The sequence below is a fragment of the Chenopodium album genome, chromosome 23 (assembly GCF_948465745.1).
Source record: "Chenopodium album chromosome 23, dcCheAlbu1.1, whole genome shotgun sequence".
Classification (NCBI taxonomy): domain Eukaryota; kingdom Viridiplantae; phylum Streptophyta; class Magnoliopsida; order Caryophyllales; family Amaranthaceae; genus Chenopodium; species Chenopodium album.
Window position 1 is genome coordinate 14669184 of NC_137856.1, and position 72089 is coordinate 14741272.

Here is a 72089-nt window from a genome sequence, read left to right on the forward strand (position 1 = left end):
GTGAGTTCTTTGTTTTTCAAGCCTTCTACCTATACTTGTATGAGCGGCATGGATCCTTGACTTCTTGCAAACCTAATCTTGAAACTTGACTCATAGATCTTGAATCCGAGACCGAACCATTTAGGGAGGATAAAGGCACCTTTTTCGGGGTGGTATTTTTCATTTTTAGGATAGTTTTTTTCTTTTTTTATTTTTGGGTTTACATTTGCCTCCTTGCAACCATTTGAGCCTTATCCCTTCTTTTCAAGCCACATCTTTAGATCTTTGGCCTTTTGTTTCATTTTCTTTCTTTTCTTGGTTTTTGTGAAGCAATTGATCATTCTTGATGGAGTTTGTGGAGGAGAAGTTGGAATGTTTGGTTCTTATATAAGCAAGTTTGTGTTTTATCTTCTTTGTGAATAATGGCAAATAAGTATGAGTAAAAGCCGTCCTATATTATAAAAGGCATGGACAAATAAGTGCAAAATCGAAAAAGCCGTCCAAAGTTAAAAGAGGCGAGGACAAAGCACTATTAAAAAAAAAGAAAAAAAAAAGTGAAAAATGAAAATTCAAAAATATTTTGATGTGAGTTTTCTCCCTTTTTGAGCATTGAGGACAATGCTCCATTTAAGCTTGGGGGGAAGCGTTCTCACGCTTTTTGTGTATATGTTTGTGGTTTATAGCTTTGAATAAGCTTGGGGGTGTGAGTATTTTTGTTTGGATTGGTGTCTACTTGATTGTGATTCTAAGAATTGGCCATTCTTTGCTTCATTATTAGGAAAACCACCAAATTTTAAATTTTAGCCTACCTTCACCCTTTTGCCTTAACGTTACAACCTTGGGGAAAGACCTTTTGACCTAAGTGGTTGAGTCATTCATCGGTGGAGAGGAATGTGAGTTTTAGTAATAGAGAGAGGGGATGCAAAAGTCAAGATGTCGAGTAGCCTAAAAATTCTCTTTTTCCGGTTCCTTCGTGGAATCAATGGGATGCTCATTAGAGGTCGATTTGAAGCTATTAGGAAGAACGCGGTAAGATTGTTTGGGATGAAAGTGGATTGTGAAAGCTAGTTCCTATGCTTAGCATATTTATGTTTCAATCAACCTTGGGTATCTTGGAACGTGGACTCCTTTACTTGTTTAGAAAGATTTGCATCCACTTGTGCTTGTACATTTGCAAAAGTCCTTTCATCAACATTTGTTTGCTTTTCTTGTATTTTGTTTTCTTTTTCATGCTTTGCCTTGTTCGTATTACTATGAGAGTTATAGGTCAAACTCTTAGGATACCCTTACGAGACCTCACTCGTCCTCATAGGCGACTTTGGGGTTTAAAGGGCTTGTTGTAGCTAAAAACAACCGTGATTCCTACGACAGTGAGTTAGTGTATATTCTCATCTCGTCTCTTGTTTAGTTTGTTTTAATAAGCTCGTCATTTTCACTCCCTTGGTTTTGTTTTGCTCGAGGACGAGCAAAAGGTAAGCTTGGGGGTATTTGATGTGTGTCATAAATGGCACACATTTGATGAGCATTTAGGTCCTTTTTGTCCTCTTTTCATTGCTTTCTTGCTCAATAAATGCTCGGTTTTATGCTTTTTCTCTCTTTTCTACCTTTCTATGGTTTTATAGTATTTTCTCTTTTATTTCTTTTATTTTCGTTATTTTAGTTGTTTTCTCTTTATTTTAGTTTTTATAGATTTAGTTTTATTTTATTTTAGTTTATTTGATTTTATTTTTATTTCATTTTCTTTACTTTATTTTATTTTCATTTTATTATTTTTCTTTCTTTCTTTTATTATTTTCATTTTCATTTTATTTCTTTTACTTTTATTTGTCGGTTTTAGTTTTATTTCACTTTATTTTATTTCTCGGTTTTATGTGTGCTTTGTAGGTGCTTGTCCCAAGTCCAATTGGTTCTAGCTACTGCTTAGTTTGGTCTTCATCACCATCATGGTGATGATGGTGATGGTTATGGAAGCAACCAGAAACTCCCCAAGCTGCTGCCTTCCCCTGTTCTTAGTCTCCCTTATTTCCCCTGCCTTCCTCTGTTCTCCAGTCATGCTCCAATCCTCACTCAACTACCGCAGCAAACCCACGCAAACTCCAAGCAGCCCCTGCTGCCCCTCCAAATCTCCCACCAAATCAGTCACCATATCTCCAGCCACAACCACCAGCTGCTGTCCCTTTTACCTCCTCAACCGCAACAGCAATTCCCGCAACCACCACGCAACACAAACACCACCAACAATCGCAATTAACTTCCCCTTTCAGCCACCTATTGCGCCAGCTGATGCCCTTCACCTGCCACGCATCTCCGCCACCGTTTACACCACCAATGTGCCACCAATATCCTCAATTTACCAGCAGCTCCTTCTATCGAACCACCGCAATGGAGCTCCTTCGAACCTCAGCAGGTGCGGGCGCACATTCGATGAGTGCGGCCGCACCCAGCTAGGTGTTACTTGAGCCGTTGATTGATGTTGATGAGTGGGTGTGATGGTGTGTGATTTGATGATGATGAATGATGATGAAGCTGCGTGCTTGGCCGTGAGAATCATAGGATAATTCCCCATTTGAAGGAGCAGCAATTGCTCTCCGTTTTCCTTTTCATTTTCTTTTATTTTAATTTTTCTTTCTATTTTAGTTTTCATTTATTTTTCCTTTTTTTTCATTTATTTATTTTCTTTTCCTTTTCCTTTTATTTTCTTTTCTATTTTATTTCCTTTTGTCTTTGTATTTATAAATACCCATTTTTTGGGTAGAGAGAGAAACAATTAGACACAATTAGATTTTTAGATCATTTTCCTAGCTTAGTTGAGAGCTTCTCTCTCTAGTTTAGGGTTAATTTTAGGAGTAGATTTTAGAGAGAGAAAGTGAGGAATTTCAATGGTGATTGAGAGATTGAAGATCCAAATGTGACAATTGTATTGGAGATCTACTCTATTATCAATGAGCATTTCTAAACTCTATCTCATTTATTGCTTTGTTTAATATTCATTGTTTTGATTGTTGATTTTGATTGGATTTTGATGATTTGATGATTGATTTTGGTTATTCATGTTTGTATTGATAGAATTGATGAGTAGTTGTTTAGTTAGGGATTTGGTGAAGCTTATGATGTAATGAATTGATGTAAATTGGGGATAATTGATGGAGTTGATGATGTGATTAAACTTGGTTGATTGATCATGTGCATGTGTGTGATTAATTAGAGAGTAGCTAACTTTGATTATTGCACTAGATTGCATTGTAAGTTCACATTGATACGGACCATTGATTTGTGGCTTGCATTTACACGATTGAGGTGTCTTGTGATGTTTCCTAGTTAGTGTTTGATGTAGTTGACGCTAGTTAGACCTCTAGGAGAATAGCTTGACATGCTCTTTTGGTTGCATGATTGATTTTCCCTCTCATTGCTTGACTTAGTCGACTTTCCCTTCCAATTTGCATCGTTCATTGCCATTATTTGCGGATCCTAATCCCTAGCTCTTATATTTGGTCGGGTTCCTCGTTTTAGTAGTTGTTAGAGCCACCTTTTATCACTCGTCTTCGACCTAGCTTAGGCATATAATTGAAAGCACTTAGGCATTACCGTTCCTTTGGGTTCGACCCTTGACTTACCTCTATACTTGTATTTAGGTTTGTTGATTGTTTATAAATTTTGTTTGGCTTAGGAAGAATTAGCCCAACGACCTAGTTTTCCCCACGTCATCTACGAATCGATAAAGTATTTTGTAATTTAATTTTATTTTATTTAAGTAGTAGATAGAATAGAGTGGAATCACAGGTTGCAGTTAATCCAAGAAGCCCATGAAGTGAAGGCCCAAAGGAGTAAGGTGGATGCGATCCATGATGATTCAAGTGGGAGCATTTACTTTATTAGTTTTCTGAGGATTAGGGGCCATGCTATGTCTTATTTATGCATTCAGTATTTTATGCATGTTAGATTTTATTGATGTTTTGTGATGATGCGCTAGAGTTCACTATTTAATAACAACATAATAAATCTAGATCTTAGTAATATTGATGCAGCTTTTCCAATTAAAAACTCGACGAAAACCTTAATCGTTTATGATGGGTCGGCCCTCAGTAGAGCATCATAATATATCTTGGGGAAGTGGAGGTAGGACCGCATATCTACACTTTTAATTGGTTATATTCAACAAGGTTACCTAAAGCGTTTAGAACCTTGAAGCTAAGAGTAATAATTAAACATGCGATGGTTAATTATTCAACCAAGAATTATAAGAGTTGTAATCAGTAAAGAGTTTACTCACCTTGAAAATGTAATGGTTGATTGCAGGGCCTCACTCTGGTTAATTATTGCACAAATAAAGGATATTGGAATCATTTTATTCAATAGGGATCAATTTAAAATTGAATGAAATGCTTTAAAGTTACCAATAAATTTAATAATCGCTTATGGTACTTTAAATTTTATTAAACATAATTGAATTTTGCGTTTACTTATAAGTAACATGTCGTTCTAATTTTATTATTATATTTAATCTCCTCGATTGAAAATAAAGTTGAGAAACGTTCTCAAAAAGTTTAAAAGATAATCCATAAACCTATATTCCAATTTGGCTAAGATTGTTCTAAAAGGCAAGTTTTAGAAATTCATGTCACATGTCTAAGGTTGGTTTTATTCAAAATGTTTAAATAAAATGCTAACACATCTTCATTTTGAAAAGTGTTTCAAGGAATATAATGAGATGAGAGGTACAAACCCTCCAAAAGACAAGTGTAAAAGTGTAATAAAATCTCTTATCTTCAATATGATTGAATATAAGAAAGTGATTGGAAATCTCTAAGATCAAAAGTTGATCAAATGACAGTATTCTTCATGTACTTTATATAGAGTTTAATACTTGATTACACTCAAATATAAATAATGATAGAATAGACTTAGTAAAATCGTGAAAGTGCTTAAAGAAGCATCATTTTGAACCTAAGAGAAATGTTCTAAGTGGCTCAAATGGAAAAGGTTTAAGAAAGTATGAGGATTGCAATAAGAAGTTATAGACCAAGAAATGCAAACAAGTTGCTAATTCTCAAACCTAGAACTACTTACATGCTAAAAGTTGTTGTGAATAACAAATGTTTCAAATTAAAAGGACCAATTCAAATTGATTAGATACTACCTCATATAATTGGAAGGTAAAAGAATGGAAATGTTCCAATTTAAGAATTATATTATAGAAATTAATTTAGCATATTGCTACTTCTTGGACATATGATGTCTTGTTTAGATCATTCATTGCACAATTTGGTTGAACTAAAGGAAGAAATTAGCTAAAGGAGGAATAATCTACAAGTTTAGAAGCAAATGTTGCTACTTCACAAGTAGAATCTACAAGTTTGGAAGCAAAAGTTGCAACTTTACAAGCAAAACCAGTATTTCACCACTAATATAATTGGCTAGAATTAATTAAATGTTATTCATTCTTGCCATTATCAAAACACCATTCAATGATAGTAATGACTAAGCATCGAAGATTCAAAAAACGTGGAATAAATGTTATTCTATGTTTCTTTGAGTCATAATGTGTTTTGAATTGCTAAATAGGTTTAAAATTCTATATGATAGAAATAATTAAACAATTTCTATATATATAAATTGTCTCTAAAATGTCAATTATGTCGAATAAAAATGAAAATTGCATGCGGAAGATCCAAAAGGATGGACTTTCAATATCATTGGATTATGAATCCATTGATATATGTAATTATCATTCTAATTTGAAATTTTGACTAAGTCACCATTTAGAGAAATGATGATGTGAACTCAAGGTCGAATACATATCGATGTAAGAAAACCAAAGATTCAAAGACTAGAGATGGACAATGAAACTTCATTTGTGATACGATCACTACTTGTGCTTAGTTGAAGCATAAGGATGAAAATTTTGAAATGTTCAAAATGTTCAATATGAAGTACAGTATCATCTTGACAAGATAATGATTACACTATAATATGATTGTAATTGTAAAAATTTAAGTCAAGACATATACTTGGAAACACATTCAAAGTATTGCGATATGATAGTAATAATGAGAATTTAAGCCAAGACCTTAATAAACATCCAAGAATTGTGAAATCGTTTTACAACAAACTCCGAAAGAAAACCTTGTGAAGTGTTTATGAAGGGAGCTATCAATCTATATGAGATATATTTTGATAATGGATATAAAATCTTCCAACCATTGTTCAAGGGATATACTTTTAAGATAAGCTACAAAACTAAACAAAAACTACATAGGTCAAATCAAATGTAGCAAAGGCTTCATATATGATATGGATAAGAAAAGTTCTTATTAAATCTTTCTACAAAAGTTGTATCAAAACGTTTAATGCACATCCTATTCCTATACAGAGCACAAAGTACTACTACACAAATTATACTTAGCACAAAATGTTTGCTGCTCAAGTAGGTGCCCTTATGGAAATTGTTCCAAAAGGTCAAGTGGGAGTAGTGTAAATTTCAAAAGAGTTTGAGAAAAGCAACAAACAAACGTGGTTCAAACCATGACTGGTTCACCCTATGCTAAATATGCCTCCTCAAAAGGCAAGTGGGAGTATAAGAATCTTGAAAAGTTCGAGAGTCTTGAAAGAGTTCAAGAAAAGTGATTTCGAAAATCTAGAAGAAATTTGAGAAGTTATCGAATAAAAGCAACAATATGAGCATGATTCACCTCAGGTTACAAATGACAACGTGTGGTCTCATTAAGTGTAATGGGATTAATAACCATGTGTCGAAGGTAGTACATTCCAAGTGCACATCCTCTATTGTCGTTTCTCATTGATAACTAAACAAAGTTGTTGTATGAGTTTCAATTGTTGCGTAAGAACCCACAATGATGACTTGCATATGTAAAACTTAGCCAAAGAAATATGATTTCATATTGACTAAGAGTTATAAAATAGTTATTTTGGAACATGATGATTATGCACGTAATAAGGATGATTTGACAAGTTATAACTCCAAGTGGTTTTAAAACCATGAAATCTGAAATAGATTCTAAGTTTGTAAGCAAATGTATGACACTTGAATAATTTGCCTAAATTGGGTGAAACCCATTGTAAGCAAAGCAGACAAGAAAGAAAAATGTTTTCTAACTAAAGCACTTGTTAAAGTATTCAACTAATTCATAGTATGACTATGATTAGGATGAAACCTTTACATGTTGCAAGGATCTATTAAAGATATTTAGTGATTATACCTTATGAGATTTGGTAGATGGATTTCAAAACACTTTCTTGAAATTGTTCATGAAATAAGATTTGTATATGATATAGTCAAAAGTTTAGAGATCCAATAATCCCAGGGATGCATAAAAGATCCATAATGGATTGAAGTTAGCATCAGGGAGTTATGTTCCTAATTTTGTGAGTTAATCAAATCGTTTGATGTTCTCGTAAAATGAAGAAAAGGTCTTGTATGTACAAGATGTTTAGTGGGAGCTATGAAATCTTATTGGTCTAGTATAAAGAGCAATTATTCATTGCTTGAAGAGTCAAGTGGTGGGTAATGCATTTTGTATGAAAATCTTGAAGAAGAAGATGAGTACATTTGGGATTCAAGATCTATATAAATAGGTCTCGAAGGATATTTGAGTTTTGGTTAAGAAACTTATATTGATAAGATTCTTATAAGGTTCAACATTATATTGAAAAGAGTTTCAATCCCATGTGACATTGCACGTTGCTTAATGATTCAATACCTTGAGAAAGGTTGATGAAATTAAGACTTTGAGTGATGATCCTTATGCAATTGCAAAGGATGCATCATGCATACCATGGACTATACTTGTCTATTTGATTCACGTGTTTTAAAGAACAAGTGATGATAGATTTCAATCGAAAGCCGATGTAACGTTGGAATATAAATTAGAAATTCCTAAATTCCTTGCGAAAGGGCGAAGGAAAATTCTTAGTGTATGGAGATGAAAATGATTATAAGATTTAGAAATTGCAAAGTTCATGTTTATGAGAATGTCTCATGAACTCTACTTACTAAACCCCTTCCATGACCAAGGTACGAGAGTCAAACTAAGGTTTTTGGATTAAGCTAGTTATGTAATTTTAGTTGTGTATGTTTTGAGAAAGCAAATTACAAAAGTAAATACATTAGCTTGCAGAATTATGTTTATCAATTGAAACAAAGTTTCAATCTTATTTAATCGTGGTTTCAAGATTAAATAAAATGTCCAAAATAATTATGAATTGATGGGCTCACTAGGTTGATGACCTTTTGAATGAAACCCCACAGGTGAACTAAATTCATATATTATTTAAGTTCCTAGTTCGGAATCATTAAAATGGACATAAATGATTTCTTAAATTGGACTAGCATGTTAAGATTGATTGGATAGAGCAGTTTCATGGGCTATAGGAGCGTAGTGATGCTCGGTCAATCACATGGATATGCATGTATGATGCATGATCGAACTATAGACCTCCTTTGAAGTTCAAGTATAGAGCTTCCGGATATATTAGTGGATTCCTTTGACATGAGTGGAACATTGATCTCATTCAATGGATGTTATAACAGTGGTACATTCAAACGTCTGCCCGTAACTGGAGATTATAAAGGGTGTTTCCCGGTTATTTCAGAAGTTGAGTGGGAGCTTTGGTTGCCACAAGATTGGATAGAGTCTACCTATTTAATTAGGAATGTGTCTTGGCCCCTTGAGGAGGGAGAATTCAGAAAATGCATGGCCGTGCTCAAATGGATTACATAGTAATCATTTGTTTTGTAATTCTAACTCAGATTTCAAGAATAGATTTGTAGATTAATATGATCACGACATAAGATGCAATCATATTAACAAATCGACACACATTGACTTAAGGAATTTGAATATTGCGCACTTGTCTCAGACAAGTGGAAGATTGAAGGAATTATGTCTTCGAAAAGTGCAATTACTAGATGTATCAAGGATCACTATTATGGAGATAATATGTTCATGCTATAGGGTCGTCAATATCTGGTGCTAGATATGATAATTGATCTTTGGGTTAGTTAAATAGCCCAAAGCCTTATAGAATGGATCCTATGAGGTCACACAACAAGGGTATTGGGTTAAACAAGTGAGAGGCCCATTAATGGGCCTCATGAGATAATGACATACCATGTAGAGTGTTGGGCTAGAGTAGTGTGTTTAGGATAAGCTAGGGTTTTGGGCTTTTGACATGGGCTCTTATTTAGAGATGTGATCTATAAATAAGATCCATGCCTAGGGTTGCAAGAGAGCAGTAACAATCAACATACAGTAGATTGTAAAAGAAGCAACCAAGCCCCAAAACCCTAAACACTCTCCTCACTTACGGCCTCCCCTCTCCCCTTCACATCCGTACATGCGGTGCCCCTCATGGTGGCTCGTGGTGTTCGTCGCGGTGGTTTGTGGTTAGCTCATGTCTCTCTTCTCCGTTGAAGGTTGATTGAAGCGTTCAGTCACGACTAACTAGTATTAGTGGAGGTTTAACTTGTGCCCGTGGATCAAGTAGAGGAATCACGCTTTAGGTTCTTTATCTCCCTTTGTTCTTGCTCGATCGCACGTGGAATCACGCTTCAAAGGTACAATTATGTGTTCTTTATGTGTTATGCAAAGATCCTTGGATTAGGTATTGTATGAATATGATTCATGTGTATTTCCGCTGCGTAGTACCTATAAACCCCTACAATAATCATGCCGTAAATTTTGTAAATGTAATAATTAACAAAATAAAAAAACATAAACTAAACTAAAAAAGAATTTACTGATGAGTGACATTTTTGGCACTCATTTGGTTCCTTTTTGGATGATTTTTATTTCATTTTATCTCTCTTTTCTTTAGTTTTCCTTAGTTTTATTCTTGTTTTCTTCATTTTATGCTTTTTGTAGTTAGTTTCTCTTTTTCATGTCTTTTTCTAGTTTACTTGTTATTTTTCTCTTTTACTTGCTTTTTATCTTTTGCTTGTAGGTGGTAATTGATTGTCCAAGAATTCCCGAGCTTCCTCTCTACGAGTTTTCATTGCTTTTATGCCTAAAGAAGGTGCAAGAAGTTCCAAGTCAAAGGTGGATCCAAGGGGCAAGCTTTAAGGCTTTGTTTATGCCTTCCTCATGGCTTATACTCTTCAAGAAATTCAAGAAAGTTTCTGCCCACTTTGTCCTCCATCATCATCATCCTGGATGCATGCACCACTTGAGCTAGGACGAAGAGAAGAAGGGGAAAAACCCAGCAATGTGCGGGCGCACTAAGGGAGTGTGCGGCCGCACATTGGTCGTGTGCGGCCGCACACCAGGTGCGTGCGGGCGCACCTGTCTGGGTGTGTCCCGTGCGCGCCATTCTCCCTCCTCCGAGCGCCCGCACTTACGAGGGTCTATTTTTGGGCGTCATTACCGACCTCCTCCTTGTATATATAGTTATTTCTACCTATTTTTAGTAAGTTAGTTTTTTAGTTTTAGATTGAATTTGATAGTTAGTTTTTGGGAGAATTTTAGAGAGAGAAACTCAAGAACTAGAGAGAGAAACTCATGATCTTTGGTGTTTGTTCAAGAATTCATCATTGTATTTGATCTTTTGATCAAAGTTTTGTAAGGATCTTCTTCCTAATTTCAATACAAGTTTGATTTTAGTTGATTTCTTTAGTTTTTCATGTTATTGATGATTGATTTGGTTATTGATTGAATTTTGATTGATTTTGATTGATTGTTGGTTTAATCTTTGATTTCAAGTATGTTGATGATGAAATTGATGATTGTTGTAGTTTTGATCTCAATTCTTATGGCTAGTGAGTAGTTTCCTAGCTAGGGAAATGGTGAAGCATATATGAATGATGGAATAGTGTAATTTGGGGATAATTGATGGAGTTGATGATATGATTAAATTTGGTTGATCTCTCATGTGCATGTGTGTGATTAATTGAGGTTTGGCCATCTTTGATTAATACACTAGATTGCATTGTAAGCTTGCTATGATACGGACTATTGATTAGTAAACTTGCAATTTCACGATTGAGGTGCTTTGTGACGTTCCCTAGGTAGTGTTTAGCGTAGTTGACGCTAGTTAGACCTCTAGGTGAACCATCTTAGTATGCTCTTTTGGATACATGATGATTTTCCTTCATATCGCTTGACTTAGTCGGTTTGACCTCCCAAATTATCGTTTTCATTATGATTGCATGTGGATCCATTGCCCTAGTGTCTTAGATTGATTTTATACAAAGTTTTGCATTACCTAGTTTAGCCTTAGTTCTACCTCAAACCCCTTCTTGACTTCGAAATAGCTTGATTTAGGCATCGTGAACTTGATATCCATTCCCTTGGGTTCGACCTTGACTTACCACTACGCTAAATAGGGGTTAGTTAAGTTACAAATTTTGTTTGATAGGGTGGGGTGGTAGCCCAACGACCTACCGTTCTCCTTCCCATCATTTACATAACTTGTGCCCGAGTTTGAAGAAGGTTGAATGTGATTATGTGAATGGTGAAGATGGAGAGGTTTTAGTTGATAAGAGTGGTTTTTGGAAAATTAGGGATTGTGAATGGCGGTTTATGGGAGGAATACTTTTTTACCTTTTGTTTTAAATTTTTGACGGTTTTCTTTTGATTTTTTTTCCTTCTAACCGAGGTGCGTGTATGTGGTTGGGGTAAGATGGAGTGTTTAGGTGGATGTGATAATAATGTGACAATGCTTTCTAAAAAAAAAAGTAATGTGACAATGCTGAATTGTATTGGAAAATTTGTCAAAAATAGCACCACCTTTCACCGGTCCTCCATAAATGAAACGACCTTTAGATTATTCCAAAATAAAACGACCTTTGATACACATCTGCCAAAAATGAAACGTAACCGGTTGGTAACCTATTAAATAGGTTACTAGTGACACGTGTCACAATTTCATTAGTCATTTTTTTTAACAATTTCTTTTTAAAAATAACCTTAAATTTTTTTTAAAAAAAAACTTAAAATAAAAAAACACTGAAATTATAAAAAAAACTCCCTCCCCTTGCCAGCAGTACACTCACCGCCGTGGCACCCCATAACCGCCGGCGACCAAAGCCACCTTCCCCGGAACCGGCGGTATCGTTCCTCAGACACCGTCCTCCTTCTTCCCACCCTAAAACCCTCCTCCCTCACCTCGAAAACCCTCCTCCCTCCACCGGCCGCCGACCAAACCGCCTCCACTATGCGGGCGAACCAATTTCCACCCCCTTCCCCCCTTGAACCACCACCCGAAACTCTAAAACCCCAAAATCGAGTGGTGGTTTTAGGGTTCAAAATCCCACCAATTCTTGTGCTGGTGGCTTGGTGGTTAAGATCTGGAGGGTTCTACCAGCGCCGAAAAGAGGCTCTGGCTGTCACCGATAATGGGGAGGACGCGGCGGTGGATGTCGGTGACGGTAGGGGACATTTTTTTATTTATTTCAGTTTTCTTTGGTTTTAATTTTTTTAAAAATATTTTTTTTATTTAAGTTTTTTTTTAAAATCATTATTATTAAAGAAAATTGATAAAATAAAATTTAATTATTTTACCCAATCAACATGTAACACGTTGCAAATGCAACCTATAAAACAGGTTACAGGTATTTTGTTTCATTTTTGGCAGATGTGTGTTAAAGGTCGTTTTATTTTGAAATATTCAAAAAAGCGTTCTATTCTTGGAAGACCGGTGAAAGGTGGTGTTATTGTTGACAAATTTTCCTATTGTATTTCCTATACTTTGCACTGTTAACTAGTAATTTTATACTATGATGAGTGACATTTATGGCACTCATTTGATCTCTTTTAGAATGATTTCATTCCATTTTATAGCTCTTTTCCTTAGTTTTTCTCAGTTTTGTTCTTTATTTCTTTAGTTTGTGATTTCCGTAGTTAAATTCCTTGTTTTGTGCATTTCTTTGTTTATTTGTTCTTTTTCCTTTTTATTTATTTGTTTTCATTTGTTCTTAGGTTATGATCGTGTTTCCAAGGATTCCCAAGCCTTCCTCTCATATTTCTCATCAATTTGGGTGTCTCATGTTCGTCTTTTGGAGCTTCAAGTTTGAAGGAACGCAAGGTGAAAGTCAAGAGATTGGTGCACGCATGCGGTGGGGGCATCATCTTTGCCATGAACCCACCAAAATATCCATTTCAAGACTTCCTATTTTAGTGTTTATCATCATCACCAAGACGAGCGCACAAGGATGAGCAAGGACGAAGAAATAGAGAAAGTGCCCACGCGGAAGGTGCGGCCGCACACGAGGGTGGTGCGGCCGCACACCAGGGTAGTGCGGGCCCACCTCCCTTGGTGTCCTGTTCCGTACCCTTTTTTTCATGCGCCTGCGCCTTCGTGGGTCTCTTTTTGGACGATGTAACCAACTTTTCCTTTGTATCTTTTCTATATATAGTCTTTCCTTAAATTTTTAGAGGGGGAATGCATTGAGAATCATGAGGAAGAATTAGAGTTAGTTTTTGATCAAATTAGAGAGGTTTTTAGAGAGGGAAACTCTAGGTTTTAGAGAGAGAATTTCATGGTGGATTATTGATGACTGAAGCTTTCTTTAATTCCTTTGATCTTTGATCAAGATTGTAAGATTTCCTTTTCTTTAATTCAATCTTTAGTTTAATCTTCAGTTTGATTTCAATTGTTTTGTTGAATGTTCAAGTATGATTGAAGTTTGATTCATTTGTGAGTTGATTATAGTTTGTTCAATTTGATCATGATGAATTTGTTGTTTAGATTTGTTTTGATCTTGATTTCTATGGATTATGATTAGTTAGATTGCTAGGGTAATGGTGAAGCATGTATGAGTAATGGATTGATGCTAATTGGGGAAAATTGATGGAGTTGATGATGTAATTTAATTTGGTTGATGATCATGTGCATGTGTGTGATTAATTAAAGAATAGCTAACTTTGATTGTTGCACTAGATTGCATTGTAAGTTCACATTGATACGGACCATTGATTTGTGGTTTGCATTTACACGATTGAGGTGTCTTGTGATGTTTCCTAGCTTAAGTTTATCGTAGTTGACACTAGTTAGACCTCTAGGAGAATAGCTTGATATGCTCTATTGGTTGCATGATTAATCTTCCCTCACATTGCTTAACTTAGCCAATTTAACCTCCCAATTAGTTGATTCCAATATGACTACATGTGGATCCTAGCCCTAGTGCTTATTACATTTTATTTCTTCTCGTTTATTTGTCGTGTTTGCCTTAGTATAGATTTCACACCCTATCTCTGGACTTCGGGATAGCTTGACTATAGACTATAGATTTTGACTCACCATTCCTTTGGGTTCGACCCTCGACTTACCGTTATACCTATATAGGGGTGTGTTGAATGTTTATAAATATTGTTTGACCTTGGGTAGGGGTTAGCCCCAATGACCTAGCTTCGACCCTCGTCAAAATGGCACCGTTGCCGGGGAATGGTGTCGTGATTGTGTATTGTTGTTGAGTCTATTCCATTTTATTCAAAAACACAAAAAGATTTTCCTTTAGGCTACATTTGTAGCCGTGCTACTAATAATTTTGTTTGAGATTGTGTGCAAGTGAACATGGGAGAAGCTCTTAAAGTGACATTGAAGGAGTTGGGCGCTCCGGGTGCTTACAAGTATGAGAGCGGGATTGCTCCATTATTAATCCCGGATGGTGATTTTTAAATCAAACCGGCTATGATCACCTTGATTGAGAGGGAACAATATGGTGGCACAAAAAGTGAAAATCCTCTCAACTATCTCAAGAATTTTGAGAAGTATTGTAATACAATCATGGTAGCCAGAGTTGCTTAAGAATATATAAGGCTCAAGTTCTTTCCCTTCTCTCTCATTGGAAGAGCTTTAGAGTGGTTGGACAAGGAGTTAAAGCCAAGGTCCCTTAGGATGTGGGATGAAGTCACAAAAGCTTTCTTGTCCTGATTCTACCCACCAAAGAAGACGGCGGAGGCTAGAGCCTTAATCCAAAGTTTCAAGCAATTGCTTAGAGAGAATATCTATGAAGCATGGGAGAGGTACAAGAATTACCAAAGTAATGCCCTCACCACGGAATTCCAACCTATCAAGTCATACAAATTTTCTATGGTGGTTTGAGCTTTCAAGGTAGATCGATCCTTGATGCCGCAGCCGGAGGGCCGATTATGAACAAAATGGAAGAAGAGGTTGTGGATGTAATAGATGATGTGGTAAGGAACTACATGGATTGGCATGATGTAAAGAGGGAATCGGCAAGCACAAGTGGCTCAATCAATCAATCTTATGTCGTCAACGATTTGTCCACATTGGTCTCGGAGTTAGGAAAGGAGGTGAATTCTCTCAAGACCAAGCTCGAGAGTCCTTCACAAGATTCTAGTATTCCCTCCCAATTTAAGGGGAGAGGTACATATTCCTACTCCAACCCCCTTTTTCCTTCTTGTTGCATGATAAGAGAATGCTTGGTTTGTGATTTATGTGGAAAGATTGATCATAATGCTTTAATTGCCCTAATGTTCCTTGTGATAGATATGATGGATATGAGAATGTGCTTGTGAATTGTGTTGATAATAATGATTTTGGATCTAGATTTAATGCTCAAAAGAATGTTGGGAATATGAATTATCACAATCATGGGAGCTATGATAATTATAACCAAAATAGTGGTTATCGTAACCATGTGACCCAAGAATTTTGTGGTAACCATAATAACTTTTGTTGTAATGATCAAAGCCATGGCCAAGAATATGGGGATCATAACGAAGGTTATGGTAACCATAATCAAAATTCCGGCCAAAATCATGGTAAGGGTAATTGGAGTAATCAAGGTAGGGGATATTTTCAAAATGATATTCAAAGAGATACCCCACCCCAAATTACTCTAAAAACTCAAAGCCAAGGTGATGAATTCTATTCTCAACAATCCCAATTGAATAGGCTAGAGAATTTCATGATGGCTCAATCCGAGATGTTGAATGAATTCACATTGTCTTGTAACAAAATGTTTGAGGTCTTATTTACTCATGGAAAGAAGCTTGAGAACTAAATTGTTCAACTAGCCGACCCTTTGAGAGATTGTGCTAGTCCATTTTGTTTACCCTAACAAGAAGTTGACTCTAGAAAACCAATGTGTGCTTTGACCACTAGGAGTGGTAAGGTCCTTAAACAGAGTGTTCATAGGAAGAGTAAGGAGAGTGAAAAGGAGAGTGATCCGAGTGAAGGGAATAAGCATGAAGAACCTAGCAAGATGAGTGATGATTCCAATGATAAGCCTAAGGAGAAAGGGAGGAAGCAAGATGAGGTTTACAAACCTAGACTTCCTTACCCCCAAAAGCACAATAGGCACAAATTGGATGAGCAATTTGGGAAATTCATCAAGATGCTTAAGCAACTTCATCTTACTCTACCTTTTACCGATGTGGTAGAATAAATGCCAAACTATGCTAAGTTTCTTAAGGAAATTTTGAGTGGTAAGAGAGATTGCAATTTGGTGGAACCGGTGAATTAAGGGGAGTGTTTTAGTGCCTCTATTCATAATGACTTACCCCAAAATTTGAAAGATCCCGGAAATTTCTCCGTAGCTTGCAAAATCAAAGGAAAATTGTTCCACAATGCTCTTTGTGATCTTGGTGCTAGTGTTAGCATCATGCCTTATTCCGTTTTTAAGAAACTTAAGCTAGGTGAGCTCCTTCCATCCAAAATGACCCTTTAATTGGCCGATCGGTCTATTAAGTTTCCAAAGGGGAGAGTTGAGGATGTTCCTCTCAAGATAGGAGAGTTAACCATTCCCGTTGATTTCATTGTGCTTGAGATTGCGGAAGATGACCAGATCCCTATCATCTTAGGAAGACCTTTCTTAGCCACCTCGGGAGCCTTGATAGATGTTAAGGGAGGTCGTATTACCTTGAGAGTTGGTAAGAATGAGGAAAGTTTTGATTTGAAACTAATGCACGAGTCTTTGTCTCTTGTGAAAGGAATTATGTGTGTTTATTCCCCTTTCTCCATTGATAATGTATGCATGATTGATTCTTCAACTAATGATTTTCTTGAGAATTATGATGATTTGCTTTTGAGTTGTGATTGCAAGAAAGTTAGTGAAGATAAAATGATGATTCCCGAGCTTATGGACGAGGAGGAAGTTGACATTCCTCATTGGTTTGAACTCTATCCTCAAGATGAAGGTGATGTTTCCATGAGTTTAGATGGTGAGGAACCATCTACAAAGAACAACAAGGCAAAGAAAAAAGCTCGAGATTCTAAGAAGAAGAGAAAGAGAGTTGTGGAAAGAAAAGCTTGCATTTGAAAAGTCTTTGTATAAAATCTCATGAAGCAACAACGAGAAGTTACTAGAAGTTGAGGAGAAATTTGCTTTTTCCGCCACTTTGAAGAAGGTGGTGTTCTTTGATCCTCAATGATTTGGAGGAAGGGTCGAGCTTAGGACCATAAGCAAGCACTTCCCGGGAGGCAACCTGGAGATCTCTAAACTTTTCTTTTTGATTTTGAATTTTCTTATTTTCCCTTCTTTTAGTTTCTTTTCTTTCACTTTTCCATTTGTTTGGATTTGTAGGTTGGATTCTTGGGATTGGATTTCATCAAGTGAGCATGAGGAATGAGAAATTGTTTTGTGGTTTTTGATGTGTTTATACACGATATCATCGAAATTTGAGGTAAAAGGGGAAGAATTTTAGTGAGGTAAGATAGGGAATTTTGTACTTTAAAAGTTGAAGGAAGTTTGTTTTTGGTGGGTTCATGTAGTGCTACCATTATTTTGGGATTTTGAACCCACTAAAATAGGGTTTTGCTACTGCCTATGTTGGTGATTATCATCATCATTATTTGTGTACCCACCAATGGCCGCGCCACTGCCATGCCCCTTATCTTCCCCTTCCTTTTTTCTTCTTTCATTTCTCCTTATTTCCTCCTTCTACCTACGACCCCCATTGTTTAGGGTAATTTTACCCCTCCATGTGGCCCAATCAGTGGGTGACATGTGTCAGCCCGGGGATGGTCCAAAGTGGACCTATCCCTGTTTGACACGTGTCATTCCGGATATTTGGGGGAAAAAGTCGGCCTTCAGGCCCAAATCCCAAGAAAGCCGCAATGCGGCGCAGCCCATCTCTGATTAGGGTTCTGTCACCTAATCAGGGGCACAAATCCCAAAGACCCTATAAATAGGGGGATTCCCCTTCTTTGGAGGGCACGTTTTCCATTTATTACAAACTGTCCCTTTGATAGAGACAACTGAGCTAGAAAACCTAGCAGATCCCCACCTAAATTTCTGCACCTTTTTCTCTCCTTTAAGTTACTAACTTGAGCGTAGGAGGCGGAGCACCACCCAAACGGTGTCTCCGTTGATTTTGCAGGTACAGAAGCCCTCCGGACCAGTCTTCGAGTTGTAACTCTCCCAAGGGACAAAAACACCCAAAACACCCATCACCCTCATACCCTCAAAACCGCACCAACCTTATTCCATAACTCATCAAATTTCATTTATCCAAAACCTTTGGATTCAAGTCCCTTTGAATCCAAATTTTGTAGTCTAAGTGTCTTTTAGTTAGCTTGTAGTTTAATTGGTTACTTAGTTTTCTTTTCTTTCTTTTTAACTATTTGTTAGCTTAGTTTAGTGTTCCTTTGTAGTTTCCGTTTCTTTTCTTTTGTTTTGAAGTTACTAACCTTTTTCCTTTGTTTATAGTTTCTTTTATTTTTCTTGTTATCACATGGATTTTTTAGGATGCTTACGATCTTGGAACGCAACGAAGGTGGTTCTTTCTATCGCTTTTGTTTATTATGCTCAGCATGGATAGCCCGGTGAGACCTATCTAATTTTTCTCTTTATTTTCTTTGGATGCATAGATTAGGATTAGTTTAAGGGAAGTTGAACGGTTCGAGGATGATTGCTTGTTAACACGTAATGTGTTTGGGATCAATGACGATGTTGTCATTCGATCACTTGTTTGTCGATTGGGATATATGTGTTTATCTTGCTCTCTAGTTCTTTTCTCCTTTTCTCCTATTCTTCTTTATCTATGACTTTTCTTTTGGTTTTCTTTTCCTTTGTTCTTGTTTTGGTTTGTGGTTTGATTTTGAGGCTTATTTTTCATTTTTGATTTCTTTATGAGTTGGACTTTGTACATTGGACTTTGTCTTTTGCATGATTTTCTTCCTAGATGGTAAAGGTATGTGCGGTTTGAGACTATGTTCGGTTGACTCTAGGATAGGTGTATGCTAGGGTAGTTTTTTTGAACTAGGAGGATCATGAAACCGGATTCTACTTGTTTGTGGCATGCTTGGTAGTTGCTCCCTATAGTCGATTTGACACCACTAGTGAGTTTTTGCTACATCCATGTGAGGTTCATTGTTTTTCAAACCTTCAACCTATTTTGTATGAGCGGCGTGGATCCTTGACTTTGCAAACCTAATCTATAAAGCTTGATGTATGATTCTTAAACCCGAGACCGAGCTATCTATGGAGGACAAAGGCACCTTTTTCCTGGTGGTATTTTTCATTTTTAGGATAGTTTGTTTCATCTTTATTTTTGGTTTTACATTTGCCTTCTTGTAACCATTTGCGCCTATTCCCTTCTTTTCAAGCCACATCTTTAGATCTTTGGCCTTTTGTTTATTTTCTTCCTCTTCTTGTTTTTGTGAAGCAATTGATCATTCTTGATGGAGTTTGTGGTGATAAAGTTGGGATATGTGGTTCTATTGATGCAAGCTTGTGATTATATCTTCTTTGTGAATAATGGCAAATGCTTATGAGTAAAAGACGTCCTTCTTTACAAAAGGCATGGACAAATAAATTGCATTATTGAAAAAGCCGTCCGAATTTAGTAAGAGGCAAGGACAAAGCATTTCGAGAAAGAAAAAAAAACAAAAAAAAAATTGAATTGAAAAAGTTAAAAATTCAAAAATATTTTGATGTATTCTTTTGTCCTTCAAGCATTGAGGACAATGCTTCATTTAATCTTGAGGGAGAAGCGTTTACGCTTTTTGTATATATTTCTTGTGAGTATAGCTTCAACTAAGCTTGGGGCTGTACGTATTTTTGTTTGGATTTGTGATTACTTGATTGTGATTCTAAGAAAGGGCTCGTTCTTTGCTTAACTATTAGGAAAACCACCAAATTTCAAATTTTAGCCTACCTTCACCCTTTTATGCCTTACGTTACAACCTTAGGGAAAGACCTTTCGACCTAGAAAGTTGAGTTACTATTCGGGGGAGGAAATCATGGGTCATTGCCTAAGGAAAAGGGATGCATAGTCAAGATTGTCGAGTAGCCTAAATAAATCACTTTTTCTGGTTCCTTCGAGGAATCATTGGGATGCTCACTAAGGGGAGATTTGAGACTAGTGGGGTGAACGCGGTTAAGATCGTTTGGGATGAACGTGGATTGTGATGTCTAGTTCCTATGCCTAGCATACCCTATGTTTCAATCAACCTTAGATATCTTGAAAAGTGCATACCTTGATTTCTTGAGAAAGATTTTCATTCATTTGCATTGTAGTATCTTTGTAAATCCATTTCGCAAAGGTTTTGTTTTCCATTTTCCTTTTCTTTCCTTTTTATAGTTTTGCCTCTTTGATGTTGGTGGAGAGTTGTGGGTAAACTCTTGGGATACCCTTACGAGACCTCACTCGTCCTCATAGGCGACTTTGGGGTTTAAAGGGCTTGTTGCAGCTAAAAACAAATGTGATTCCTACCACAGTGAGTCTTAGTGTACATTCCCATCTTGAGTCTTTCTTTTTCCTTTTTAATAAATTTTTCATCTTTATTCTTTCTTGCTTTGTTTTGCTCGAGAACGAGCAAAAGTTTAGCTTGGGGGAATTTGATGAGTGACATTTATGGCACTCATTTCATCTCTTTTAGGATGATTTTCATTCCATTTTATAGCCCTTTTCCTTATTTTTTCTTAGTTTTGTTCTTTATTTCGTTAGTTTGTGCTTTCCGTAGTTAAATTCTTTGTTTTGTGCATTTCTTTGTGTATTTGTTCTTTTTCCTTTTTATTTGTTTTTTTTCATTTGTTTTTAGGTTATGATAGTGTTTCCAAGGATTCCCAAGCCTTCCTCTCATATTTCTCATCAATTTGTATGCCTCATGTTCGTCTTTTGGAGCTTCAAGTTGGAAGGAGCGCAAGGTGCAAGTCAAGAGATCGGTGCACGCATGCGGTGGGGGCATCATCTTTGCCATGAACCCACCAAAATATCCATTTCAAGACTGCCTACTTTAGTGTTTATCATCATCACTAAGACGAGCGCACAAGGATGAGATAGGACGAAGAAAGAGAGAAAGTGCCCACGCGGAAGGTGTGGCAGCACACGAGGGTGGTGCGGCCGCACACCAGGATGGTGCAGGCGCACCTCCCTTGGTGCCTTGTTCCGTACCCTTTTTCGTGCGCCCGCGCCTTCGTGGGTCTCTTTTTGGACGATCTAACCCACTTTTCCTTTGTATCTTTTCCATATATAGTCTTTCCTCCTATTTTTAGAGGGGGAATGCATTGAGAATCATGAGAAAGAATTAGAATAGAATTAGAGTTAGTTTTTGATCAAATTAGAGAGGTTTTTAGAGAGAGAAACTCTAGGTTTTAAAGAGAGAATTTCATGGTGGATTGTTGATTATTGAAGCTTTCTTTAATTCCTTTGATCTTTGATCAAGATTGTAAGATTTCCTTTTCTTTAATTCAATCTTTAGTTTAATCTTTAGTTTGATTTCAATTGTTTTGTTGAATGTTCAAGTATGATTGAAGTTTGATTGATTGTGAGTAGATTATAGTTTGTTCAACTTGCTCATGATGAATTTGTTGTTTAGCTTTGTTTTGATCTTGATTTCTATGGATTATGAGTAGTTAGATAACTAGGGTAATGGTGAAGCATGTATGAGTAATGGATTGATGCTAATTGGGGAAAATTGATGGAGTTGATGATGTGATTAACTTTGGTTGATGATCATGTGCATGTGTGTGATTAATTACAAAGAGTAGCTAACTTTGATTGTTGCACTAGATTGCATTGTAAGTTCACATTGATACGGACCATTGATTTGTGGCTGGCATTTACACGATTGAGGTGTCCTGTGATGTTTCCTAGCTAGAGTTTATCGTAGTTGACACTAGTTACACCTCTAGGAGAATAGCTTGATATGCTCTATTGGTTGCATGATTGATCTTCCCTCACATTGCTTGACTTAGCCAATTTAACCTCCCAATTAGTTGATTCCAAAATGACTACATGTGGATCCTAGCCCTAGTGCTTATTACATTTGATTTCTTCTCGTTCATTTGCCGTGTTTGCCTTAGTATAGATTTCACACCGTATCTCTAGACTTCGGGATAGCTTGACTATAGACAATAGACTTTAACTCACCATTCCTTTGTGTTCGACCCTCGACTTACCGTTATACCTATATAGGGATGTGTTGAGTGTTTATAAATATTGTTTGACCTTGGGTAGGGGTTAGCCCCAACGACCTAGCTTCGACCCTCGTCATACTACAATTTGTGTCAAAAACCTTTATACTGCAATTCAATTCCAATTCTACTTTTTATGTCTATTATAACTGTTCATAATTATTACATATATTATATGCTAGTACCTATTTACTAAATAAACCCACAATGATTTGGGTAATTGATAATAATATTATAGGTAAACACATAAAGATCACACAATAATAAATTAGGTGTTACTTTTTTTTTTTTAATATGTAGGGGAGCTGGGTGAAGGGGGGTCGGGACTTGGGGCTGTTGTGAGAAATAGTGAGGGAGTGGTGGTGGCTTGTGCAACGGTGCAGGGGGCAGAGAGGTGGGATTCGTTAGTTGCTGAAGCTAAGGCCGTGTTTTGTGGGCTGCAACTTGCTAGAGATTAAGGTTTGCGAAGGATTGTGGTGGAAGGTGATTGTCTTGCTGTGATTGAAGCATTGCGTGGGCGTACGAGAGGCTCCAATGCTTTTCATTTAATTGTTGAAGATATCTTAGATTTTTGTAATTCATTCGATTCTTGCTCTTGGTCTTTTGTTAAGCGTTGTGGGAATAAAGTAGCACATGATTTGGCCCATTTCCAACCTTGGGAATTTGGTCGGAGAGTGTGGAATGATGTAATCCCACCTCGTGTTTCTGATGTAGCTTCGAATGATTTAATAATATAAGCCTTTTGAGGGTTTGTTTCAAAAAAAAAAAACAACATGAGTAATATAAATACTCGTAGTATATACAAAGTATAGGTTACATGGAGTACCCCAGAGTCCGCCACGTGTCGCTGGAAGGAGCGCCACTTGGGACCTTTCAGGGAACGACACGTGGAAGACAGATAAAAGGACCCGGGGTTGGCGGCTTTCAGGCCCAAATTCCGAGGTTTGCAAAAAGCTGCGTGATATTCCCTAGGGCACGAAACCCTAGGAGGTGCACGAAACCTCCTCATTTATGGCTACGTTTTTACATTCAATACGTGTAACACACCTGCACACCTTACGAGGAATATTCAGTGATTACCAATCGTTGTCAGAACTGTCACTCTCAAGAGAACAATACACCCGAGCTCGGAATCCGAGCAGATAACCCTTTCTTTTCGCACCTTATTCTTCGGACCTTTACTAACTTAGGCTTCGGAGGCAGACCACCGACCACTCGGTGCTCCGTTGTTTTGCAGGTACATGCGTCCAAGTGAGCATCCAGTCTTAGTGTTGTAACTCTCCCGAGGGACACAAAAAACCCCGAAACAAAAGGTAAATATCATTGATAATTTATATGGTTGACAAATAAGACCTTTTTTGAATAACTTCCTTAAATAGATTTTTCTAATTTATTTTTTAGAAAAAATAAAATACTAACACACTAGAAAATGACACGTGTCATTGCTGGTGTGTCTTTTAGTATATAGTTATTTATTAAATGAGCATGTGAGCTTTTCCTTTAATTAACCGAGAGTCTGGGGTTTTTAGAGGTTGTCACATCATCTTTGTTAAGATCGTCACCGCCAAGAGATAGGCCTTTTTCTTTTTTTTTTTTTTGTTGAATTACCAAAGGAGGAGTTCGAGATTCCGAGAGTATGCTCTGTCTTGTGGATAAGCTCACACCCAGGATCTAACTTGGCGATTTTTTTTTGGTACGAACTGATATGCCGAGAGGGTAGCAGCAAGGCTGAGGGGTTGTCTAGGCTGCCGAGGGGTTGGCTGTGCGTCGAGGGGATATGCGCGCTTGCCGAGGGCCTTGGCGCTGAGGGATAGCTCAGCTGGATGCTAAGCCTAGCCCTCGGCTTTTCACTTGACCAAAAATTTTTATAATTTGAGGAAGAGAACTAGGACGTTGAGGGAATGCCAAAGGGGTAAGAGAGCGCCGAAGAGGTAACATAATGCCTCGGGGTTGAGCACTACCCCGAGCTGAGGGAGGAGTGAGAGATTGGCTCAGGGTGAGCCGCGAGTGCCGAGGGGGTATGCAACCCTGCTGAAGGGGTAGCTGGCGCGAGAGTGAGAGTGCGCAGGCCGAGAGAGGGGATGATAGTCAAGGCGTAGCGGAGTAAATGAGTTTGTGAATCTGATTTGGTTAGGTCCGAGTGCCGAGAGGCTGTCACCCGGATCCGTGGTGGTATAGTTGCGAGAGCCTTGATTTCGGAATTAGTAAGTTTTAAGCTTAGGAGGGAGAGGATGTTTTTTTGTGTTTAATTAAGTGTATGACGAGGGCCGAGAGCTTTTACACCCCAGGCGGAGGCACTTTGAGAAAAAACCCAAGAACTTTATACCTCAAGCTGAGGTACTTTTGAGAATGATCCAAGAACTTTACACCCCAAGCTGAGGTACTTTGAGAATGAAAACCCGAGAAACTTTATACCCCTAGGCAAAGGTATCTTGAGAAATAAACTAAGTAATTTATACCCCTAGGCGGGAGTACTTCGAGAAATAAATCAAGTGACTTAGCTTATACCCCAGGCGGAGGTAATTTGAGAAATAAACCAATTAATCTATACCCCTAGGCGGGAGTGCTTTAAGAAATAAATCCAAGAGCTTTATACCCCAAGCGGAGGAAGGTGGAGCTGAGAGAATGACTCAATAGCCCGAGCGGATAGAGGCCAAGCTGAGACAGTGACTTAATAGGCCGAGCGGAGGGAGGCTAAGTTGAGACAGTGATTGAATAGGCCGAGCGAATGGAGGCCTAGCTGAGAGAATAACTCAATAGGCCAAGCGGAGGGAGGCCAAGCTGAGAGAGTAACTTAATAGGTCGAGCAGAGGGAGACCAAGTTGAGAGAGTGATTGAGTAGGCCGAGCAAATGGAGGCCTAGCTGAGAGACTAAATCAATAGGCCGATTGGAATGAGGCCAAGTTGAGACAGTGACTAAATAGGTCGAGCGACTGGAGACCTAACTAAGAGAATAACTCAATAGGCCGAGCGGAGGGAGGCCAAGCTGAGAGAGTAACTTAATAGGCCGAGCGGAGGGAGACCCAGTTGAGAGAGTGATTGAGTAGGCCGAGCAAATGGAGGCCTAGCTAAGAGAATAAATCAATAGGCCGATTGAAATGAGGCCAAGTTGAGACAGTGACTAAATAAGTCGAGCGGAGGGAGGCCAAGCTGAAAGAATAACTCAATAGGACGAGGGGAGGGAGGCTAAGCTAAAAGAGTAACTTAATAGGCCGAGCGAATAGAGGCCTAGCTGAGAGAATAAGTCAATAGGCAAAGGGGAGGGAGGCCAAGCTAAGAGAGTAACTTAATAGGCCGAGCGGAAGGAGTAATGTAACACCCTAGAAATTCCTTTCCTTTAAACACGCACTTTACTCTTTTAAAAATACGACTTAGGAAGATCTAAGACATTACCGCCATCGTGAAAACGGCTAAGGCAATTATCAAAGAAACACAGCGGAAGACTTGAAAGTCAAAATTTAGAAATAACATAATTTAAAAACCAAACTAAACAAAAGTAGAGTTGAAAATCTACAAAACCAAGTTAAATAAAATCCAATACAACTTGGAACCTTTTAAGGCCCTTATTCAAAACCAATCAATCAAACAATAGTGTTAGTCCAACAATCAATAAAACAAAATATCCAAAACATAAACATTTCACATCCTAGTGAAAACTAGCATAGTTCTCTCTTCACTCATGCCCCATCATGTACATGCCTCAATACCTTAAAAGAGTATCCCTACTTGCCCCCACTACTCTCCATTAAAATGGATCATCGTAGGGCCAAGATAAAGACATAGCCAGAGACAAACAATACACACAATCAGCAAAGCTGAGTACAAAAGCGTATTTAAACACACTAACATGAAATTCCTAGCATCACACATACTTACCTCATTGCACCTCTTTACAAGCACACACAACAAACATCATGACTCTTTAACTGGACACAGATTAATTTATTTAGCGTTGATTACACATCGAACGGGTTTCCAACCAAACCTGCCTCAATAAATTGAGGACCACTGACACGGGAGCTAACCGTGCCATCATCACCTGTGCCACACATTGGTGGCGGAATTCCAGCGCATAATAATAATAAAAGGGAATATACAGCGTCCTGTACTCCATTAGAAGTTATGGTTAAATATAAAACCCCATAACTCCCCCTTATGTTCATACTCAAGGTATATACGTTCCAAGAGTTTTGGTGCGTAATCTCTTTCACTTTACGTTGTTTACATATTATTAGACTTGGTGATGACTCACAAAGCATAACAATTCAATCATAAATAATAATTCAAACAAACAAACATACCAATTTAATTCTTGAATGATTAGTGACCACATATAATTTAATGTTGAACCCTTTTTAAATCTACCTCAGTGTCAAAGACACCTTAAACGCATAAAGCGCCAACAATCCTATCCCTCGGTGTTAAAAACACCTTAAGTGCACAAAGGCACCAACATACTATTTATTCCTTGTTTACATAGACACTTATATAGCTCCTTCCTCATGCTTAATGCATCAATAAAAATTATATGAACTATAATAAAATTCCTTTTCAATATTCCAAACATAATTAAAAAATTAGTTTAATTAAACATGCTCTCTAACATGCCATAAATAAATATGTAGTCCATACACTCATGCCAAAAATATGATTTCCAATCCATAGATCATCACAAATAAATTCATGCTTCATAATTCAATCACCAATACTAATACTTCACAACTTAATACATGAACCTTAGCATGATACTACTTGTAATTGATTGAAACCAAACCTAACATGATTCTACATCATCAAATATGCTAAGTACGCGAACGTACCTTGAATATGATCTTAAATTCGCCACGACTAGTAAAAATCGCTTACTTCAAAGTCTCCTACACATTAAAATTATAATAGTGTATCAAAGTCCACTCTAAACAAATTTCCAGCAATATATACTATTTTAAAACCCTTCATAAATTAATTAGAATAAGCTGAAATTATATTTAGAACACCATAATTAAGTGCCCTTTAATGGGTAATTTAAATTCCCTTTAAAAACATAAATTTAGGGTTCTACTTAAAATTCCTGCACTATTTTTATAATTAAAACTTGCTGAAAATTAGTCTTAAAGCACTTAAATGGAAGGTCTAAACATTAATACATCATATACTTTCATAATTTCATAAATCAAGAACCTAGGGTTTCGAAAATTGGTGCTTTTTAATTAAAATCAAATCTGAAAATTAATTAACATGAATACAACATTCAAACATCAAGATTTGATCCCAAAACTCATAATTTTTAATTAGATCTAAGCATAGATTAAATAAAAACAAGAAAGATTAAAAAAAATTTTTTTTTTTTTTGAAGAACCGACGGCAGCAGCAGCCACCATGGCACGGCTGGGCTGCTGCCTCCTGTGCCGCCACGGCTGCTGGCCGTGTGCTGGTGGCGCGCGGTGGTGTGTGGTGGTAGCGGTCCGACCACGTACATGGTGGTGGTGGTGGCCGGCCGTGAGAAAGGGGAAGGGGATAAGGAAGAGAAAAAAAAAATAGAAAGGAAAATAAGGAGAAAAGGGGAAAAGTTTAACTTGGGTTTTCTCCACTCTAGGCAAAGTTGATTTGCCTCATAAGTGGGATATTTATACCCCTTCTCTTCCAACCCTTTTACCCTAAACTTTCCTCTTTTAAATTTTCCTAATCCCTTCCCAAATAAAACTTGTTAAAAATAACTTTCTTAAATTAAAACCCCATCTTTTAAAATAAAAATAATTAAATAAACTTTCCTTTTATAATAATATTAATAATAATACTTCGAAACTTGGGGAACGAAATTAAAACCCCATCTTTTAAAATAAAAATAATTAAATAAACTTTCCTTTTATAACTAATTAAATATTTCATTAAATACATACTTTAAATAAAATACGTATAAAAATACGGGGTATTACAGTCTACCCCCCTTAAAAAAGTTTCGTCCCAAAACTTGGGGAACGAAATTGAAACTTTTTTCTTAATTATGTATAATATTGCTGTACTTTTTGTCACCCTTTTACTGCTTTATGTCCCTTGAGGGCATAAGTACTTGAAATACTTGTTAAAATTTGTGCAAAGAGCACCAAAATGACTGAAATTTGGGTAAAAAGCGCGAAATTCTACCGCATTCTACCCCCCTTAAAGAGAACGAGTTACGCCCCTGTAACTCTACATACCTGAAACAACTCTGGGTATTTCTTTTTCATTTCATCCTCTGCCTCCCAAGTGGCTTCCTCATATTCTTGGTTAGACCAAAGTACTTTTACAATCTTAACATTCTTGTTACGTGTACTACGCACCTTGCTGTCAAGAATCTTAACAGGTCTCTCTTCATAGGTTAAACTTTGATCTATCTCGATGGTTTCTGGTTGAAGCACATGGGACTTATCAGGGATGTACCTTCTCAATTGTGATACATGGAATACATCATGTACTTTGCTAAGTTCCATAGGTAAAGCTAACCTATAAGCTACCTTGCCTATTCTTTGCAGTATTTCATATGGACCGATGTATTTTGGACTGAGCTTTCCTTTCTTCCCAAATCTCATAACTCCTTTCATTGGTGACACCTTTAGCAACACCTTATTGCCTATTTCAAATTCTTCTTCTCTTCGCTTTGAGTCTGCATAACTCTTTTAGCGATCTTGAGCTGCCTGGATTTTAGCTTGAATTTCCCTTACTTGTTTGATTGTATCTTCAATTAGTTGAGGCCCAAGAACTATAGTTTCACTAATGTCGTTCCAACAATTTGGGCTACGACACTTTCTCCCATACAAGGCCTCGAATGGAGCCATACCAATGCTCGCATGATAACTATTGTTATAAGAGAATTCAATTAAATCCAAGCTATCCTCCCATCCTCCCTGGAAATCTATAATGCAGGCTCTCAACATATCTTCCAAGGTTTGAATGGTTCTTTTGGTTTGCCCATCTGTGGCAGGGTGGAAGGCTGTACTCATTTTAAGTGTTGTACCAAAGTTTTCTTGCACACTTTTCCAAAATTTTGAGAGAAACCTGGAATCCCTATCAGATACGATATCTTTTGGAACCCCATGTAATCTCACAACGTGCTTGATGTAAGCTTTTGCAAGTTGTTCCATTTTCCAAGTTTCTTTCATTGGTATAAACACTGCTGATTTTGTTAGTCTATCCACCACTACCCAAATGGTGTCATTGTCGCTCTTGGATTTAGGAAGACAGGTCACAAAGTCCATTGAAATGCAGTCCCACTTCCAGCTTAGGATTTCCAATGACTGTACAGTCCCTTGAGGCCTTTTGTGTTCTATTTTCACCTTCTGACAAGTTAAGCATCTTGCCACAAATTCAGCCACCTCGTTTTTCATCCTAGGCCACCAAAATATTTTCTTTAAATCCTTATATAACTTGTCTCCTCCCGGGTGTACTGAGTAAGGTGTATTGTGGCCCTCTTCCATCAACTTTCTCTTCACTTCTTCACATTTTTGTGGCACACACCATCGACCCTTATACCTTAAACTCCCATCCTCATGAACTTTGAAGTCTGTAGCTTTCCCTTGTTTAATTTTCTCACGGATCCTGTCCAACTTCACATCTCCCTCTTGGTTTTCTCGAATCTCATCGAATATTGTTGGTTGGACACTCAGATTTGCAAGAATACCTGCTGGTACTCTCCATTCCACGACTTCTAAGTTCAATTTTGCCATTTCTCTACATAACTCATTAGCTACTACTAACGAGTTTAATCCATGATTAGTTTTACGACTTAAAGCATCCGCAACTGCATTCGCTTTCCCTTCGTGGTATTGTATGTCTAAGTCGTAATCCGTTGTATACTCTAGCCACCTCCTTTGACGAGAGTTCAAATCCTTCTGAGTGAAAATATACTTTAGGCTCTTGTGGTCTGTGTAAATTCTACATTTCACTCCATACAAATAATGACGCCAAATTTTTAGGGCAAAAATGATGGCAACTAATTCTAGGTCATGGGTTGGATAGTTTACCTCGTGTGTTTTAAGCTGCCTTGATGCGTATGCTATTACCTTCCCATTTTGCATAAGCACGCATCCCAAACCATTCTTTGATGCATCACTATACACATCATACAACCCGCTATCATCTGGAAGTGTAAGCACTGGTGCTGTAACTAATTTGTGCTTTAAGAGTTGAAATGCCTCTTCACACTTCTCATCACACTCAAATTTCTTGTCCTTCTTCATTAAAGTAGTCATGGGTTTAGCAATTTTGGAGAAATCTTTAACAAAGCACCTATAATACCCTGCTAAACCTAAGAAACTTCTCACATCAGATACCGTTTTGGGTGTAGGCCAACTTTTCACAGCTTCTATTTTGCCTGGGTCTACTTCTACTCCATCCTTAGACACAAAGTGTCCTAGGAATGCTACCTTTTCCAACCAAAATTCACACTTAGAGAACTTTGCATAAAGGTGGTTTTCTCTCAATGTTTGCAGAACTGCCCTTAGATGTTCTGCATGCTCCTCCTTGGTCTTGGAGTATACCAAAATGTCATCTATGAAAACCACTACAAACTTATCCATAAATTGATGAAACACCCTATTCATCAGATCCATAAAGATTGCTGGAGCATTAGTCAATCCAAAAGGCATAACTGTGAACTCATAGTGTCCATACCTTGTCCTAAATGTCGTTTTAGGAATGTCCTTATCGGCAATCCTCAATTGGTGATACCCAGACCTCAAGTCGATCTTAGAGAACACCGTGGCTCCCTTTAATTGATCAAACAAATCAGCTATTCGTGGTAAAGGATACTCATTCTTTATCGTCACCTTATTTAATTCCCTGTAATCGATACACAATCGCATGCTTCCATCCTTTTTCTTCACAAATAGAAATGGATCTCCCCAAGGAGAAGCACTTGGTCTAATGTATCCCTTATCCAGTAAGTCCTGTAACTGCTCCTTCAACTCACTCATTTCTGCAGGTGCCATTCGATATGGTGCCTTGGATATAGGGGCTGTTCCGGGAACTAAATCTATGGTAAAGTCGATTGCTCTCTTAGGTGGCATCCCCGGAATTTCCTCCGGAAATACATCCAGGTACTCATTCACTACTGTTATATCCTCTGGGTTTGTCACTTGTTCATGGTCCATATCCCTAACACTGCAAAAATATACTGGATGCCCTTTCTTCAGGTATTTTGCTAATTTTAGGACAGAAATTAATCTTGGGCACTTAATACCACCCTTCATCCAGTATGTCACTGATTCATTACTGCTTGTGACCATCTTGACTTTTCGTGACCTACAACTAATTTCAGCATTATACTTACTCATCCAGTCCATTCCTAGAATAATATCGAAGTCACTCAACCCAAACTCAATAAGGTCAGAAGGAAATATCTTTCCTTCTATTTCTAAAGGTTTCTAAATGCTTTAGTACAATTCACTACCCCACCTGTCGGAATAGTTATAGGTAAATCTACTGCTTTTACTGCTGTTAAGCAGTCCCTAAGTTTTGTCACAGTACCTTTAGAAACAAAAGAAAAAGTTGCACCAGAATCAAACAATACTTTAACAGGAATAGAGTTAATAGAAAAAGTACCAGTAATAACATCATTCGTGGCCTCAGCCTCATGTCTACTCAGCACATTCAGTTTTCCAGCAGCTCCACCCTTATTTTGGTTATTGTTATTATTGGGATTATGATGAGTGACATTTATGTCACTCCTAAGGAGTAGTTTTAGAGTCTTTTCCGTGTTTATTTTTCCCTTATTTTCCTTTTATTCTCTTGTTTTCTCTTTAATAAAGTTTCTAGTTTATTTTGGATAATTTTGGTGTGTTTTATTTTATTTTCTTTATTTTATTAGTTTTAGTCTATTTTCCTATTTATTTTATTTTATTTATTTCTATTTTATTTGTCTTGGTTTTATTTTATTTCGTCCTTTTTCTATTTTCATTTTTATTTATTTATATTTTATTTATCGTATTTTATGTCCCGATTCTCCATTATGTTTATTTGGTTGTGTAGGATCGTGCTCGGAGGTCCGAGGTTCGAGGCAAATGCACAAGCTGCTGCTCTTCCCTAATTCTGCTGCCAGCTTATCCGTCACCACCCCACACCTTAACCTCCACCACACCAGCCCAACACCACAAACCAATTTGCTCCAACTCTCCTCCCCTGCTCCCGCCACGCAAAACCAACAGCATTAAACCAACAACAAATTCACCACACACACACCCCACACACCACCAACAACCCCAATTACAACAAACAACACCAGCCCTCACAACCACATCCATAACACAACATCAACAACACCAACCCGTAACTCCAACCTTACCAAAACCAACCACCAGTCCACTCACCTGCTGCCACCCTCACAGCACCACCAACCGCAACAGCAGCGCCACCAAACCACCTCCAATCACCACCATTGAACCACCGTCAGCCGCCAGCAACAACCTCTAACAGTAGCAGCAAGCAAATCGCAGCAATTCGCCCCCAATTTCGATACCCTCTAGAGCAGGCGCTCAACTATGTCGAAGCGGTCGCTCCATTTTTGGTTCGAATTCGCCAATTTGAGGCAGAAGCTTGGAGTGGACGCTCCGATTTGGGTTGCGCGGCCGCTCCTCGTTTCCATTAATTCTCATGTGACTTGCGTGTGAATGAGGGTTCTTATTGAAATTGAATGGCCACGATTGATGGAGAGGAGTAAGTTGCAACAAATGCCGTTGATGTTGATTTGATGATGACGATTGATGATGGAATTGGTGAGGCGTGTAGCAGGGGATCAAACCCCATTTGAGCAGCTAAAGAATCGAAGAAGGAGGGGGATCTGATGTTTTGGGGGGATTTGGGTTTTAATTATTTTCTTTTCTTTTTATTTTTATTTCTTTTTCCTTTCTCTTTTATTTTTCTTTTTATTTTCTTTTTATTTTCTTTATTTATTTTTCTTATTTTCTTAGCTTAGTATTTATACCCATTTTTGGGGTAATTAGAAGGAACTTATCATCCATCTATTATTCTACTCTCTAATTAGTTTTTAGGAGAGCTTCTCTCTCTAGGTTTAGCTTAGGGTTAGGGTAGTTTAGAGAGAGAAAGTGAGGGTTTCACCATTGTTGAACATGGATTTTGAAGAAGAAATTGATCATCTTTTCCATTGATTTACATCTTCAATCAATGAGAATCTCTACCTCTCTCTCCTCTATTTTTATTGCTTTATTTTTATTATTATTTTAGTTGTTGGTATTGCTTGTTAATCATGTTGATTCTTGGTTATTTGTTAATTAATCTTGTTATTATCATGATTAGTGAGTAATTTCCCCATTAAGGGGATGGTTGTGGTGTAGTTGGATCTTGAGCATGTTCTAGGTTTAGAGTTGCTTTATTTGTGATTAAAGTCTTTATATGCTTGATATTCTTTAATCTACTTGCAAAATGCATGTTGTTAGTTGATTGAGAGTGAATCTTTGCTAACAAGGAACATAAGTTGACTTAGTTAAGGTTCATTATTATCGATTGTTATTTGATAGTACCTCCTAGTATATGGTTCTAATGTGGAAACATAGAGGCTATGTTAGGAGAAGCCAATTGACCCCGGAAGGCGGCTAGATTGGACTCTTTTATTTTGATATTTGAGCATGTTTAGTTCATAATTAATTCAACTTCTATGCTTTTGTTTATGTTCAAGTGAATGCTATACCTAAACCATTTCCCTTAATGTTTTATTTCTTGTTTTAGCATATTTAGACTTTAGTTTATTTATCTCCCATTCCGGACTAGCTTAATTGTTGATAACATTTGTGGTGTTTAACCGTTCTCTGTGGTTCGACCCCTGTGCTTGCCTTATACTCGTATTAGGTTTGTTTAGGTTGTATAAATTGTATTTGATCTAGGGATAGACAATTGACGACGCGTTTATTCCTTTGTCAGATTACCGTTCCTCACCCCATTCTGTTGTGCTCCCTTGTTCCCATTAAAGTTGTTGTTGTTGCTGTTCCCTTGGAAATTCTTCTAGTTCCCTTTTGAGGTAAAATTGTTCTGCCTATTCCCATTAGCATTCTTAGAGTAACACTCGTACTCCCTATGCCCCAGTTTGTTACAAGCACGACAAGTAACCAGATTGCCCTCGCAGTCCTTCCCAGGGTGATTTTTATTGCACCTCCTGCAACGATAATACCTTCCATCTCTGTTATTCCCCCGGTTATTGTTTCCAACCCCTCCATTGTTGCCACGTCCACCCTGTCGGTTATTATTCTGGAAATTATTATTATTGGAGAAGTTATTGTTGTGGTGGTACTTCTGCTTCTTAAAACCATTCTGGTTTCCATGCTAGTTACCAGAAACTTGCACCACCTCCTTTCTTTTCTCTTTCCCTTCCATATCAGTCAGCTCCTTCTTCTTCTTTTCCTCCAACGCATACAGGTGTGCGGCTCTCCCATACACCTCATCCAGAGTTTCAAATACTTGCCCGCAGAGTTTTAATTGCAGATCCGTAGTTAAACCACTCTCAAACTTCCTAGCCTTGGCTTTTTCATTAGCAACAGTCTCCTCAGCAAAATGGGACAACTCTATAAACTTGGTATAGTACTCTGTAACTGACATCTTTTCCATTCTGAGGTTTGAGAACTCCTCTACTTTCTGCTTTTGCAAAAAGCTAGGGTAAAACTTATCCCTCATTTTCTCTTGGAACTTGGTCCAGTTGAATCCAGGTAGGAACCTAACAGTAGCTTCATTTTGCTGCCACCAGAGGTCAGCTTCACCCCTTAGGTAGTAGGTAGCACAGCCCACTTTCGAATCTTCAGGGTGTCCCACCGCCTCAAACAGTTTTTCGAACTCTCTCAGCCAGTTTTCTAAAATGGTAAGGTCAGGCTCCCCTTGATAAACGAGTGGCTTACTCTGTGCCACTTTCTTAAAAAGCTCCCCCTGAGTATCCCCATTGCCAGACGTGTTTCTAGCCAGCTGCTGGGCAACTGCTGCTAATTGTCTTACTACCTCACTAAGTTCATTTCCACCAGTGTTGGTACTGCTTCCTCCTGCCATTTTTCTTCTCCTGAATTAAAAGAATCAGGTTCTAAATTAAATGTGGTTTAGGTTAGCTCCGAAGGCATTCACTCGCTAAGTCTAGAATTATTAAAGTTGCACAATTCTTTTGAAGCTAATAAATTTTGAATTGGATTTACCAAATTCATAGTTCATAGCTTTATCAATTAATTATTGATTGCTAACCAACCAAGCATTTAATAAAGCATCACAAAAATAAATAAAATAGTCCCCGTTAACCCACGATATTTGAGACTAGAATTTAGTTTGCTGGAATATGGTTTGTAGAATTGGAATGGCAATATAAGTTAAAATTATTGGGAGATGGAGTGATTGCTGTAATTGAAATAATTAAATTATTAGGAAGTAGTAAGGAAAGAATAGTGGAATTTTATTGATATGAATAATGAATAAATACTGGAATATAAATGAGTATAATCACTAGCAAGTGTTCATAGGATCACTAAATGTTTGTGGCAATACCACTTATTACCTAGACTGCAAATAGTAAGGATACCAAAAATAAACTGAGATTCTAATAAAAGAAATTATAATAGTCAGTCCTTTCGAACGTTGTCCCTTTTGTCAGTAGATTGCTTATAACTCGAAGGATCGAAATCATTGTCATTAGAATCCTCCATTGGTTCAGGTGACTCAGGTTCAGGTTCCACTTGGACGAATTCTCCCTCCTCTTCTTCATCTGATGATATGTCGATTATATTGGAGTTGGAGGTGGGTAAGGATCGGATATCTCCATCATTGAACAGTCCCCCTCTTGTTGCTCTCCATTCTCCGCTTGGTTACCCCCTGATGATGCAGAAGAGGAACTTTCTGGTTGTTGATTTAAAGGTGGGTTGTTCTTTACTGGGTTTTCATAGTAGTAGTTAGGGTAGGGAAGATTTAAACGCTGATAGTGAGCTCTTTCCACCCTTACAATGTAGTTAGTTAAATAAACATAATCGGGCTACCACTGGCCATAATAATTTTTATACTTGTAGTAGTTTGGAACATCTCCTGGAAGGTAAAAGTCAGCAAATTTTTCCTTGATAGCAATATAAGGAGGCTCCTCTGGCAGACAGTGTACAATCATTGCTGAGATACGATCAGGGGTCTCAAATATTTTATCCCATAAGACATTACTCCTATAAGAACAATAATATCTGATTTTCTCTACAAAGTCATAGGGGTGCTCATCGTTTTTCTTTATTAATGACCCCATTTGTGTATACTTACTAGGAAAGTTAGGCATCCTGTAGAGGAAAAAGGCTTAGAAAGAATTCCCTTCCCCAAAGAAACAAAATAGATAATACAATTCGTGCAAAAATTTAAGTTTGGTGTTCAATCATACAATTTGAATAATTCCCACAAAACAATACGTATATTTCATGCTTCAATCAACAAACATTTAATCATACAACATGCTTGAACACCCTAAAATAAAAATTAATGCACGCAGGGAAGAAATTAAATTCTAGCCTATATGCCCTTTCCTTTCCTACCCAAGCTCACCAACATGTTAATAAAAGCTTTTAACACATAATTCTTAGGAAAAATTGCTCCCATAAATCCCAACTTTGCCTCGTCCGCCCAAATTAATCCCTACTTTTGATTATTATCTATTTCACCCAACTTTAGGGGGTATTAATTTCCGTTGCACCCAACAGGTCATCTAACCTGATGTAGCAGGTCACCTAGACACGTGTCAGCGTATGATTGGCTTAAATTTTTTTTTTAAAAAAAAAAATAAAACAAAAAAAATAAAAAAAATAAAAACCCCACAAACCACCCCATACCAGCAGCCGGCCACCACACACCACACCCCCACCCCCACCACGCTGCCGGAAACCGTCGCTCTGCTGCCGGAAACCCCTCCCCTGCTACCGGAAACCGCCGCCCAACCTTCCCCCTACCTCGAAACCCACCGAAAACCATTCCCCACCCCCGAAAACCATTCCCCCACCCTCGAAAACCCCTCCCTCACTGCCGGAAACCGCCGCTCAACCCTCCCCCTTCCCTCAAAACTCCCCCTTTCCCTTTCCCCACCCCCGAAAACCCCTCCCCCACCCCTATTTCCTCCGTCACTCCCCTCTCCCCCGCCGTTTTCCGACCCCAATCCCCTTCCCCTTCCCCTTCCCCTTCGTTTTCGCCATTTCCCCCTCCCTGTCGTTTCCGCCCCCTTCTCCTTCATTTCCGACCCGAATCCGGCCTCCCTTCCCCGTCGTTTCCGCCCTCTTCCCCCACTGCCATTAGCGGTGGCTGCCATTAAGGGGTGGCTGCCGTTAAGGGGTGGCTGGGTTTTCTTTTAGTTAAAAAAAAATTTGTTTTTTTTTTTAATTTTGTTTTTTTTTTAAATTTTTTTTTTTAAATTTTTTAATTTGACCATTCATGTAGTGACACGTGTCCAAAAACAATGTAACACACAAATGTTGACCGGATTAACCGGTTGCAGGTAATTTGGGTGCAACGAAAATTAATACCCCCCAAAGTTCGGTGCAATAGAGAATAAACGAAAGTTGGGATTATTTTCGGCGGACGAGGCAAAGTTGGGATTTATGGGAGCAATTTTTCCTAATTCTTACCTCAATCCTTGCTCCCTGCAAAAATTAACAAACTAAAAATATTTTATCCTGCTAAAAAAAAATAAATTTTTTTTTTGAAATTAAAGGGGCAAAATTTTCGGCCCTTTTAAAAAAAATTAGGACACTTGAAAAAAATTCTAGTGTCTAAAAAAAAAAAATTTCGGACCAATAAATAAAAAAAAATTTCGGACCTTCCTAAAAAAAAAAATTTATTTAAAATAAAATAAAATCGGAATGAAATAGACATAATAAAAATTAAATAAGCACTTGGCCAAGTTTAAATCATAAAAAAAAACGTTTTCGTGTTAGTGGTAATTTAAAATCTCAACCAAAGCTCCCAGATACCACTTTGTAACACCCTAGAAATTTCTTTCCTTTAAACACACACTTTACTCTTTTAAAAATACGACTTAGGAAGATCTAAGACATTACCGCAACCGTGAAAACGGCTAAGGCAATTATCAAAGAAACGCAGCGGAAGACTTGAAAGTCAAAATTTAGAAATAACATAATTTAAAAACCAAACTAAACAAAAGTAAAGTTGAAAATCAACAAAACCAAGTAAAATAAAATCCAATACAACTTGGAACCTCTTAAGGCCCTTATTCAAAACCAATCAATCAAACAATAGTGTTAGTCCAACAATCAATAAAACAAAATATCCAAAACATAAACATTTCACATCCTAGTGAAAACTAGCATAGTTCTCTTTTCACTCATGCCCCATCATGAACATGCCTCAATACCTGAAAAGAGTATCCCTACTTGCCCCCACTACTCTCCATTAAAATGGATCATCGTAGGGCCAAGATAAAGACATAGCCAGCGACAAACAATACACACAATAAGCAAAGCTGAGTACAAAAGCGTATTTAAACACACTAACATGAAATTCCTAGCATCACACATACTTACCTCATTGCACCTCTTTACAAGCACACACAACAAACAACATGACTCTTTAACTGGACACAGATTAATTTATTTAGCGTTGATTACACATCGAACGGGTTTCCAACCAAACCTGCCTCAATAAATTGAGGGCCACTAACACGGGAGCTAACCGTGCCAGCATCACCTGTGCCACACATTGGTGGCGGAATTCCAGCGCATAATAATAATAAAAGGGAATATACAGCGTCCTATACTCCATTAGAAGTTATGGTTAAATATAAAACCCCATAACTCCCCCCATATGTTCATACTCAAGGTATATACGTTCCAAGAGTTTTGGTGCGTAATCTCTTTCACTTTACGTTGTTTACATATTATTAGACTTGGTGATGACTCACAAAGCATAACAATTCAATCATTAATAATAATTCAAACAAACAAACATACCAATTTAATTCTTGAATGATTAGTGACCACATATAATTTAATGTTGAACCCTTTTTAAATCTACCTCAGTGTCAAATACACCTTAAACGCATAAAACGCCAACAATTCTATCCCTCGGTGTTAAAAACACCTTAAGTGCACAAAGGCACCAACATACTATTTATTCCTTGTGTACATAGACACTTATATAGCTCCTTCCTCATGCTTAATGCATCAATAAAAATTATATGAACTATATAAAATTCCTTTTCAATATTCCAAACATAATTAAACAATTAGTTTAATTAAACATGCTCTCTAACATGCCATAAATAAATATGTAGTCCATACACTCATGCCAAAAATATGATTTCCAATCCATAGATCATCACAAATAAATTCATGCTTCATAATTCAATCACCAATACTAATACTTCACAACTTAATACATGAACCTTAGCATGATACTACTTGTAATTGATTGAAACCAAACCTAACATGATTCTACATCATCAAATATGCTAAGTACGCGAACGTACCTTGAATATGATCTTAAATTCGCCACGACTAGTAAAAATCGCTTACTTCAAAGTCTCCTACACATTAAAATTATAATAGTGTATCAAAGTCCATTCTAAACAAATTTCCAGCAATATATACTATTTTAAAACCCTTCATAAATTAATTAGAATAAGCTGAAATTATATTTAGAACACCATAATTAAGTCCCCTTTAATGGGTAATTTAAATTCCCTTTAAAAACATAAAATTTAGGTTTCTACTTAAAATTCCTGCACTATTTTTATAATCAAAACTTGCTGAAAATTACTCTTAAAGCACTTAAATTGAAGGTCTAAACATTAATACATCATATACTTTCATAATTTCATAAATCAAGAACCTAAGGTTTCAAAAACTGGTGCTTTTTAATTAAAATCAAATCTGAAAATTAATTAACATGATTACAACATTCAAACATCAAGATTTGATCCCAAAACTCATAATTTATAATTAGATCTAAGCATAGATTAAATAAAAACAAGAAAGATTAATTTTTTTTTTTTTGAAGAACCGACGGCAGCAGCAGCCACCACGGCACGGCTGGGCTGCTGCCGCCTGTGCCGCCGCGTCTGGTAGCCGTGTGCTGGTGGCGCGCGGTGGTGTGTGGTGGTAGCGGTCCGACCACGTGCATGGTGGTGGTGGCCGGTCGTGAGAAAGGGGAAGGGGAAAAGGAAGAGAAAAAAAAAAAAAGGAAAATAAGGAGAAAAGGGGAGAAGTTTACCTTGGGTTTTCTCCACTCTGGGCAAAGTTGATTTGCCTCATAAGTGGGATATTTATACCCCTTCTCTTCCAACCCTTTTACCCTAAACTTTCCTCTTTTAAATTTTCCTAATCCCTTCCCAAATAAAACTTGTTAAAAATAACTTTCTTAAATTAAAACCCCATCTTTTAAAAAAAAAATAATTAAATAAACTTTCCTTTTATAATAATATTAATAAAAATACTTTAATTAAAATGATTATAACTAATTAAATATTTCATTAAATACATACTTTACATAAAATACGTATAAAAATACGGGGTATTACAAGTAAAGAGCCAACTCTAGGTTGAGAGATACGAGGGCTTAGCTTGTCATGCTGAGGATCAAGCCCTCTCTAGGCCAAGCGAAGGGAGGCCAAGCTAAGTGGGCGACTCAATAAGCCGAGCGGAAGGAGTAAAGAGCCAACTCTAGGCTGAGAGATGCCGATGGGCTTTACTTGTCATGTTGAGGTCTCCTTTAGGCCGAGGGTCTGGCTTCAAGTACCAAGAGCGTGCTCCAGCTAGGTCTATTAGCCAAGAGCTCGGCATGCATTATCTTTGCTAAAAATTACCCAAAGTTGAGGGGTGATATAGATAAGTCGGGAGTTGAGCCTAGGATAACGATGCTGAGAGCCAGGGGTATGCCTTGCTTTTGAGTTTATTGTCACAAACCTAAGAGATTTTTCTTTTTATCCTAATTGAAATGTGCTGAATGCTTTGCCGGCTTGGCTTGATGATTATTTCTAACTTTTGAATTTTGTTGATGCTGTAGAAGCTAGTCCCCGGGGTGCTCTTGACTTGCATTGAAGAAATCTTCCGGCCGAAGTAAGCCTCCTAATAAAAATAGATGAGAAGTATGCTATTCCAATCATTTATATAGGCTGGGGGCTAAACGAGCCCTATGTTATTGTTATAAGTGACGTATGCTCTCCCGAACCTTGAGATAGGCTAGGGGCAAAACGAGACCCTTATTATAGATGTATGAGAGGTTTTTCATCCCAACTTTTGGGATAGGCTGAGGAGAGGTACGTTATCCCAAATCTTAAGATAGGTTAAGGGCTAAACGAGCCCCTTGTTATATATGTATGAGAGCTAGGCTATCCCAATTTTTAGGATAGGTCGAGGGCTAAACGAGCCCCAAGTTATAAATATATGAGGGGTACGTTATCCCAACTTTTGGGATAGGCCGACGGCTTAACGCGCCTTTTGTTATTTTAGTGATTCGCCATGACACTATCTCAAACATTGAGTATACGCTAGCATCTTGCCCTCAACATTGGAACAAACTTGTTAATGATAACGTTAGTTAGCGACCCGGGGTGTCTTGTACGAAGGAAGGCCCGGTGCTTTTTGAGAAGATAATGAATTCCCGAGATTTTAGAGCTTTAGGTAGCTGTGTAGATAACCAACCTGAAAAATGAAAATGTTGATCATTGTCATTTGAGAAGTTGCTCGGACACAACAATGTCTTAAGTCCGCATTCCAAGCATATCGGTTGCATGCTCCAACTTGTATATATTCATGATTGACGGGGAAGGATAGCTAAGGACCTTGTGTAGGCGTCGTTCGAAGTGCGCCTACGTTAAAAGCATGTGGTGAATATGCTTGCCACTCATAGGAAGTGGGAATTGACATATACGATTAGGGACACAATTAAGGACAAATAAAGTAGGGAGCTGCCAACAAGTTTTTAAGGAACTTGTAAACCGTTCACAGATCATAAAGGCAACCACAATTAAGGGACAATGATAGGCAACAACGATTGACCCGTGAAGGTTACACCCCATTCATAATCCATGAGATTATTAACTCCATATGGTTCGGAACCACGAAAGGAGGATCGGGGATGATGGTACGAAGTGAGTCATGGAGTCACATTCGCCCGTATTGGCCTCTACTCGATTCTTATTGTGTAAAGTATTCCTGCGATCTCAAAGGCATATAAACAAATATTCAATTTGCTCCAAACTATTATTATACTAAATTGGTTGAATATTAATGCAACATATAATTCTAAAATATACATGCTGGATTAAATAACAAGACTAAAAGAACCTAAACCAATTGTCCAAATTATCTTATTAGGCGTTATTTTCAATTACATATTCCCTTTAAACATGCAATATGGTGATCAATAATAATAATAGAACAAACATCAATATTGGAAGAAATAAAGCAATAAATCAAACAATATAAAATCGTTAGAAAAATAATAGAAATAAAAGGAATATGATTCCTTACTTTGATTTTGTTTGCTTGCTACTATAAAAACAATAAACGCGTTAGTAACTTCAAGGAAAATTAATTAAACAATAATTAAAATGGAATTAAATTAAATTAAATAGAATTGATTTGGGGCCAAACCCTCAAACAATTCTACCTTTTACGCCGTGGTTTAAGGATAGAACCTCGGGTAAAGTACGGACTCCTTGGAGTGCTTAAGGAAGGTATTTTGAGAGAGAAAGGTAGGCTAGTGTTTAGGCTAGAGCATAGAAGAGAAAATGAGAAAGCTAATTGATGCCCCGTACATCAGAAATGAGGGGGCATTTATAGAAAAAATGTGCTGAGGGAACACACGGAACTCTAAAAAGATAAAAACCCTAAAAAAGTATCCCGCGACACGGCAAACTGTACCGTGACACGGGAAGTTCCACCGTCAGACGGGAATGATTCCTGTGACACGGTGCAATTTTTGAGTGACGCGGGATGTTTTTAGCAAACGGGGAAGAAAACGTGTTAGGGTTTACGCGTAAAGGACACAGAAATTCCCGTGTCACAGCAAACTTCCCGTGTCACGGAAAAACTCACCGTCAGACGGGAGAGTTTCCCATGATGCGGTAGATTCTTACCATGGCGCGGGAATTTCTAGCCCACTTTTCCGTCTAAATACTTTTTTAACCCTAATTTCATTCAGCATTTTAAGTGCCGATTGATAATTCGGGCCTTTTTTCTTATTTATAATTATTGGGCTAAAACAAGAAAATAAGTAAAAAGAAATAAATAAAAGGTTTGAGCCAAAAATAATAAAACAATAAATTAAGAAAGAGGTTTGGGCTGAAATTAAATAATAAATGGGCTGAAATTAAAACTATGCTTTTACCAAACATTAAGACTAATTCATGGACTGTTCAAAAATATGAATTTAATTAAATATGATTTTCAAGCACTCTCGGGATTAAATACTGAACCCGACCAATAGTGGCGGTGAAAGGTTGTTCATCATCGGGTTTGGTTTTAGGGAGACATTTTTAGGTTTCTACACCTTGCTATTTGGAACTTGTGAGTGGAAGGCCCTCGAGTGAATGACCTTCTTGATCTTATAAAGTTCATGTTGAAGAGGGGTGATTTCATCATAGCATCGCCCTCAGCTAGGCATGTCAAGGGATTGGTAGAAGCATATCCCTCGGTGTAATCCCCCATATTTTTAAATATATTATTAATGGAATTATATTTTATTCATAATATTTATTTGTATTTTTTCGTATTAAATTTTAAAAGTTTCAAATTATTTTTGGGTTTGACGACGATTTTATTACAACGAACTTTTTATGAACATTTCTTCAATAATTTATGTCCAACAAACAAACCAAACCCACTTTACTTTCTTAATTGGCCCATTAATTTTATGAGGCCCAATCTTAAAACTAACCCTACATCACTTTCTCTCCTATAAATACCCCATACATCCCCAAAATTTCCCCACACAAAAGGTTAGTGTTATTATCTTTCTCTTTTGTTTTATTAATTTGTGTATTTATAATTATTGATTTTGGGTTTTGATTTTATTGGTTGAAATCAATTTAATTAGTATGAAATTGTATTTTGATGATTAAACTTTATAATTTCAGATTTTATAAATGTTATAATTTTCAGATTTTGTAAATTTAATAACCTAGGGTTTTTAATCATTGAAAATCATGATTTTAGGGTTCTTATGAACAATTGATTTAGGGCTTTTATAGTAATGATGTTTTGAAATTTTGGTGATTATAACTACTAATTAGTTTAAATTAATTCCAGATTATTTTGAACACGTAAATTCGTGTTTTAATGTTTAGATTTCGGTTCGTTAATATTAATCCTGTTTTAATCCCGATCAGGTTCTGAACTCATCCGATTTTGACAAAAAAAGTAGTGTTTTCTATGTGAAAACAATGTTTTAAGAAAGACTCACTACCTTTGGTAGTAAGCACTACCCTCTCGTGCCCAAATTCAACCTCTAAATATGATTTTCGGGCAGTTTTTTATTTTTAACGAAGTTTTTTATGCTTAAATTTTATCCTTGAGTTTGATTAATAAAATTAATTATGTTTAAAGTTAATTAAGCATATAAATATGTTTTTTTTTTTTATTTTAATAAGTTTTTCATCATATTATATTGTTGGAAATTACTTGGGTTAGTAATATCAATTGTTGATTGTTTTCTAGGAAGTGATTACTCCCTAGGAGAATTTTAAGTGATTAAAAGTGGCTCAAAGGATTGTTTATACAAGGTACGTACATGTCTACTTCGTTATACGTAGTATCATGTTTAGGTACCAAAAAAAAAGAACTTGGTTTCATGATTAGGGAACACTTGGATGGAAATTGTTTGGTTACACATTGATATAATTCATGTGCTTATGTTTATGAGATATGTTTTGGTGAATCGATTATGTTTGTATGGAATTATGGATGCAAACATGTTGAATTATATTGGATTAATTGTTTGTATGGAATGTCGATACAAGCATATTTTTATTGGATTGGTTTATTAACCATGTTTGGATTATTAAAGGATTGGAATTGAATGGTTTAAGTGGAATGAATTTATTAATTATTCCACAAGGTTATTATTTATTTATTTATTTATTACTCAATCATGACTTGTTAGTATGTTGAGTAAAGGTGGATTAAGCCGAAATGGCTAGGTGAGTTGACTATGTTCAACAATTTTGGATAATTTAGAAGTTTAATGGAATTAAAGGTCAATTTGTGATGCGATCACCATTGTCTTAAATAAGATTAAAAATGAATTGATGTATGATTGTTATGTATGGTCTTCTTGATTGAGTCGGCTATTAATTAAAATTGTAATCACATAAAATGAAACAAGGATGAGCAATAAAACTCTGGAAAGCGTGCACTTCTAGAGTATTGACAATTATGGGTTGGGGTACACAGTGGTAGCCCGTGGCTTTTCGAGGCTTGTTTGATCAACATGTCCTCTTCTCTTTTGGTGTTTACATTTTATTTTATAATGAAAGTTAGATGGGATCCTAGACTAACTTTGTGAGAATGTAGTCGCTCCCATTCTTGCATTGCACTAAATTTTATTTTAAATGGTCTTTTGGGACCAAAATGATTTGGTGGATTGGACAACCTCGTCTATTGCTTACTCAAATTTTAATTAATTGGATTAAATATATAGAGTCGAGTGTTTGGATTTGTTTAGTGAGTATGTTGAGTCAATTGAATTGTCTAAGTGTGGAGTCTTGATTAATGAATTCGTGTTGTATGTTTATTTACTTTAATTAATTGAGCATGCTAGGTTTGGTACGTTGTAGCTTGTATGTACTCAGCTTTGCTGATTGCGTGCTTTTGTGTGTGTCTTTCTTCTGGTCATGGCCTTCGCCTTTTAGTGACCCTGTGATGATCCAATTATTACACTCGTATTATTGGGGAGTAGTATCGCACAGGTTAGCTTGATGATGTGAAGTTCGGGAATTTGACATACGCATTGTCAAGGGATTGGTGTGGTTGAGCGTACTCGTTCTTTGTGTCGAACTTATTTATGCTTTGCTATTTCGTTTATGTTTTGGATGTTGATTATTGGTTTGGTTTTAAATAAGGGCCTTATATGGTTCCAATTTGTATGCTTTGACTTATTCGTTTTCTAAACTATGTTATTTTTGAAAGGAATGGAGTCCTTCAATCAAGTGTATTATTCAGATAGCGGGTTCAAAATTATTGGAAAGCTAATATATTCAATAAGGTCAAGTGATCGGAATGCACGGGTGGAGGCCGCTTTCGATCAGTAATATTAATATAATTAATATTACAGCTTAATCTTGACTAAACCCTTCGGGTCACACCCAAGCAAATATATGCAAACCAACTCGACGAATTAATTCGGAAGAAATTAATTCGTCGCCAGAGTGTTAAATATTTAGACGTCGGTAATTCGAGCTTAGAGCGTCGAAACCGATCGTCGGAAGTCGAGTCAAAATGGTAAAAGACGAGACGCGCAAACAATAATAAATCGACCATATTCCCAAAAAATACCCCTAGGATCGGAGTGCCCCGAGCATCCGAATGCTAGGGGCAAAATGTCCTAGCAAAGGTGGCTAGCAAGCACTAAGCCGAGCCATGGCTGGCTGGTGCGAGCTAGCGCACCGTGCTAGCAGCCACGGCCAGCCGCGGTTAGGCACAGAAGCAGCCGCACCGTGCCGCAGCAATAGCCGCACCGCGCCACAGCCGCAGCAGCAGCTGGGTGCGGGCTGGGTTCGGGCTTAGCTCGTGGCTTGCCTCGGGCCGTAGGGCCGTGGGTTAAGGGGAAGTATGGAAAATGGGAGTAAGTGAGTAAGGACATGTGGCACAAGGAGAGTATTGAGTGGGGAGCAAGTATGGTCCCCTACTCTCCATGTGGTCCTCACCAACCCATCTCACATGGTAATGCCACTTGTAGATTTATTATTAGTTTGCAATTTTTATTTAACTAGGGATTCTTACGCGCGCGATGCGCGCAGATGGCTAGCCTTTTAAGGAGAATTATGATTGGTATGATGGTGTTTATGTCTTATGCATATTCGCATGGTATTTTATAATATCTATTTGCATATTAATTTTTAAGTACTTATTGATGAGACGAATTAAAGTAAAACAAGTCATCATATAATTATATATTTTTTAAATAATGGAGAGTCTAAAAAATGCTTTAAATATTGAAATAAACACGAATAATTAATCAATTTTGGTGAATCTAATACATAAAGGCTTTTGAATTCAATGGGGGTAAATATGTAAAAGAACATTTTTAGGGATATAAATGTCCATGCACTATTCATAAGAGTATTCTCCCACTTTTAAAGGTAGAGATTTAGCTTTAAATTAAATTTGAGGAATTTCATGATCCCACATTGATGGGATTGAAATTCCCACTCATACATTCCTCTATAAATACCAACCTTGGGATTTGGAGTAAAGTGCTTGAGTGGGAGTAAAAAAGACCATTCCATAATTTTTGGGAAAACTCTTAAACTCATATAACACTCGGGTTTTGGTCGGACCTTGCTAACCCCAAGGTATTAGACCTTAAAGTTGTGTTCGCCCTTTTGTGGGTGGATACCGTCGAAGGCGCGGTGCTTGACGTGCTCGTAGCTTTCAAGTAAGAGCCCCTGGTTTTGGGCGAAGCTCACTTCGAGGGTAAGATTCGTTATCTTTTCTTTATGATTATTTATTTATGCTTTATGATTTTAATTATTGCGAGTGGTTCCTTGGGTGGGGTTGTTTCCGCGGTGAGTTGGATTCACCGGACCCCAACAACGGTATCAGAGCCCCGCTCGTTTATTTTTATAATCATGTTTTTCAAGGTTTATTTTTGGCTTAATTTTTTGGTTTATGGTACTAATTAAATTAGTAGCTCGGTTTTATTTATTTAATCCAGTTTTTAATATTGAGTTTGGCCCAGAACCCAGATTTTCGCCCAAGACTAGTGAATTTTGGGTGGAAAACGTGTTCTGGAAAGAATTTTACCCCGGTGGAACTGTGATTTTAGCCAAATTCTGACCAGAAATGCCTTTTTCGAGGGGTTTTTCGTTTTTAACGAAAAATTTTAAGTCTTTTCTAACCTTGAAATTTATGGCATAAATTGTTGATTATATGGTTGATTATTTGCATTATTATCTGTATTTTTATGTCCCCTTAAAGCACACTTACTTGGTAGTATTTGATGCTTAAAGGTTGATTTATTTTCACATAATTGCAAACTAATTGCTTTTTAATGTGAAAATTTTATTTTTGAGGCTTCCTAAGTGTTAAAGATTCAATCTTTATTTGTGATAAGTGATTGAAACTTTTAAAACCACTAAATTCCATGTTATTTTGAGTTGAACTTTGTTGTTTTAATCATTTTGAGTTGATTGGAAACATAAAGTTTCGATTTTTGTGATAGAAATTTGGTTATCTTCATGTTGGAAGATATAATTTTCAAGGATTCACAAAATTTAGATGTTGAAATTTTTATTTGAACATTAAAGTTCATATTTTTCCAACTTCCCTTTACTTTGTCAAACTCTCAAGTTTAATTTAAATTGATTAAATTGAAAGTGAGAAATTGCCTCAATTTTATTTTGCACCAAGCTAAACCAATTTAATTAAAGATGGTTCTTGGAATTATTTTGGTTATTACACTTTGAAAATTTTATTAAGTTAGCCTTGTTTAAAATTTTATTTTGATCGCTAAATTAATTCTAAATTAATTTTAGAACTAATTTATTTTTGTCTGCGAAAAAGGGATCAAATCCCAAGGTTGTGGCACGCAAAACGAGGCAATGCACCACCATGGCGAGCCGGGTTGCACAACAGCCCGTATGTGGCTGCCAAGGTGGTTGTGCCACCTCGCTTGTGGGCTACACGCACGGCAGCAGCCACGCACACCAGCAGCACACGCGCGGCAGCCGCAGTCACGCGCGGCTGTGCCGTGGCAGCAGCTCGCGGCCATGTGCCGTGGGCCGTGTGTTCGTGGTTTTGGCGTGTGCGTATGCTTGGTGCGGTGAGGTAACTAGCCGTAGTAGGCTTGATGTTATCTATTTTGCTGTTTTATTTATTTTAATTAATTTTGTTTATTTTAATTATAATTTTTGGAGGCTAGGCCTCGGTTTTGAGTGGCATTGGCAAAATTTCATTTTGACAAGTTTGGATGCTACCGACTTAATTAATTAGATTAATTAAGGAAATGCGGAATTTAGTGGGAGCTTCAATTATTAATGACGTAAATTATATAATCGGTTAAACAACTTTGACTAGTTTTAATTAGGCGTGTTAATCGGATTAACCACCTAGATTAGTTACTAGTGCGCGCGTTGTTTAAATGCATTTTACTTGTTTTAATTTTGTAAATTGCATGGGCCATTCACAAATAGGGAATGGATGAATGGAATATATATATATTCTCTCTCACAGGTTTTTTGAAATGGCAACTAGTGGGACCCGACTAGGATAGAAAATACGGACTACGTGCCGTTATGTATTTTTGTAAATCTAAATACGGTCTACGCACCGTTAAGTATTTTTGTACTTTAAAATTTAGATTATTCCTAGTTGTAGATACTAGTTTTTGCATAGTTTGGTTAAGTCTTGAAGACGGCGTATCTTGGAAGACAAAGCCTTGAATTGCAAATGAAGACCTTTGAAGATATGAAGATTTCAAAGGGTCATGCTAGTTGCCAATATGCATCTTTAATTTCGCTTTATATATTATGCTTATATATATATGTGTGAATTATCCGTTAGATGCATGTTTAGGTTTTCTTGATGTTGCGATAATTAGTTAAGTTCACTTAAATCAACCAACATAGAAATCCTAGGTCGCTAATAATATTAAGTCAAACTTGCCTTTCCAAAACAACACTTACTAGCCGGACGATGGTGATGGTAGGCTATGCCAAAGCGTGGTGCCATCACTTCTCTAAGGGGCATAAGGCACACCGGGTGTGCACGTTGGTTTTGGTTTAACTCATCGGTATGAGTGAGGAGTCCTCACATATCGTGGCAAAAAAGAGATACATCGTCAAAGATGCATTAGATGCGACGATTGCCTAACCAAGAGTGGCTTAGAGCCATTAGCAAGGCAATGCTTACCCTAGAAGATTGAGTGTTTAAGACAAGCCAAAGCATGCTTAACCACTCTTTGTTTCTTCGGATCTTGGAATCGCCTTATTTTCGCCAAATAGGGACAATTTTTATGCGTAAATAAGACGTTTAATAAGATTGAAGTTTGCATGAATGCTATTAAATTTTAAACTTATTATGTTCTTGATAAATGTTTATACTTTGCACTTATATTTATAGTATTCTAAATCAAATAATATTGTTTCCATGATTGGTAAGGGAAATCCTTGAGAATAGCTCTCAAAGAAAGGAAAAGCATTTCTAAAATACAATTCTCATAAATGACTTTTATAAATAAGTCCGAAAGGACGGTTGGACATCATGTATTCAAAATACTAGGTGGTTTTGATAAAACATAAGGTATTGAGTTGCAAACTCAAGATTGTCAATGTCTGACAACCAACGTACGTATCTTTTCGCATCACAATTGAGTAGGTCTCATTGATGTAGTAATTCGAGTAAGAATTAATGGAAAAGATGGAACTCTGTTTTACGGCGCAATAAGTGCTTGATTGTGCCTGACAAAGTATAAGAGTCAAGCTACTTTAAGAAATGATTCTTAAAGTAAGATTATGAAATATTGTATGATAAAAAATATAGGAAAGAAGGAACAAAGAAAAGGAATTAGATTTCATTTCAACTCATGAGTTCATGTTATTGTAGTTTACTTAGCAATTTGTTATCTTCACAAGTATCGGATACTGCTTGAGTGTTCTACTATGATAGTGACCTCAAACTATTGAAGTTAAGCTAAGTTATCGACTTACAAGCTTAGAATGAAGCAAGAAGAGCTACATCAGTTGTAAGGTCGTATGTTTTGTTTAAAGAACTTTTAAGCTAAAGGCTGGAACAAGTAATGGTTATTATTCCATAATCAGCAATTGATCCGTTTACACATGGAAAGACTCACATTCAAAGTAATGAGCAATAGTTGCAAGATTTATTTGAATGGGTTGGTTATCCAAGCGTTGAGTTAAGAATGCTTTATTATAAACAAACATTTCTCTAACATGATAAACTCACTAAGTTCAAGTCATAGGCTTGATTTGCGTTCCAAACATCTTTAGCAATGTCACGTCGACAAGAACGTACTCAAGGCTATATTAGATAGGCTCTTGATAGTTGCTCGAATTGGAATCGTTCTAAGACAAGCAAGTCTTATTTGTTGAAACCGACAAAGCAGAGAGTTATTGTTCTTGGTATAGACAATTGACTCCGAAGGCTAAAGAGGATTCAATTACTTCAATATTTCACAAAGAATTTGAAAGGATATGACTATATTCATCAAATGTGAACAAACTTGGCTTGAGTAGCTCAAGAGTCCAGTGAAGTACATAATCGACTTGGCAAGATATTGATAAGTGATATTTATGTCACCCCTAGGGGTAGTGTTTAAGTTATTTTCGTGTTTGTTTTCCCTTATTTTTCCTTTTATTCTCTTGTTTTCTCTTTAATAAAGTTTCTGGTTTATTTTGGTAATTTTGGTGTATTTTATTTTATTTTCTTTATTTAATTAGTTTTAGTCTATTTTCGTTTTTTTATTTTATTTTATTTGCTTGCGTAGTTTTAATTATTTTTAGTTTAGTTTTATGTCTCTTATTTTCTATTTTATTTTATTTTATTTTATTTATTTTATTTTATTTGTCTTGGTTTTATTTTATTTCGTCCTTTATTTATTTTCATTTTATTTATTTCTATTTTATTTATTTTATTCTTTGTCCCGATTCTCCCTTATGTTTATTTGGTTGTGTAGGATCGTGCTCGGAGGTTGGAGGTTCGGGTTCAAGGTCCGAGTCCAAGGTTCGAGGCACAAGCTCACAAACAAGCAGCTGCCCCTAACCAATACCCCTGCTACCTCTTATCCCTCACCACACCTCACCTTAACCTCCACTACACCAAAACTCCATACCTCCCCTGCTCCCTCATTTCCCCTGCTGCCCAGCCACGCATCTCCCCTCACAATCCCTCACACTCCCCTGCTTCACCCCATCAACAACACCAACAGTAGCAACTAACACCGCCACGGTTCACCAACAGCCACGCATTACAATCTCCATCTCCATCTCACAACAAAACCACCACGCAACTCCACCACACCAGCCATCACAACCACCAATTCGCACCTCCCCTGCTTCTCCCCTACTCCTCAAACCACCACACAAAACAGCAGCCCATTCACTCACCTGCACAGCCACCTCGCAACAACCACACACACTCACAACAACTGCATCAACAACACCAACAACAACATCAATTACAACCAACAACAACCTCCCCTGTTCCAATTCGAGTAGTAACCAACCACCGTCCAACCCGCAACATCTCTGCGCACCCCCTCTTCCCTGCAATTCCCAGCCACCGTAAACCACAATCCACTCACCTGCTGCCACCCTCACAGCACCACCAACCGCAACAGCCGCGCCACCATTCTCACTCACCAACCCCACAACCACCAACAACAGCAACAACAACATCAACGAACCCAACTCCTCCAATCACCGCCATTAATAAACCACCAAAACAACACCAATCAACCACCAGCCTCAATTCATCCCCAAATTCGTACCTCCCCTGCTCTCTTCCACCACCGCAACAACAACAAAACAACCATCAACAACAACCACGCACTCCACCATTGCTGCCCCCTTCACCACGCAAATCAGCAGCGATTTCCCAACCAAAACCATGCGGCCGCGCAGGTCTGTCAGAAGGCGCACCAATTGGACTCCAAAATCAGAGTCGAGGTAGAAGGTTTGCGCGACTTCTGTGCGATATCTGTGCGGGCGCGCAATCGAGGGTCAATCACGAGCTTTTCACGTGATTTTTAATGAGAATTGGACGGCCACGATTTCTTGATTGAGTGATAATTGCTGATGATGATGGAGTATGAACAAAGATGATGTTGCGTGATGTTTGATGAAGGTTCATAGCAGCCAAGATTAAAGAGGAAGGGGAAATCGGGTTTCTGATGGTTTTTGGGGGAAATTGTGGGTTTATTTTCCTTTTTTTATTTTTTTTTCTTTTCCTTTTCCTTTTCTTATTTTCTTTTCTCCTTTATTTCTTTTCCCTTTTATTTTCTTTTTATTTCCTTTTATTTCTTTATTTTCTTCTTTTATTTTTCTATTTTTCCTAGTTTTATGAAGTTAGTATAAATACCCATTTTTGGGGTAATTAGAAGGTGAACATTTTATCCATTATTCTACTCTCTAATTAGTTTTTAGAGAGCTTCTCTCTCTAGGATTAGCTTAGGATTAGAGTAGTTTAGAGAGAGAAAGTGAGGGTTTCACCATTGTTGAGATTGGATTTTGAAGAAGAATATTGATCATCTTGTTTGTAGACTTTCATCTTCAATCAATGAGAATCTCTAACTCTCTCTCCTCTATTTTTATTGTTTTATTTTGATTATTATTTTTGTTGTTGGTATTGCTTGTTGATCATGTTGATTCTTGATTATTTGTTGATTAATCTTGTTATTATCATGATTAGTGAGTAATTTCCCCATTGAGGGGATGGTTGTGGTGTAGTTGGATCTTGAGCATGTTCTAGGTTTAGAATTGATTTAATTTGTGATTAAAGTCTTTATATGCTTGATATTCTTTAATCCTCTTGCAAGTGCACATTGTTGGTTGATTAAAGGTGAATCTTTGCTAACAAGGAACGGAAGTTGACTTAGTTAAGGTTCATTAGGATCAATTGTTATTTAATAGTACCTCCTAGTATATGGTTCTAATGTGGAAACATAGAGGCTATGTTAGGAGAAGTCAATTGACCCCGGAAGGCGGCTAGATTGGACCCTTTATTTCGATATTTGAGCATGTTTAGTTCATAATTAATTCAACTTCTATTCTTTTGTTTATGTTCAAGTGAATGCTATACCTAAACCATTTCCCTTAATGTTTTATTTCTTGTTTTAGCATATTTAGACTTTAGTTTATTTATCTCCTATTCCGGACTAGCTTAATTGTTGATAACATTTGGTGGTGTTTAACCGTTCTCTGTGGTTCGACCCCTATGCTTGCCTTATACTCGTATTAGGTTGGTTTAGGTTGTATAAATTGTATTTGATCTAGGGATAGACAATTGACGACGCGTTTATTCCCTTGTCAGATATCAAAACATCTAGATTAGATCGAGCGATGTTTGCTTGAGCCAAGCGTGACCATCTCAAAGTAATGAATGGAAATTTTCATAAAGAACTCCACAAAGAACATAGTGTGTCTTCACGGAGACCTCGGTGTCATTTGAAAATGGCTCGAGCGATGATGGTTCACAACCCTGCCTATGAAGTTCTTAAAGATTTGCACAAATGACTAATGTTACACTAAACAATGTGTCAAAGCTAAGAAAGGACGCCATATCTAGTTATGGATAGAAAAAACTTCTAAAAGTCTTTTCAAGTATATGTCTAAGGCTCTTAGTCTCAGTAAGAGTTCACTAGCTCAGTGGGAGCTAAGTGGCTCAGTGGGAGCTAGATGGCTTAATAAAGACTAAGATAGCTTAAGTGGGAGCTAACTGTTTGTTTCACAACGAACTTTTAACCAAAGACAATATACATGTCTCTTTGTAAGCATTCAAGTGAGACTACAGGCATTACCTCCACATCCTAATTGAGAACATAATGTTTGTTGCTCTAAGTGGTGTCTTTCTGGAAAGTAACACGTTTCCAAAACGACAAGAGGGTGGAAAATGAACTCGATGACCATCGAGCTTAGTAACAAACTAGAACTGAGAATTTCGGAAGACCTTAAGGTCTTAGTGATAATGCTTGATCATCAAAAGGACTTTACAAGTGCCTTAAAAGAGAATTCATTACTCACAAAACATTAAAGATGTTGGAGTAAGATCAACATAATAAAAGGGCTTTGAAAGCGCCTTAAAACTCAGTGTTTGATGCAATTGCCCCGTATAGGTATAGAATTCACCAAAGGCTTGGATTGAGTCCTATAAATTTTTTATTAAGTTAGAAATAAACCTAAGACTTACAAGCAAAGGAATAATGTCTTGTAATATAGCTATGACAAATCCAAATTCCGAATAATGGTTAAAAGCCATGAAAATCCGAAATAGACTCCATGTTTGAAAATCATGTTTGAAACTTGATTAATTTGCATGAAAGGTGAAAGACCCATCGATTGCAAATAAGTTTTCAAGGAGAAAACTAAAAAATGTGGAAATGTATATGCATACATAGCTAGATTGGTTGTAAAGGATATAATTAATTTCAAGGAGTTGATTTTGATAAAATCCCATTCACCAATCGGAATGCTCAAGTCTTTTCGTGATTGATCTAGCAAAATTGGGCATATGAAATATGGCAAAATAGATACCAAAATTGCCTTCCCAAAATGGAATTTTGGAAGTGACTATGGAATAGTCTAAGTTTTGAAAATCTAAATAATGCTAGATTTGAAAGCAAGCACATGGAATCATCCGTCATGGGATTAAAGGAAGCATTGCATGAAGGAATTGGAACGTGTTTTCTCATAAAGTTAATAAGAGGATTGACTTATGGAGAAACATAGAAATTCTGATGAACAAGAAGTTTAGTGGGAGCAAAAGTAATGGGCCAACAAGATGTTTATGAAATCTATTGTGAAACAACTATCAAATGCTAAATGCTTAGATTTGAAAGTATTTTCGATAATGGACCGAGCTAAAAATGATACTTAGTACATGTTGGGAATTAAGTTCTATGGTAAAGACTTAATTAAAATGTTTAAATGAGTAAAGGAAATTACCATGTTAAACATGAAGGACTTTGAAAGGCTTTCAACCCATATGTATGAAGCTAAGTAAATGTTTGAACTAAGTATAAGCTAGGCTAAGTATTAAATCAAACAAGAAAGACTCTAGTAAGAGACTTTCAACCATATCATATAGCGAACGATTTGGCAAGACTCAGTGTAACTGTATGAGCTAAATGTCACATGAATGGAATAAAATTGAGAATAATTCTAGAATTAAATCCATCATGTAAGCTATGATATGGAATCGTTAGATGACTTATATGCTTGGAGCATGTGAAGTACGTATATAATACCAATCGCATTAATCTAAGTATTAGATCATTAGATTATAGCCAAGAACATCCAAAGAACTTAGATAAGGAGTTGGATGAGTTCTTGACGCATGGAAACAAATATAATTTGAGTTTTGATGTTGCAAGCACAAACCTTAACAAGGATTAGATCCTTAGCAAGGAAGCCATTTATAAGCACGAGGCAAGAAGTGTCTTGGCATGAGAATGGCAACATGGATGTGCATCCATGTATAATGTGCGGGTATTTAAGGAATATTTCCATGCTCACAAGTGATTAGGGTATCCCAAATCATTGTGAGTCGCTTGGAGTGAAACCCAAGCAAGGCATCATCAGGGAGTCTACTAATATATATGTTGAGAATATTGTTGCCTTAAATGCAATAATAAGGAAAGATGTTAAATGGAAAAGTTCGTTGTTGAACGTTGATGATTGTAGGTTGTCAAGTAGAAGGTCTCAAATCATAAAAATGAATGGGAGTCATTGCTTGGACAATAAATCCTAAATCACATGTAATCCATTAATACCCTCAAAATTTTATCATCTTATTATGGAAATAATGGATAATGAAGATGCTAAGGTTTGCAAAGTAATTAGGAAAAATTGCTCCCATAAATCCCAACTTTGCCTCGTCCGCCCAAATTAATCCCTACTTTTGATTATTATCTATTGCACCCAACTTTAGGGGGTATTAATTTCTATTGCACCCAATAGGTCACCCAACCTGATATAACAGGTTACCTAGACACGTGTCACCACGTGATAGGTCTAAAAAAAAATTAAATAAAAAAAGAAAAAAAAAATTAAAATTAAAAAAAAAAAAACCAAACCCAGCCACCACCCCCATTCCCGGAAAACACTCCATCACCACCCCCACCCCGCCGGAAATTCACTCCCACCCCCGAAAACCCCTCCCCCGCTCCCGGAAACCGTCGCCCAGCCACCCCTTCCCTTCCCCCACCCCCGAAAACCCCTCTTCTACCCCTTCCCTTCCCCAAATCTCGAAATTAGCCACCGCCCAACCACCGTTGATGAAATTAGCCAAGAACGGCCGAAATCGGACGATTTTGGGCTAAACCCAACCATCCAGCCTGAAATTCGGCCGATTTCGGCCGTCTTTCGGCCGTTTCGGTAGTCGTATTCATGGAGAAATAGGGGTTGCGGCGTTTTCGTGGTGGTTGTTTTCAGCGGCCAATTTTAAAGGGAAAAGGGAGGGTGGTTGGGCGTCACCGACACTAGGAGAAGGGAAGCATGGCTAGGCGGTGACCGGCGCTCTAGGGGAAGGGGTTTGGGCGGTGGTCGGAGCTCCGGGAGTGTTGGCTGGCTGTGGGTGGGTGGGTGCGGGATTTTTTTTTTGTCTTCTTTTAATCTTTAAATTTATTTATTTATTTTTATCTTTAAATTTTTTTTATTTTTTATTTTTGAACCAATCGGGTTGCGACACGTGTGCAACTATTCACAACTCAGCAAAATTGACCTCTTCAACCGGTTGCAAGTCATTTGGGTACAATAGAAATTAATACCCCCTAAAGTTGGGTGCAATAGATAATAAACGAAAGTTGGGATTAATTTCGGCGGATGAGGCAAAGTTCAGATTAATGGGAGCAATTTTTCCAAGTAATTATATCTAAACCTTTGCAATAAGTGAACGACAACATTCATAATTCCATGAAAGAAATCAAGCATATCAAATATGAGTGTGATTTTTATGAATGTTTTATGAAGAATACTACTCTTAAAACATTTGGGATAAACCATTTATCATAAGATGAAACATTGTGAAGTTTCATGGTGGAATAAAATATTTCTAAATATTCCACAAAACTATTTAATTGTGGTTTAGAATTAAATAATGAGTCCATTTGATTTTCATAAATATTCAAAATAGGGTATCAAGTCAATGGCTTGGATAAAGAAGCACCTATTAAGTGAACGTTGAATATCTTAATCGAAAATTATCCCTAATCAAGGTCGTTTATTTGTGGACGATTAATGACCATTAGAGATTAGTGTGTAGTATGATTTATAGCACCGTTTCTTGTGCTATGAGGATATAAATCATTTGCACAGGTATTGGTTTAGAACCATACCGGATCGATCTATGAGAATACTTTAAGAGATTTAAAAATCGTCATAAGTATTTTCTCATTATTACTATTGGAACTCTTTTCCTTTGACCATGAGTAGTGGGAGATCTCTTGTTTGAGTACTGGTCCGCTTTGGTATCTGCCAAACGTGTGCCGTAACTGGGGATTATAAAGACATATATCAGGCGGGTGAGTCCTCTTAGTAAGAGAAGCTACATTACAAGACTGGAAATGTCCCCCTACTAACAATAGGGAACATGTCTTGTTGTTTACAAGGCCTCTCAAAGAGCGAAACTGTGAAAAATGCATGGCCGTGCTCAGATCGATTTTAGAAATCATCTGCTTATTGACAGTCAAACTCAAATTTCGAGAAACACTTTTGGACGTGATAGAGATGACTAGTAATCTTACTCTGTAGTTCATGAAGAGACATGAAGAAATATTGGATAAGGCTATACACTAAATGCACACTTGTCCGGAAGGACAAGTGGGAGATTGAAAGGAATGGTGTCCTTCGATCAAGTGTATTATTCTGATAGCGGGTTCAGAATTATTAGAAAGCTAATATATTCAGTAAGGTCAAGTGATCGGAATGCCTGGGTGGAGGCCGCTTTCGATCAGTAATATTAATATAATTAATATTACAGCTTAATCTTGACTGAACCCTTCGGGTCACACACAAGCAAATATATGCGAACCAACTCGACGAATTAATTCGGAAGAAATTAATTCGTCGCCTAAGTGTTAAATATTTAGACGTCGGTAATTCGAGCTTAGAGCGTCGAAACCGATCGTCGGAAGTCGAGTCAAAATGGTAAAAGACGAGACGCACAAAATAATAATAAATCAACCATATTCCCAAAAAATACCACTAGCAACGGAGTGCCCCGAGCATCCGAATGCTAGGGGCAAAATGTCCTAGCAAAGGTGGCTAGCAAGCACCAAGCCGAGCCCTGGCTGGCTGGTGCAAGCTAGCGCACCGTGCTAGCAGCCACGGCCAGCCGCGGCTAGGCACAGCAGCAGCCGCGCCGCGCCACAGCAGCAGCCGCGCCGCGCCACAGCAGCAGCCGCACCGCGCCACAGCCTCAGCCGCACCGCACCACAGCTGCAACTAGGTGCGGGCTGGGTGCGGGCTGAGCTCGGGCCGGGCTCGGGCTTAGCTCGTGGCTTAGCTCGGGCCATAGGGCCGTGGGTTAAGGGAAAATATGGAAAATGGGAGTAAGTGAGTGACGACATGTGGCACACGGAGAGTATTGAGTGGGGAGCAAGTATGGTCCCCTACTCTCCATGTGGTCCTCACCAACCCATCTCACATGGTAATGCCACTTGTAGATTTATTATTAGTTTGCAATTTTTATTTAATTTAGCTTTAAATTAATTTGAGGAATTTCATGATCCCACATTGATGGGATAGAAATTCCCACTCATACTTTCCTCTATAAATACCAACCTTGGGATTTGGAGTAAAGTGCTTGAGTGGGAGTTAAAAAGAGCATTCCATAATTTTTGGGAAAACTCTTAAACTCATATAACACTCGGGTTTTGGTCGGACCTTGATAACCCCAAGGTAGTAGACCAAAGTTGTGTTCGCCCTTTTGTGGGTGGATACCGTCGGAGGCGCAGCGCTTGACGTGCTCGTAGCTTTCAAGTAAGAGCCCCGGGTTTTGGGCGAAGCTCGCTTCGAGGGTAAGATTCGTTATCTTTTCTTTGTGATTATTTATTTATGCTTTATGATTTTAATTATTGCGAGTGGTTCCTCGGGTGGGGTTGTTTCCGCGGTGAGTCGGACTCACCAAACCCCAACAATTTTAAAGACTTAAGTTTGATTTTCCGCTGCGATACTTTGATAAAGCCTTAACGTTTTAACACGTGGCGGTAGCATGCCAATGGTTCTCCACTATTTTATTTAAATTAAGTGGCTTGGAAAAGGGAAAATTATTGGGGTGTTACAAAGTGGTATCTAGGAGCTTAGGTTCGATTTAATTACCATTAAAGCCAATTTAAAGTTTTTAGGCGCCTAACGTTTTAAATCTAATGAGTTTATTTAACTACCTTATTTAAAGTTAACTTAGGTTTTCCAAAATTATTTTATTCTAATATATTTATTTCGGCATTTAATAAAAAAAAAGTTTATTTATTTGTTTTATATATTTTCAAATTATTTAGTTATTTTGAAATAAAATGAATTTGATTATTTATTTTATTCCTAACTTGTGTGCTTAATTTATTAATCGGTGAGACTTGGGTGGAATTAGGAAGGGCGTGTAGAATAGATTATTTATTTCTGTATGCATTGTAATTAATTACTTTATGCTTCTATTCATGTATGAAATGATCATGCAAGTTACTTAATTTATCTATGTTTTATGTAATGGTGCAAACTTGAGTGATCACTTAGTATCATGTTTAAGGATTAAAGTATGTCATATGGAATGGAATGGAATGAGATTCTTTGTCCAATGTGAAATGTTTAAATGATTTATTTTATTTGTGTGAAGCATGTAATTATGTGTGAAGCATGCCGAGGAGATGGTAGAAGCATATCCCTCGACTAGGCATGCCGAAGGGGTTGATAGAAGCATGGTCTTAGGCTAGGCTTACCGAGGCGGTTGATAGATGCATAGCCCCCCACCTAGGCATGCCGAGGTGTTGATAGAAGCATGGCCCCCGGCTAGGCATGCCGAGGGGGTTGATTGAATCATGGTCGAGATGATAGAGGCATAGCCCTCGGCTAGGTATGTACTATCGAGGCGATTGATGGAAGCATAGCCCCCGGCTAAGCATGCTAAGGGGGTACCCAGGTTAGCCGAGGGGATATGTTAGCAGCCGAGGGGGTAGCCTGGCAGGCCGAGGGGAAATGCTGGCAGGTCGAGGGGGTAGCCAGGCAGGCCGAGGGGTAAGCCAGACAGGCCTGGGGGTATCCTGACAGGCCGAGGGGGTAGCCAGGCAGGCCGAGGGGGTATCCTGACAGGCCGAGGGGGTATCCAGGCAGGCCGAGGGGTTACTTGACAGGCTGAGGGGGTAGCCAGGCAGGCTAAGGAGGTATCCTGGCAGGCCGAGGGGGTATATAGGCAGGCCGAGGAGGTATTCTGGCAAGCCGAGGGGGAATCCTTGACTCCCGCTGGGAGTTGGGAGTTTGATGTGGTTGTGAACAACGAGACTATTGGCGCTGAGGCCGGGAGGAGGCTTGTGAAGGAATTATGTCTTCGATAAGTGCAATTACTAGATATATCAAGGATCACTATTATGGAGATAATAAGTTCATTCTATAGGGTCGTCAATGTCTGGTGCTAGATATGATAATTGATCTTTGGGTTAGTTAAATAGCCCAAAGCGTTATAGAATGGATCCTATGAGGTCACACAACAAGGGTATTGGGTTAAACAAGTAAGAGGCCCATTAATGGGCTTCATGAGATTATGACATACCATGTAGAGTGTTGGGTTAGAGTAGTGTGTTTAGGATAAGGGTTTTGGGCTTTTGACATGGGATCTTATTTAGAGATGTGATCTATAAATAAGATCCATGCCTAGGGTTGCAAGTAAGCAGTAACAATCAACATACAGTAGATTGTGGAAGAAGCAACCAAGCCCCAAAACCCTAAACACTCTCCTCACTCACGACCCTCTTCTCTCCCCTTCACGTCCGTACGTGCGCCGCCCCTCATGGTGGCTCGTGGTGTTTGTCGTGGTGGTTTGTGGTTAGCTCGTGTCTCTCTTCTCCGTTGAAGGTTGATTGAAGCGTTCAATCACGACTAACTTGAATTAGTGGAGGTTTAACTTATGCCCGTGGACCAACTAGAGGAATCACGCTTGGGTTTCTTTATCTCCCTTTGTTCTTGCTCGATCGCACGTGGAATCACGCTTCAAAGGTATGATTATGTGTTCTTTATGTGTTATGCAAAGATCCTTGGATTAGGTACTGTATGAATATGTTTCACTTTTATTTCCGATGCGTGGTACCTATAAACTCCTACAGTGGTATCAGTTAGCCTATTGCATTTACGCATATTGACTATAATTCTTTGATAGTCCACAATTTTAATTCAATTAGGAGGGAGAATAACTAATTATGGTTCAATCTTTATATTAAATGGAGATTTAATTTTTGGGATATGATTAAATATGATTTAATTGCTCAATTTTCTTTCTATGCCCTAGTCGATTTATTTAAACCCTAAAGCCCCAATTAATTTTTCCGAAATTTTGGTGTTATGAACCCTAATTTTTCGAATTTCAATATGTTATTTTCATTTAATTTGATTTAATTTTTCATACTTAAAAATGTTTGGTGTGACTAATTAATCATGTAAAAGTGTTTTATGTGATTTAAGGATTGAATTTTATGAAAACCCCAAATTAATTAAAATAAAGATTTTGATTTATTTTGAATTAGGCATAAAATGTTTATGTTTGATGTGGCGGAGAATGGTAGGTCGTTGGGCTACCACCCCACCCTATCAAACAATATTTGTAAGCTTAACTAACCCTTATTTAGCGTAGTGGCAAGTCAAGGTCGAACCCAAGGGAATGGATATCAAGTGCACGAAGTCTAGATCAAGCTATTTCGGAATCAAGAAGGGGTTTGAGGTAGAACTAAAGCTAAACTAGGTAATGCAAACTTGTATTAAATCAATCTAAGACACTAGCGCAATGGATCCACATGCAATCATAATGGAAACGGTAATTTGGGAGGTCAAACCGACTAAGTCAATCAATATGAAGGAAAATCATCATGTATCCAAAAGAGCATACTAAGGTGGTTCACCTAGAGGTCTAACTAGCGTCAACTACGCTAAACACTAACTAGGGAACGTCACAAAGCGTCTCAATCGTGAAATTGCAAGTCTACTAATCAATGGTCCGTATCATAGCAAGCTTACAATGCAATCTAGTGTATTAATCAAAGATGGCCAAACCTCAATTAATCACACACATGCACATGAAAGATCAACCAAATTTAATCATATCATCAACTCCATCAATTATCCCCAAATTACACTATTCCATCATTCATACATGCTTCACCATCTCCCTAGCTAGGAAACTACTCACTAGCCATAGAAATGGAGATCAAAACTACAACATTCATCAAATTCATCATCAACATGCTTGAATTCAAAGATTAAACCAACAATCAATCAAAATCAATCAAAATTCAATCAATAACCAAATCAATCATCAACAACATGAAAACTAATGAAATCAACTAAAATCAAACTTGAATTGAGATTAAGAAGAAGATCCTTACAAAACTTTGATCAAAAGATCAAATACAATGATGAATTCTTGAACAATCACCAAAGATCATGAGTTTCTCTCTCTAGTTCTTGAGTTTCTCTCTCTAAAATTCTCCCAAAAACTAACTATCCAATTCTAACTAAAACTTTCTTCCTAAAAATAGATAGAAATAACTATATATACAAGGAGAAGGTCGGTAATGACGCCAAAAAATAGACCCTCGTAAGTGCGGGCGCTCGGAGGAGTGAAAATGGCGCGCACGGGACACACCCAGGTATGTGCGCCCGCACGCACCTGGTGTGCGGCCGCACACGACCAATGTGCGGCCGCACACTCCCTTTGTGCGCCCGCACATAGCTGGGTTTCCCCCCCTTCTTCTCTTCGTCCTAGCTCAAGTGGTGCACGCATCAGGATGATGATGATGGAGGACAAAGTGGGCAGAAACTTCCTTGAATTTCTTGAAGAATAAAAGCCATGAATAAGGCATAAACAAAGCCTTGAAGCTTGCCCCTTGGATCCACCTTTGACTTGGAACTTCTTGCACCTTCTTAGGCATAAAAGCAATGAAAACTCGTAGAGAGGAGGCTCGGGAATTCTTGGACAATCAATTACCACCTACAAGCAAAAGATAAAAAGCAAGTAAAAGAGAAAAATAACAAGTAAACTAGAAAAAGACATGAAAAAGAGAAACTAACTACAAAAAGCATAAAATGAAAAAAACAAGAATAAAACTAAGAAAAACTAAAGAAAAGAGAGATAAAGTGAAATAAAAATCATCCAAAAAGGAACCATATGAGTGCCAAAAATGTCACTCATCAAATTCCCCCAAGCTAAACTTTTGCTCGTCCTCGAGCAAAACAAAGCAAGAGAAAAAAAAGAGGATGAAAATTTTATTGAAAACGAAAAAGAAAGACTCAAGATAAGAATATACACTAAAACTCATTGTTGTAGGAATCACGGTTGTTTTTAGCTACAACAAGCCCTTTAAACCCCAAAGTCGCCTATGAGGACGAGTGAGGTCTCGTAAGTGTATCCTAAGAGTTTGACCCATAACTCTCCACCAAACATCAATGAGGCAAACCAAAGAATTAAAAGAAAGAAAATGAAATAAAAACAAACCTTTACGGAATGAATCAACATAAAGACTATAAAGCAAATGAATGACAATCTTTCTCAAGTAGTTAAGGTATGCACGTTCCAAGATATCCAAGGTTGATTGAAACATAGGGTATGCTAGGCATAGGAACTAGTTATCACAATTCACTTTCATCCCAAACAATCTTACCGCGTTCTTCCCACTAGTCTCAAATCTCCCCTTAGTGAGTGTCCCAATGATTCCTCGAAGGAACCGGAAAAGAATTATTTTAAGGCTACTCGACATCTTGACTATGCATCCCCTTTCCTTAGGCAATGACCCATGATGCCCTCCCCCGAATAGTGACTCAACTATCTAGGTCGAAAGGTCTTTCCCAAAGGTTGTAACGTAAGGCATAAAGGGTGAAGGTAGGCTAAAATTTAAAAATTTGGTGATTTTCCTAAAAAGTGAAGCAAAAGGGTGATCAATCCTTAACACCACAATCAAGAAATTACCAAACAAAAACAACACCCCCAAACTTACTTGAAGCTATACTCACAAAAATATATACAAAAAGCGTACACGCTTCTCCCCCAAGCTAAAATGAAGCATTGTCCTCAATGCTTAGTAGGAGAAAAGAATACATCAAAATATTTTTGAATTTTTCACTTTTTTATTTTTTTTTTTTGATATTGTAATTGCAAAGTCCTTGCCTTTTTTAACTTAGGACGGCTTTTACAACTTTTGCACTTATTTGTCCATGCCTTTTATAATATAGGACGGCTTTTCTAAATATATTTGCCATTATTCACAAAGAAAATGAAATCACAAACTTGCTTTCATAAAAACCAAAATTCCAACTTAACCACCTCAAACTTCATCTCAAATGATCATATTGATTCACAAAAATCAAGAAAGGTAGAAAATGAAACAAAAGGTCAAATAACTAAGGATGTGTCTTGAAAAGAAGGGATAAGGCTCAAATGGTTGCAAGAAGGCAAATGTAAACCCAAAATAAAAGAAAATAACAAAATATAGTAAAAATGAAAAATACCACCCCGAAAAATGTGCCTTTGTCCTTCCTAGATAGTTCGGTCTCGTGTTTAAGAATCATACATCAAGCTTTATTAGATTAGGTTTGCATAGTCAAGGATCCACGCCGCTCATACAAGGAATGTTGAAGGCTAGAAAAACAAGTAACCTCACAAGGTTGTGGCAAAAACTCACCAATGGTGTCAAATCAACTATAGGAAGCAACTACCAACATACCAAAAACAAGTAGAATCCGGCTTCATGATCCTCCTAGTTCAAACCAACTATCCTAGCATACACTATCCTAGAGTCAACCGAACATAATCTCAAACCGTGCATACCTTTACAACCTAGGAAGAAAGTCATGCAAAAGACAAGTCCAATGTACAAGGTTCATCTCAAAAGAAAAGAAATGAAAAACAATGCCTCAAAAGCACATCAAAAATAAAAAGAAAAATAAAAGAAAATAAGAGAAAAAGGTAAAATAAAAGAGAGTAAAAGAAAAGAAATGGAGACATAGGAAAGGAAAACACAGGATAAAAGCATGCAAAGGACCAGAAAGCAAGTTAAACACATAAAATTCCCAATCGACAAACAAGTGATCGATAGACAACAAAGTCACCGATCCCAAACATATTACGTGTTAACAAGCATCCATCCTCGAACCATTCAACTTCTCCTAAACTAATCCTATCTTATGCAACCAAGGAAAATAAAGAGAAAAATAAGAAAGGTCTCACCGGGATTCCAAGCATAGCAAAAATAAACGAAGCAATAAGAAACCACCTCGTAGCATTCCATATCCATAAGCTCTTCAAGGAACCAAGTGAGAAAAAGAAATAAAAGAAACTATGAACAAAGAAAAAGGTTAGTAACTTCAAAACAAATAAAAGAAACAACAAATAAAAGAAAGTAAACAAAGCAAGTAATATATACAACTAAAGGAAAGAAAAGCTAAACTAACCAAAGAAAATAAAGAATAAAAGAAATAAAATCTAGACTAACTAAAGAACTACTCTAAACTACAAAGACTCATGCATTGGTTTAAACTTAAAACTCCCTTCTAAATTCCCACACCTCAAAGTAATTTGACCTCCTTTGTCATCTATTAGAGCTCCCGAGGTAGCTAAGAAAGGCCTCCCTAAGATGATTGGAATATGTTCATCTTCCTCAATCTCTAGAGCAACAAAATCCACCGGAAAAACAAACTCTCCAATCCTTAAGGGGACATCATCAATTCTTCCCTTAGGAAGCTTAATAGAACGGTCGGCCAATTGAAGTGTTATCTTGGATGGTTGAAGCTCACCAAGATCAAGCCGCTTGAAAACCGAGAAAAGGCAAAATGCTAACACTAGCACGAAGGTCACACAAGGCATTTTCAAAAATCATTTTCTTAATTTGACAAGGAATTGAAAAATTCCCCGGATCTTCCATCTTCCTTGGGAGTTCACCATGGATAAGAGCACTAAAGCACTTCCCTCCTTCCACCGAACTACCCTCATCAAAATCCTCTCTCTCCTATAAGATCTCCTTAACAAACTTGGAGTACTTAGGCATGTCGGGAATTGGTTCGGTAGGGGGTGTAGAATCATGAACATCCTTTAGAACTTCAAGGAATTTCCCAAATTGCTCATCCATTTTGAATCTCAAGTATTTTTGGGGATAAGGAAGATCGGGAATTCTCTCTATCTCACTCATCCTTTCATCAACACACTCTTCTCTTTTGTCTACCTCACAATAGATCTCCTTAGACTCAACTTTTTCCTCTTCATTCTCCTTAGCACCACACTCATCTCTTCCCTCTTTTGACCAAGAAACTCCCTCATCAAAATCATCTCCACCACTAGTGGCAATAGAGTACACGGGTTTCTTTGGTTCAACACCTTGGGAAGGCAAAGATGAAGGACTAGCAAAATCCTTAATAGTGCTTGCTAATTGAGTAATTTGAGTCTCAAGCATCTTATTGTGGGTCATCATCTCATTGAATTTCTTATCACTAACCGCCATATAGGTGTTAATGATCTTGGTTTGATTATCAATCAACTCTTCCAAGGTTGTCCTAAGAGAAGAAGGTTGTGAATAGGAATTTTCATTTTGAGTCTTTGGAACAAAACCGGGTGGGGGACCTCTTTGAGCATTGTTTTGAAAATTTCCCCTTCCTTGATTGTTCCAATTACTCCTATTTTGATTTGAACCATAACCTTGATTATGGTTACCACCACCATGATTATGGTTTCCATTACCTTGGTTATGATTTACATAACCTTGGTTTTGATTACCATAATTATGATTTTGATTACCATAATTTTGGCTTTGATTTTGGATACTATAACCTTGGTTATGGTTACCACGAGAACCTTGATTCCCTTGGTTCCTATAACCACCATTATGATTATAGTTGTCAAAATTGCTTTGGTTTTGATAACTCCTATTCCATTGGCCTTTTTGATTATCAAACCTTTGAACATTGTTGTTTGACACAAAATTGACATGTTCACATTCATTGTCAAACTCATCAACACATTCATTAGGACAAGCACTAGAGTCATGATCATACGATCCACATGCATCACAAAACAAGCAACCTAAAGGCATATTATGTGAAGAGGGAGGAGGTTGAGAGTTAGAAAGAGTACCTCTCCCCTTAAATTGGGAGGGAAGATTGGAAGCTTGAGAAGAGGAAGAAGTGCTCTCCAACTTAGCTTTGATTGCGGTGACCTCCTTTCCTAAATTTGTCATTTGAGAGGAAAGGTTGTTGATTGCATTGAGATGGTCCACCGAATACAATGAAAATTGTTTTCTTGAAGAGTCTCTCTCCCCATCTTGCCAATCCCTATAATATGTCACCACATCCTCAATGATCTCCACAACTTCTTCTTCGGTTTTGTTCATGATAGGGCCCCCGGCCCCTCCATCAAGGCATGACTTGCCTTGGGGACTTAAACCTCCATAGAAGATTTGGATCACTTGGTATGTGGGGATTCCGTGATGAGGGCACTCCCTTTGATACTCTTTAAATCTCTCCCATGCTTCATAAAGACTTTCACTCGGCCTTTGCTTGAACCCTTGAATCAAGGCTCTTGCCTCCGCCGTCTTCTTTTGAGGATAGAAGCGGGACAAGAAAGCCTTTGTAACATCATCCCAAGTTCTCAAGGAGTTGGGCTTCACCTCCTTGTCTAGCCACTCCAAAGATCTTCCTATTAGAGAGAAAGGGAACAACTTGAGGCGGATGAATTCTTGAGAGACCCCATTGACTTTGATAGTGTTGCAATATTTTTCAAATTCTTTCAAATGGTTCAATGGGCTCTCATTCTTAGCCCCACTATATTGCCTTCTCTCAATCAAGGTGATCATTGCCGGACGGATCTCGAAGTCATTTGCCGAGGTAGTTGGTGGAGCTATTCCACTCTCAAATCTATATGCCCCGGGCACTCCAAGCTCCTTCAAGGCTATTCTAGGATGTTCACCCATTCCTTGTTCTTCTTGAATTTCTTCTTCACTCGAAGAGCTATAAGCCAAAGATCTAATATCCACTCTTCTTCTTGAAATAGTCCTCTCTATTTCCGGATCAAGGGGAACAAGGGGACGATCACGGGTTCTATGCATGCAAAACTCACACAAAAATGTTAGTAGCACGGCTACAAATGTAGCCTAGAGAAACAAAATCTTTTTGTATTTTATCAAAATGAAATAGACTCAAAAACAACATACACTCAAGCACCATTCCTCGGCAACGGCGACATTTTGATGTGGCGGAGAATGGTAGGTCGTTGGGCTACCACCCCACCCTATCAAACAATATTTGTCAGCTTAACTAACCCCTATTTAGCGTAGTGGCAAGTCAAGGTCGAACCCAAGGGAATGGATATCAAGTGCACGAAGTCTAGATCAAGCTATTTCGGAATCAAGAAGGGGTTTGAGGTAGAACTAAAGCTAAACTAGGTAATGCAAACTTGTATTAAATCAATCTAAGACACTAGGGCAATGGATCCACATGCAATCATAATGGAAACGGTAATTTGGGAGGTCAAACCGACTAAGTCAATCGATATGAAGGAAAATCATCATGTATCCAAAAGAGCATACTAAGGTGGTTCACCTAGAGGTCTAACTAGCGTCAACTACGCTAAACACTAACTACGGAACGTCACAAAGCACCTCAATCGTGAAATTGCAAGTCTACTAATCAATGGTCCGTATCATAGCAAGCTTACAATGCAATCTAGTGTATTAATCAAAGATGGCCAAACCTCAATTAATCACACACATGCACATGAAAGATCAACCAAATTTAATCATATCATCAACTCCATCAATTATCCCCAAATTACACTATTCCATCATTCATACATGCTTCACCATCTCCCTAGCTAGGAAACTACTCACTAGCCATAGAAATGGAGATCAAAACTACAACATTCATCAAATTCATCATCAAAATGCTTGAATTCAAAGATTAAACCAACAATCAATCAAAATCAATAAAAATTCAATCAATAACCAAATCAATCATCAACAACATGAAAACTAATGAAATCAACTAAAATCAAACTTGAATTGAGATTAAGAAGAAGATCCTTACAAAACTTTGATCAAAAGATCAAATACAATGATGAATTCTTGAACAATCACCAAAGATCATGAGTTTCTCTCTCTAGTTCTTGAGTTTCTCTCTCTAAAATTCTCCCAAAAACTAACTATCCAATTCTAACTAAAACTTTCTTCCTAAAAATAGATAGAAATAACTATATATACAAGGAGAAGGTCGGTAATGACGCCAAAAAATAGACCCTCGTAAGTGCGGGCGCTCGGAGGAGGGAGAATGGCGCGCACGGGACACACCCAGGTATGTGCGCCCGCACGCACCTGGTGTGCGGCCGCACACGACCAATGTGCGGCCGCACACTCCCTTTGTGCGCCAGCACATAGCTGGGTTTCCCCCCCTTCTTCTCTTCGTCCTAGCTCAAGTGGTGCACGCATCAGGATGATGATGATGGAGGACAAAGTGGGCAGAAACTTCCTTGAATTTCTTGAAGAATAAAAACCATGAATAAGGCATAAACAAAGCCTTGAAGCTTGCCCCTTGGATCCACCTTTGACTTGGAACTTCTTGCACCTTCTTAGGCATAAAAGCAATGAAAACTCGTAGAGAGGAGGCTCGGGAATTCTTGGACAATCAATTACCACCTACAAGCAAAAGATAAAAAGCAAGTAAAAGAGAAAAATAACAAGTAAACTAGAAAAAGACATGAAAAAGAGAAACTAACTACAAAAAGCATAAAATGAAAAAAACAAGAATAAAACTAAGGAAAACTAAAGAAAAGAGAGATAAAGTGAAATAAAAATCATCCAAAAAGGAACCAAATGAGTGCCAAAAATGTCACTCATCAATGCTTAATTTTATCTAATCACCAAATTAATTTTGCAAAAGTTGGAAATTAGTTTCATTCAAAAAAAATTAAGCAATTGAATGGGTGCAGCCACGGCTGGGTGGCAGAGCCACCTGCTGGTGGGCCACAGTGGCTGCTCCGATGGTCAAGTGGGGCAGAGGTCAGTAGGGAGGCGGAGCTAGGGAGGGCAGTGGCTGTATTGTGCAACAGTTGCACGGTTTGGCTGTGCTCTCCAAGCTAGCAGCGTGGCTGGGCACTCCGCCTGGCTGCGCGACTAGCTTTGGTTGCGGCTGGGCTCCGGCCTGGATGCACAAGGAGCTACGTGTGGCTGGCAGGGTGCTCAGTCACGAGAGGGCAGCTCAGCCAATTCCGGTTGTCGCTGTGCTGACTGCCGTAGTTTGGCTTCGGCGCAACTGCGGTGGTTGGCTGCTGTGTCAACTAGTCGCTACGGTGGCTGGGGTTCGACCTGGCTGCTGCGGCAGACGGTTGGGTACGGCGGTGGTCAGGCTTTGGTCTGGCCGCTGCGGTAGTTGGGATGTGACTGGCAGCAAGCCAAGTCACGGTGTTTCCCAGTTTTTTATAAAATTAAAAAAAAAATGTTTTATTAAATTATTTTGTTTAAAATATTTTCAAGATAAAATCTGATTTTATTTTGGAGATAAAATCAAATTTCAAAAGTTGTTAATTTGATAATCATCCATATTAAAGTTGTTAATTTTGGACAGAATTTGTTAGAATATTCTTAGCATATTTCAAAAAGATAAAGATTGATTTAAATAATGTAATTATCCCATAATTATTTTTGGATATAATTGATT

The 72089-nt window shown here is 37.7% G+C and overlaps 1 non-coding gene and 1 pseudogene across 1 annotated transcript; one reads left to right on the plus strand and one right to left on the minus strand.

Annotated features, from left to right (window-relative positions):
* Positions 1 to 14890: 14890 nt before the first annotated feature.
* Positions 14891 to 14995, minus strand: LOC145609867 (small nucleolar RNA R71). Its single transcript, XR_014106141.1, has one exon. It is a non-coding gene; the product is annotated as a small nucleolar RNA R71 (small nucleolar RNA).
* Positions 14996 to 68861: 53866 nt separating this feature from the next.
* On the plus strand, positions 68862 to 68960 carry LOC145609781 (small nucleolar RNA R71; annotated as a pseudogene).
* Positions 68961 to 72089: the final 3129 nt, after the last annotated feature.